The sequence below is a fragment of the Sander vitreus genome, chromosome 13 (genome assembly GCF_031162955.1).
Source record: "Sander vitreus isolate 19-12246 chromosome 13, sanVit1, whole genome shotgun sequence".
Taxonomy (NCBI): Eukaryota; Metazoa; Chordata; class Actinopteri; order Perciformes; family Percidae; genus Sander; species Sander vitreus.
Window position 1 is genome coordinate 14508559 of NC_135867.1, and position 72089 is coordinate 14580647.

A 72089-nucleotide genomic window follows, 5' to 3' on the forward strand; every position below is an offset into this window, starting at 1 on the left:
AGAAGTGGGCGTACTCTCATGACTTTGCCTTGACATATGTTCCAATTTGCTGTACAAATTTCCCCCTGAGAGCACCAAGGTCTAGCACGATAGATTTTCTCCAGTCTTAAGAAACAGTTTGCGGCATTCTTTGTCCCCTGTCAGCCAAATGTTCACATCCTGACGCTGCTGCTTTTGGCAGTATTTTGTTTTGTTTTTTTTGCATCATAGTTTACTGATCTAGACTGACAGGGTCATTCATTCTCCAGCCTACTGTAATGGTATGTATACAGTGTCTTTTTCTTGCTTAAGGGAAGGTCAACACGTTTCAAAGGTCCACATCTCTTTTTTCACCACAAATTATACAGCAAAATAAATACATGGATGAATGAATAAATGCATGCTTAAATAAGAACTAAACGACCCAGTCTTTTACTTCTATTTATGGATTACCACGATATGCAAAATCATTTGTAGTCACTGGACACATATAAATGGGGGGTTATTTGAAAGTGTGACAGTAGAGACAGGAAGGATTTGGAGAGAGAGAGAGAGAGAGAGAGAGAGAGATGAATTGCAACAATGATCTATGAGCACACTTGAACAAGGGACTTAGCAGTTATTGTGTCTTAGATACCCCAACAGGATGCCCCTGAGCTTTATTTTCTAGTGCACATTATCTGTATTAATGTGCAATATACAATTTTTTTAACAATGATCAGTTTTGCCCTATTAAAATTATTCATTAATGTTTTAACGCTTTAGTAAGTTAAATGTGCCTCTATCATCAAAGCAGCAACATAACAAAGCTATTGAACTTTCTCTTTCTGACATAGCATGGCAAACATTGACATTATTTGCAGCCCCCTGGGTTATAATGTTGACATGTGTGTATCTGAATGTTCACAGTTGATAGGATTATATGATCTGTGTTATGAGTATTCATGAGTAATACTTAAATATTCTATTTTCCTTCAAGGCAATATTATCTTTAAACATCATTGTTATATCTTGCAATGATCCTGGCAGGAGAAACTCAGTAATTGCGCTATATGTAACAATCTGGAATCTGTGTAATTCAGCTCATCTTCAAGTCCCCGCCCACCCTGTGAATGTCAGCTGTTCTGCCTATTGGCGACAGGGCTAAGGTAACAGCCCTCAAAATCCTCCAATATGTGCAGAGATGGGCGGCAGCACTTTTACACAGGCTCTCAAGTGTCTGAAGTTAAAACTCCTGCGCGCTATTCTCGCTGAGTATGTCGAGGCTCCGGACGGGTAGATGCACAGGAGTCACCGTGTAGGCATCCAGCAGACTCCCAACACTTTGGGGATTTTGACCTTTTCGAGTAAAAAAGACCGGATTGTTTTTCAACATCATTTTGGCAAAGCGACTGTTTTCGGTCGGTTTGGATCACATCCGTCGCAACGATGTTGTTCAATAGACTTCTCCTGTGTTTTTCAGTCACAGGTATTGTTTTCGCGCTGCCCGACAGCTCTGGATTATTTTACGCACTGAGATCTGAACTGTCAGAAGATGCAATCTTGGTGGCCAACAACGGAATACGCGTGCCTTTCGGGAGATCTGTCTTCATCGACCCCATCAATGATTTGGTGATTCAGACGCAGCCGGGGGATCGGTGCAGCATCACAGTCCTGGATAATGATCCGCTCTCACAGATACCGGGGCATCTCTCTCCCAAAAAGTTTCCGTGTGATTTCGGTCCCAATGATGTGACATACTTCCACTACGGGTCGAGAAGTCCGGCTAAAGACAGAGTGAGGCTGCAGCTCAGGTATGATGCGCAAACCGAAACCGTTATTATCCCATTTATGATGGAGGTTGAAGTAGTTTTTACGCAGCTAGAGTTACTCACCAAAAACATGCCTCTCACTGTTAATAATCTCAAAGCGATCAGTAACCCCATTGATAAGAAGATTGTAGAGTTCACTTATGACAGAGACTCTCATAAATGTGAGGTTACATCCCTGTCTGGCAGCAGCGCACTGCCGAGATATGGCAGACTCAATGATGGGGGGAAACTTTCCCAAATGATGGACTGTGATGAATTCACACAAACTGACATCCGCTATGAGCACACGTTTGGCCGCAAGTCTCCCAACAGGGACTATGTTCCCATGGTTGTGGAGCTGCATGATAAGGAAGGCAACCTAGTGAAACAGGAGTATTTCCATCTTATGATTCGCATCAAAGAGGGAGAAGAAAACACTCCCCCCAAACCCAGCTTTGTGTCCATGATGATGATGGAGATCAGCCAGTTTGTCATGACCGCCCTCACCCCTGATATGCTCGCTGCTGAAGATGCAGAGTCAGAACCAGATGAGCTTATTTTCAACATCACCTCTCCTTTATCTTATGAGGAGGGCTACATAGTCAGCACCGATGACAGAAACCTCCCCATCACGTCTTTCTACCAGAGAGACTTGCGTGATCTGAAAATAGCTTACAAGCCCCCCTCCCTTGATTCAGACACTGAGAGGATTTTCCAGCTTGAGTTTGAAGTGGTAGACACAGACGGGGCCGTCTCAGACCCCTTTGCTTTTATGATAGTTGTGAAGCCGATGAACTCTTTGGCCCCTGTCGTAACGCGTAACACGGGTCAGCTGCTGTACGAGGGGCAGTCTAGGCCTCTCTTCAGTGCCCACAACTTGGAGATCAGCGATGAAGACAACCTGGACACTGTCACCATCACAGTGGTTGATGGGCTGCGCCACGGGGACCTCATGGTGCTGGGCTCTCACAGGAAACTCTTCACACCTGCTGACCTTACAACAGGGTTTGTTGTGTACCAGCACGATGGGAGCGACACATACAGCGACAACATTGTCTTCAAGATGTCGGATGGAAAAAACGAAGTAGAATTCCTTTTTCCCATCACAATCGTTCCCACCGATGACGAGCCACCGATTATAAATGCCAACACCGGCCTGGTGCTATTCAAAAACCAGATGATGCCTATTTCTCCTCTCATGCTCAGCGCTGCTGATATTGACTCTGAGGACTCAACTATTAAATTCACCATTGTCCCTCCCTTTTCCACTATTGGCACAGTGCTCTTAAGACAGTCAGATGCTCCAGAGGACCCCTCCTCTTGGAAGTTCAATGCTGAGGATGAAGTGTATGAGAAGGAAGTGACTGCGTGGCTTCAGAAAGATATCACTGACGGGAAGTTGTGTTACAAGCATACAGGCCCTCACAACACAGATACCATCATGGATCAGTTTGTGTTTACAGTCCAGGATGACAATGAACCTCCTAATGAGTCAGGAGAGAGTGTATTTATAATTCGTGTTTTACCCATAGATGACGTTCCCCCTGAGCTTTTCCCTGGCACCACACTGCAGATGACTGTTCAGGAGTACAAGCTCACTCATTTTAGCAAAGAAGTTCTGCGCTATACTGATTTGGACTCTGAGGATCGAGACCTCAAATACACAATTATCCAGCCCCCGATAGATACAGATGAAAATAACCCAGTTGTGTTTGGTTCTTTGGTTCTGACAGACAGCCCCGACACTGAGGTCACTGAGTTCACACAAGCTCAAATTAACCACCATAAGATCTCCTACGGCCCCCCAGATGTTGAGCTTGGAATAACAGCCCACGTCGTGCAGTTTCGTTACACTGTTGAAGACACGGCTGGGAACAACGTAGAAGGAGCTTTCACTATCTACCTCCAGCCTGTCAACAACAAACCCCCTGAGATTACAAATACAGGCTTTACTGTGTTTGAACGTGGTATGCACATCATCAGTATTGCGGAGCTAGACACCACCGACCTCGATACGGATAGCAAACAGATTACCTTTACTCTAAGCCAGCCCCCTAAACATGGCCAGGTCCAGTTTTCATTCACTGATCTAGAGAAAAAAGGGGTTTTCAGACTTGAGGATATCTCAGAGGGGAAGATATCATATATACATGGTGGGGAGGAGACGATGAGTGATGAATTTCAGCTGGATGTCAGTGATGGGTTTCATGTTGTAACCGTGACGGTCAAAGTTAATGTAAAGCCTGTCGATGATGAAACTCCAACAGTCAGCCTGCCTCTGGGAACAATCGGCTCTCATATGGATGTGCTGGAAAACGGAGCCACAGAAATCACAACTAATGTCATTCAAGGCCATGATGATGACACAGATGACCTCCAGCTGACTTTTATTGTGGAAGATCCTCCAGTTATGGGTGAAGTATTGGTTAAAGGAGTGCCTGCCACTCGGTTTACACAGGCTGATATTATTAATGGCGTAGTTGTGTATGCACACACCGGTGGTGAGATAGGTCTCTCCTCTCAGCAGGATGGCTTCAATTTGACTCTCACAGACATGTCCGATGATTGGACAGTGGGTGGCAATAAGGTCAACGGAGTCCACGTTCGAGTCACTATCCTTCCTGTTGACAACCAGGCCCCTGAAGTCGGAGTTGGGATTCAATTCAGTGTCATTGAAGGGGAGAAATACGCCATTGGCCCTCAGCACTTGAACGCTGATGATAATGACACTCCAACGGATGATATCCTTTGTACCATCATTGTTCAGCCCACTGCCGGCTATATGGAAAATATATCACCCGCCCCAGGCTCAGAAAAATCCAGGTCAGGAACAGCTATCAGTGCTTTTACCATCAGAGACATCGGGGAGGGGAATGTCTACTATGTGCAGAGCATTCACAAAGGGGTAGAGCCAGTGGAAGACAGGTTCACATTTAGGTGCTCTGATGGGATCAATTTCTCAGAGAACCATTTCTTCCCAATTGTCATCATCCCAGCAAATGATGAAATGCCGGAGATTTATTTGAGAGAGATAGTCGTGATGGAGGGGATGAACATCGTCATTGACACTCCGATTCTGAACGGGGCCGATGTCGACATTCCACCTGAGGAGCTGATGTTCATCATTTCCAAACCTCCCAAACATGGTGCCATTTTAAACCAGCTATCAACAGGCTCAATTTTGGTGACTAATTTCACTTTAGAGCAGATTCGGGAGGCATCAAGTATTATTTATGAGCATGATGACTCAGAGACAACAGAGGACAGCTTTGATGTCACTCTGACTGATGGAAAGTACTCTGTGCAGAAAACAGCCATGGTTGTGATCATTGCTGTGGATGACGAAACCCCCAGAATGCTCATCAACGATGGCCTGGAGGTGGAAATTGGGGAGGCCAAAGAAATTAACAACCAAGTACTCAAAGCAACAGATTTAGATTCAGATGACAGTACGCTCACATATATCATACGGTTCGGTCCTGGTCAGGGTCTCCTGCAGAGGAAAATCCCATCTGGTTCTCTGGAGAACATCACGCTCGGCATGAATTTCACACAAGCTGAAATCGACGCAGGGCTTATACTTTACACACACAGCGGACAGGAGGGCATCCGAGACTTGATTAAATTTGATGTCACAGATGGAATGAACCCACTAATTGATCGTTACTTCTACATCACTGTGGGCAGTATTGACATGGTGTTCCCTGATGTGGTCAGTAAAGGTGTGTCTTTGAGAGAAGGTGGCAGAGTGACTTTGACCACAGATCTTCTCAGCACCACTGACCTCAACAGCCCTGATGAGAATTTAGTCTTCACCATCACAAGGGCCCCCGTCAGAGGCCACCTGGAGTGTACAGATACTCCCGGGATGCCCATTGTGTCTTTTACTCAGCTCCAGCTGGCGGGCAGTAAGATTTACTACATCCACACCTCAGACGATGAGGTGAAAATGGACAGTTTTGAGTTTGAAGTCACTGACGGCTATAATCCTATATTCAGAACATTCAGAGTCTCTATTGTGGATGTTGATAATAAGAAACCTGTTGTAACTGTAAATAGTTTAGTTGTCACAGAAGGGCAGATTAAGCTGATTACACCATTTGAGCTCACCGCTGAGGACCAGGACACGGCTGAAAAGCTGCTAAAATTCACTGTCACCCAGCTGCCTGTTCATGGTAAACTCCTCTACAACCAGTCTGCGCCCGTCACCAGCTTCACCAAACAAGACCTCAATGAAAACCTCATCAGCTACAAACACGACGGAATTGAATCATTAGAGGACTCCTTCTCTTTTACAGTCACCGATGGCACGCACACTGACTTTTACGTCTTCCCCGACACTGTGTTTGAGACTCGGCGCCCTCAAACCATGAAGATCACCATTGTGGCGATCGACAACGGCATCCCCCAGATCGTGGTGAATAAAGGTGCCCCTGCTTTGAAGATCTTGGCCACAGGTCACCTGGGGTTCCCTATCAGCTCCAAAGTGCTGAGAGCAGAGGACAGAGACAGCACCCCAGCCTCCCTGGTGTTCCACGTCACCACGCAGCCCAAACACGGCTACATCATTAACCTGGGAGAAGGAAACAAGTCCATCAACACATTTAGTCAAGGTAAACAAACACCCTTCACTATTATAATGTATGACTTTTGCATGAATATTGCATGTGGGTGGCATAATCAAATGACAACTATTTTGTTAAGTACTGTGCAGTGGTTGAGTCATGGGATTTTAAAATGTAACTGCCAGTTCCTGTAAGCAAAATAACCTTAAAGGTTATTCCACTTATTAAAATAACAAGAAATATTACACCTTTTTATTACTTAGCAAGATTACAGTAATGTCAATTTGACATGAAAAAATACCTTTCCCCATTCAAACATCTTTCCCAATTGGGTAACACTTTATAATGACTACACACTATGAAGCATTAGTTAAGTACTTAATTCATCATTTATAAAACATTGTTCCTACATTATTGTTTTATGATTAACATTTTTATTTTTAATTAATTAAAAACTAACATACAACTCACAGCATGAACACATCCCCTCCCCGTCTGAGCTACATATATACATAATATTACATTTGCAGTATTAATACGTGTTTATAAAACATACATTAACACACTAACCGACCATTAACGCATGTCTAAATCATTATGTATAAATACATGCATAAATGTACAATAAATAGTTTGGTAATTATTTACTCACATTTTCTTAATGATCTTGTGAATTATTGACAACTCCTAAATAACTTGTTTGTAATTGATGTAATACTTAATTTAGAAATGGTGAATCCCTCATTCATAAAGTATGAAAATACAATCATTAAACACATTATAGATGAGCTTATTAATCAAGAATAAAACGTACTAATGTGTAATAATGTAGGAACAATACTTTATAAATGATAATTTAAGTATTTACTGATACTTAACCAATACTTCATAGTGTGTAGTTATTATAAAGTGTTACAAAAAAATGGTATGTATCATAACCATGCTTATTTGGCAAATGGAACCGGTTTTAAAAATCATTTTTTGTAATCAAATAATTATAATCCCCTAAAGTGTGATATGATACTCATCATGTGATACTAAACTTCAGAGAAAAACATGTTAAAGTTAAAAATCCCTGCAAATCTATAAGTTTTGATTAATGTTTCACACTGCCTACTAAAGATTTTAATTTATGGAGTAATAATTAGATGTGCCTTCCTCATCAAATCATAATTAGCAGACCAAAGTTAGAGGCTGATGTCTCACGCAAATGTCTTGTAGACGGTTCGGGATGAATAATTTATTATTTCTGCATCTCCGGGGAAATGTTCACATCTGATGTTCTCAACAGTGGTTTGTTAAATGAAGCAGGACAGATGTAGAGGATCATGTGAAAAGGTCAGAGCAGATCTTTCAGTGACAGGATGACATTTGAGTTTGCGGCACATCATGGTTTGACCCGGTCAGTTCAAATTTGTAATAATTTATAGCAATTTGTGCATCTTAAAAATTCATTTAGAAACCTGAAACCTCTCAACAAAATACATTTCTATAAAGCACCAACATTCAGAGTGAGATATGCCTCCTGCACTATGAATTATTAAACATTTCTGCATGTGTCTGTTTATTGATAATGCAGACAGAATCAAGACAACAATGCCCCTGATTGAGGTTTAAAGCGATGCAAACAATGCAGTATTTCATGTCATTCTGAGGCAATTAACAAACAAGTAAGAAAATTCACTGCTTGTGCTACAGCTTGGTACAAGCACGGGGGGCTGAGAACAGTGTAAAAAAAAAAACTCTTCAGTCTGCAGGAGACGGACAATTATGGCAACCACTGAGCGGCTGCAGTCTTTGAGGAATAAAGGGCACCGATGAGACAAGAGTGTAGCGAGAAAGAGAGGCAAAGGAGCAGAAGAGGGGCAGAGAGAGCAAGTAAAGTGGAAGAGTGCAAAAGAGCCAGGAGGAAAGGGGGTGAGGGGGTGGTGTAGGTGGCATGAGAGAAATAAAGAATGAGGCAAGGGGCGTGAGAGAGTGAGTGAGAGAGAGCAAACGGGCTCGTCAGAGGAATCAGTCAGGTGAAAGAGACAATCCCTCGCTCTTTATTTACTCGTCCTATTTCCAGGGCACATCCCATGAGGCTTTCTCTTTAAATATTTGATGAACAATGTGCCCCTGGTTCACAGTGTTGACTTTACATTTGCAAGGTCCTCGGGTTCAAGGCTGCGTCACGACACTTCTTAACACAGAAAAGAACCTTTTCCTGCTGCTTCTCCTGTGCGATCAGATCGATACTCGCTAATGTGAAAAGATTAACATTAATTTGAAACAATGCTATTAAAGAAATGTTCTTCTAATGTACAAATGTAAGATGGTTTTGTTCTTTTTAATCCATGCCTCAATGTTAGAAGGGAAGGAGAGGCAGCAATGACAGGATCCACCTGAGAGATTTAAGATTCGTCCCAGCCAGGAGTCAGGGGTTCATACTTTTATGAACCTCCTTCCTCTGAAATCTATTATTGAAGGAGGTGGTTCACAGAGGCCAAGCCCTTTCACAGTCTTGATGGTTTTTCTGCACTGTAATAGATGTTTCTGTAGAATGGTGGGGGGAAAAGGCAGGCAGACACCCTGTAATTCAACAGCTGTGGAAGTGTACGAACCCTCTGCAATCCTGCTTTTAACATTCTTACCCTCATCTGTCATTAAAAGATCCACTGTCACCTGGTTTTCAGGGCTGTTGACACAGAAAGGTGGCAGGTTCAGGATTTAAGCATTTTCTGTTGGTTTAGCTTGAGCTGTCTCGGATTTGAGGTTACGGCCTTATCGTCCTGGATTACGGATGCATGACTTTCAGAATGCCTTCTCTGGTAGAAAGTTGTTCATGCTGAGTGCTGATAAGCAATACAATCAGTGTGATACTAGAGACCTGCTGTTACTGTTGCTGATATGGTGCTGAAGCAGGACAGCTTCCATCTTTGAACAATTATTTGACAGAGAGAGTGTTTGAACGAGCCATAAAGCATTAATACAACTTCAAAGTGTGTTTGAGGCTATTTCTGTGTAGCCAGCGTGGAACTTCACATGAAGGTTTTTATTGTCTTAAAATGCAAATTGTTTTATAAATATATATTTTTAATCATGACAAGGACAAATCTCTTCGATAAACAATTTATAATTTACCCATCACCTTGATTTAAGTTGGGGCAAGGTTAAACTTTTGATAATGCATCATCTCACATTGACATGACTTCATTTTGAAAGAGTATACTGACCTTACTTTGCATGTTGGTAATTACATCACAACATTTGTTGTTGTTTGTTTATCATTTTGTGTTTTAGTTTTGTTTTTGTTGGTTGGTTTTGTTGTTGGGATTTACCATATTTGCACAAAATTATTTTTCTTGTGCTTCCTGCAGCCCTGATTTTTATACCTGTTTTATCACCCGACACTCCAAAAAACTAAAGTTACTCTTCTGTTACAGCTGATATCGATGACCTGAACATCTGCTATGTGTTACGGAATGAAGAAAATGCTACAAGTGATCTCTTCCATTTCTCCGTGAAGGATTATGGTACGTTTTTACATTTTTATTTTTATATTAGCATTTCAATTTTTCTGCACAGAGACTGTTGAGAAAGGTCCTAAATGGGTTGCCAAATGACATTTCAACACAATGTTGATAGATACAAATTGCCTCAGGTGAAGATCAAACCTGTCACGTTGTGGGTATGGTATGGTCTCCGTTACCTTTGGACCCATCTCTTGGTGAATCTGTAACTCTACAGCAGTTGTCAAGGTTTAGAGAATCACACTTGCATCATATTGTAGATCATAGCGAGATTCATTTTGTAAATTGTTTCTGGAAGGAACAGCTCAGTAAAGAATATTTTTAATTATTCTGTTGTTTTCATTTAAAATCACTGGGCTAAGTGGAAGCCTTTTTTTCTGTCAGCTTCAGATGCATAAGGGTGACTGATACACTATGTGCACTGATTCAGGATTTGCCTATAAAGTGATCTGCCATTCAGAGCAGCAGTGCAGTTGTGGGTCAGAATATCAATCTCTGACAAAGCTGCGTAGGCCCTTTGTCTGTAACGGTATGCTACAAATGATGCTACATCTTATTAACGTACTGGTTCATCAAAGATAGGAAAGTCATTTTTGAGGTGCTGAGATTAACACACATCACTTTCACAGTTTCAAGATTAAATGGGACTGTGACTGGGTCTGTGTAATTTGTGAATATGACTGCAGGATATGTCTGTAGTAGTATTACTGTATATTCTAGCTATCTGATGCAAGGAAGATTTCGCGGGGCTTTTTGTCAGCAAAGAAACAATCTACTGCACATAATGTAGATCAAAATAAAGAAGTGCTGAGTTGGTCAGTCTAAACTGTGCTAAATGTCAGTATTTGAACTGTTTGACTCCAGAGGGTTAGAACAGTTCTCATACATAGAGCAAAGACCACTTTCAGTTTGAGGAAATTTCTATTTGTAAAGTCCTCTGTGTTGTATTTATTTGATATGCATTATGGCCGTCATTCACTTCCTAAATTATGCCCATGCAACTTCCTCTTTACATTCCGTTTTATATGGAGTTAGAGTCCATTTACTATGGCAGCAGCTAATTAAGCAATCAGCGACTGGGAGTCTCGAGTACGAAATGTCTGCGAGTGAAGGAGAGCTTAAAGCGCCCATATTATGCTCATTTTCAGGTTCATAATTGTATTTTAAGGTTGTACCAGAATAGGTTTACATGGTTTAATTTTCAAAAAAACCCATATTTTTGTTGTACTGCACAGTTCTCTCTCACTGCTGCAGATCCTCTTTTCACATGGTCTCTGTTTTAGCTACAGAGTGAGACCTCTTTTCTTTTTCTTCTTCTGTACTATCTTTGATTGCACTCGCACATGCAGTAGTTCAGATGTAGATCATGTCAGCTAGCTAGCTCCATAGACAGTAAAAGAAAGGCTGTTTCTCCAACTTCGGTCAGTTACAAGGCAGGATTAGCTGGGAGACTTGTAAATGAGGGTGCACATGTAAGTAGTTCTTTTGTATATTATGGTGAACTTGTGTGTGTTGTAGCAGTGCTTTGCTATTGAGAACGAGGTAGCATGCTAGCGTTAGCATTAGCGTTAGCATGCTAACGGTTGCAGTTAGCCAGCTCGTTTCGGCGTGCCAATTTTAAACCGCTCACCCAGAGACTGAAGGCAGGACACATTCAGAAACCGTATCTCACTCAAAACAGCATGGATGGATTTTTTTCAAAGTTGGTATGCATATGGAAGCACCAGAGACACAAAAGAACACCTCAAATCCCAGAAAAAGTGTTTTTTTCATAATATGGGCACTTTAAGAGGTGGCTGCATTTTTCTGAAATCAGCAATTATTGGGGTATATATACCTGTGGTCTCCTAAGAACAAATCATATACAAGAGAAAAAACAAACATTAAGGGAAATGCACTCCAAATTAATAAATGCTGCACAATCATACAAGAGTGGAAGCAGCACCAACAATTGTGACTGAATGTTGCAAATACCAAAACATACACAGGATGGTTGTCTTAGTCTTGTTAGAAGCACATTTCCTTATTGTTTCTGTATGTGTTTTGTCCTTGACCATAACCAGTATAACTAATGATTATATATTTATTGACACGATTGCAAAGCAATGCAAGTAAGTATAAGTTATTAAACAAAAAAAGCACATGGAATGGCATTATACAAAGTCTAGATGTTATATTAAAAGAATAAAGCATCCTAAATAAATGCTTTCATAAAGCCTTCACATTGTGGTTTAGGTTTAAGTGTCATGACCACAGAGCCACAAATCCCAGTTCCCACTCTTTAAAGCATATCACAGGGAATGGGCTTATTTGTAATTGGCTTCTGCTCTCTTTTCCTTTCCTATTTTTTAACTAATTGAGTTGTTAATACATTTTTACTCCATTGCAACCTTATTGTACGTGTGCAAATGTGCACCTACTTTCTTTGTGTGAAAATGACTAAATTAGACATGTACCACCCATTTTTTTCACCTATCTGCAATTCTCATTTAATCTCCCCTCTAAGGAGAGTTGGTGTTACTGCAAACTGATTCTGGATATGGGATTTGAAAACAAAAACACAATATTAATATACTGTTAAAAGACAGCACTACAGTGAATCACAGCAGCAGATACAACAAAGCAAAGCATCCTTCTCAGTGTCATCCCCCCAGAAATGTCCAACAAAATGTACACACTTCTATTTTACAGATGGTGAGCATTATATGTAACATTACATTAATTTAAGCAGGCACACCTATGTATATAAAAATGTGTTAAAACACTAATCCAGATGTGTGCTGGTACACACACGCAAATGATCCCACACATGCAGGCACAGCAGAGCACAGAGGGGTTGCCGTAGGCTAAGGGCGGAACGGCTTCCAGCACAAAGAGGTTTTTGATATTTAAGAGCCCAGGCAGCATTGTGGGTAATGAGAGCCCTGGGCGTTTGAGCTGGGCAGAGCCCCGAGGCAGCCACTGGTAATTACGGGGCCCTATTACAGGCTCATCTACAGGGAAAGAGTGGCAAGAAGCATCTTCTGTCATAGGTTAAGACCGGGGGATCACTATAGTTAACTGTAATGGGCAGCAACATGGCTTGTTTCCCAGGCTTCTCTTTGGCCATGGGATGTTCAGATGACATTAGTGCAGCAGAAAAAACAACATAAATTATAATGAGGCAAATTTGAAAATAATGAAAACAAAATGATTACAAAATACTCTGCAACTAATGATGATTTTCACTATTGATTGGTCTGCCAATTATTGTCTCGATTGATTCATCATTTTGTCTTATTTTTTTGCAAACCCACATATATTCTGTTTACTATCACATAAAAAGGAGTAAATCTTCAGATTTGAGAAGCTGGAACAGGAGACTTTGTATTTTTGCTTGAAAAACTACTTTCATTCATCAGTTCTCAATCAATAGTTGCCATTAATTTCAGTCAATTGACTTATCAATTAATTAACTACTTGTTTGGTTCCACTTAATTGGTCAGTTAATTGAAATGACAAAAACACACATATTCACAACTCTAGTAGTGCAGATACTGTAGTTTTGGTTTTATTTGTCTAGGTTTTGAGATATCTGAGATATCAAAAAAACTAAGATCTCTGCATGGCTAGATACCACTGAGGGAAAATTTTTAGTTTTTTGGAAGGTTTTGTTTTGTAATATGGGTGAATTTGCATTTTTTTTTATATGACAGCAATTACCCTGCTACTTTAAAAAATACATTATATCGTAGGCATGATTTGTTACAATGCAAAATATGTTTTATATATTCTCACACAGTAGGATCTTTTTCTGAGAAGGAAGTCCCTACTGAATAAGACCAGGATGTTTCGTCTCGACCTCTGTGCTCATCTCTTTTTCCTTCTGTACGGTTCTCCTCCCGCTGCAAATGAGGTTGATTCCTTGCACATGAGCAACCACAGCATACCACTGCTTTATCTAGAGTTACAATATATCTCCTTAGAACATCCACTGCAGCTTTTATTCACATGACACTGCACAAAAATACTATATTTGCGACTTCACCATGTTAGCGTTAGAAGACAGATTATCACCGCAGACTACATTGCAAGGGCACCAGTTCTTCATTGTTTTGTTTGTGCATGTGATTGGTTGTGGATCTGTGGTTGTGGATCTGTGGTGCAACATTTCTCCTCTCTTCAAAAGGCCTCTTTTCATAAAAGCAAGGCCAACACTTCAAATGAAATGACGTCCTCCTGTTGCCTCTATCTGTTGAAGGATAAGCCTTAGCAAATTATTTATAAGCATGCAGACTAATGGATGAAAAAGAAATAAATGAGTACATTTTAAACTGCTTCTATAATAACTTTTAAAATAGTAGAATGACATAGTCTGATTATGTCTTGGCTCAGAAGTTTGAAGTCACCAATGAACACTGAATGTAAATGGGACAATCCAGTTTTAGAATTGAAAAAGCTGTCTGTAATTCATTCCAAAGTTGAAACTTATTGTACTACATCTTTTCCCAATCCTCTTGTCATAATTCTCACCTGTTTTGAGAAGGTGATGTGAAAAAAACTAAAACAGCTAACAATTACAGGCTTAAACTGATTGTCACCATGGTCACAAATGGAGGGTAATCCCTTTGTTTTTTGTTGTTGTCAACCTGTCGAGCAAAGTTTACTGATCAGGGCAAAATTGTAAGGTAATACATCAGCATGCAACACACACACACACACACACACACACACACACACACACACACACACACACACACACACACACACACACACACACACACACACACACACACACACTAACAAGTCCCCTGGCTTTATGAGAGGATTCACTTCATCTGTCTGTGTATAGGAATTTACTGTCAATCACTTCTTCAAGGGCCAAACTCTCCTATCTTCATCCTCTTCATCTCTCCCTTCTTACTCTGTCAGTCTTAGATCTTGTTGGATGTGTTTTATTCATTTTCCATTCTTTTACTCCACTCAGCACCACATGTTCATTATATATTTTGTTTTTTAGTGTAATTTATGTTTTTCTCACCGCTTATCAATGTCTTCTTTTCCTCTCGAGGTACAGTCTTTATATTTTGCCCTCCTGTCTCGCTGAGTTTAATCTCAAAGTATGCTGTGGTTTATTGTGCCGAGTGTCGACTCTGTCTCAGGCATCAGGATTTGGTTTTACTGTCACACCCTCGCTGTCTTTTCCTGCTGTCTGTACCCGCCTGCCGTGTTCGTCTGTCAGCGTAGCTGCTGATGGATCTCTCTGTTCTAGGATTACAGCACATTCTGCAGTTGTGAATGTCGCTCGCTATGATCTGCATCTCATTAGAGCATTGAGATGTGAGTGTGAGACTAGTTGAAGAGATTTTTCATCATGTTAATCATCTTTGATTCTGTATCTCTCTATGCTTGACAGCCGCGCTCCACGTGTAAACACACAAGCATGACCAAACACCCTCTAATCTCAAAAATAAACAAAAAGCTGGATTTTTTTTTAACATTTATTTTGCCACTGAAATCTACATTACATTTTTGACTATATGAATAAATGGCTCCAAATTATCGGCATCTGATTTTTTTCTCTTCTCATCTTTAGTTTTTCTGTAACCTTTTTTCCACACAGTTACTTTACTCTTTTTTATCTTAGAAGTTAGTTTTTTTCAACTAATTTTCACCCTGTCCTGCCTCCTTGTGATGTGGCGTATAATTGTCTCTATACAAAATGAAATGGTTGGAAACCTCACATAAAATTTAATTCTCTGTTTTATGGCCTTTGTAAGTCTTCCTTACCGTCTTTGTTTTCTGCTACAGTATTATGGTATATGACCATAACAATGCAAAGTGTTACTTTATTTTTCTGTTCACATTGCAGTATAAAAAAAACACAGCACTGGGGAGCTGTTGTGAGCTCTGCTTTATTGTTTGTATTTTAAAACCCTCAAGTAAAAACCATATATCTAAAAGTAAACATTTGATGTAAAAATGAACATTTTAAAATTTAGAAAATGTAACTTTTGTTTTACGGAGTCTGAGGAGATAATTGAGGGAAATGAGAGCAGAGGGAAGGAGAAACCAGAGATTTCAGTAGCTAGTTTATCATCTCCGTGCTTAGACACAGTTAGCTCTCAGGGGTGCCAGTAACCATCCTGAGATACATTAAAGTCATCCCTCTGTTAAATATTATATTGGTGGTGGCATGGGGAGTATTGCTGGAGTTCTGTCTCTGTGATGCTTTTAGGTGTAATCAGTCATCGGACACTCAACACACACAAGGACATGTAGGCTTTTACATGCTGATACAGGCTTATGTGTACACACACATGCACAACTGCTGACGCACACATACACCTCAAGGATCCACCATTTCTTTGGCCCTAGAGCCTTCTCCCTTTAAGCTATGCCCAGGGTCGAATATGACTTTGTAGACATCAGTGAAAAACCTCACGGTTATTAAGTGTAACAAGAACTTCAAAGGAGTGAGGATTCTCTGCAGATGTCAGTTTCTTATGGTTTCATGTGTAAGGTCGCTTAAGGTGTTTCTGCAGCAAAGTCATGCCTGATGGCTATTTAATGTAAGGAGGAGACATTATTCAACTTTTATCTCTTTAAGGTTGGTGGTGACACTTCCTGTGTGCCCAGAGGCCCACACAGACAAACAACCACATATACAGTGTGTAATACTCCTACACCAGATTCGTCCTTTTCGGTTTGACATCCTGTGAATTGATTGATCAAATGCAGTGACTAGTGGAAATACCTACACAGACATTTAAGGTGGCAGACCAGACAGTAAAAATGTACTTGATCCCAAATTAACAACAAAGAAAGCTCACACGCCATGGCTTCAACTTGCACTCAAGTTGAGCAGCATTTTAAATACTTGTCTTTGCCCAGGGCCATGAATTCCTGGTCAGCCTACTGATATCTCACCACACCTCAGTCGATTTCCACTATCATGCTGATTGCCTTGGACAAAGCCTAATTTGGTGGAATATACACACACACACACACACACACACACACACACATCTGGTTTGTTGGTTGCCAGTTGCACTGGGACTTGGGGACTCGTATACAAAGGAGTACAGAAGGCAGATGGAGACGTAACAGTGAGGGAAGGGCCACACCGCCAGTAGCAGAATAATGTACTTAACAGCAGACGGCATCGCCTCACTGTGATACATTTCCTTTGATTTTGGGTGTGAAGTTTCACTCACATACAAACACACACATCAGTAAAGTCAGAAGAAAATCTACATTTATTTATCTGGTGGTGATGTTTCTAATCGAAATGTAATTTTAGCAGTGCTGGCTGTTACAGAACATGCTCCAGCAGTCTCTGTTGTCAAAAGCACAACAGTCCAGCTCAAAAAGAGGTGACCTCATACAGGATAGGCCCCCTACATCCCCCACATTTCACTAACACTCGCAGACACTTTAACACTATCTTCACACATCTCCAAAACCTGTGAATGATAGTATGTGTGTGTGTGTGCTACAAATAAATGTGAGTTATGTGTGTTGAACAATAGTGAGTCTGTGTTGGAAAAGAGTTTGAAAAAGCATTTACAGGGAATCTGATGTGAAGATTTAATGTGGCAATTTTGAAATTGTGGTCGCTGTCAGGTTGCAGAATGAGTGCTCTATCTATATATGCTGTGCCTAGTGGTGGCCATGGACAGACTCTATAATGTATTTATTTCCTGATGATTTCAGTCTGATTTCTTTATCATCCCAAGAAGGAAATTATTTGTGTAGCTGTGTGACATGTAACATACAGTATTCAGCAGGTTACAACATATTGTGTCAAACATGACGTTAATGGTGATTTTGTTTGTTGGTGTAACTTAGAAAAGTCTGAAATGGTGCTTGCTAGGCTGACAACAGTATGTATCAATGTACAGTATATATGAAAAGAAACAAAAAAAATGACTTAGTTACTTTGTTATAGTTTTTTTCTAATTGTAATCTAAGAAACAGTTATTGTGGCACCCAATATTGCCAATGTTCAGAGCTATTTCTTGCTGTCTTACTGTTCTTTTTCTCTAAACTGTCTTCCGTTTGCTCTTAAGCTGACTTAAATAGAACAAGCATGGCAGGCCTGTGCTCTCAAATCACTTTGATTTGACTCAAATCGGAATCAGATCAAGAATTTGATAACATATTCTGCTTTACAAAATCAAAAATAACTTTCAACTTCACTTTGATTTTAACATTAACATCTCTTGACTTTAGATGGTCTCAAGTTTTATGACATGACGAGCAGATACTCAGGCCGATACTGTAGTATGTGAAGGTCAGTAGCACTTGTTTTGATGTGCATTTGAAAGAATGATTGTACCTACGTGGAAGATTAAACAATACAGTAAATACTAATAAAACCAAAACAATGAGCTAAAAGTGGCTAAAAGATTAAGCTTGCTTGACCATATAGTTGAGACTCTATAGACTAAACTGCATTATCCAAGTCAGGAGCTGAGTCTATATTAGGTGCTTTCCGATCGGATAGTACTTGTACTTTTTAGAGGAAAAGTACACTTCTAAGCAGTTCTAAGAACTACTCTCCCCCAAAATCTTTTTTTCCGTTCGCATTCCCACTGGCCAAGTGGCCATAGGGACTGGTAGGAGGGGTAAGGGAGTGACGCAAGCACGGCAACGGTCTTTATAGCATCGTCACTAGACCTTAGCGCCACATACAACAACAACAAATTATGCTAATACTTGTGCACTTTTCCTATATTAAATGCACGTCCATTCTCGTAGTAATTCACGTAATGTTTTGCTCAACACATACAGGGCTTTATTATACTCGGAACAGACCCCGCCTCTGCCTGCTACACTGTGGACGTGTGTGTGTGTGTGTGTGTGTGTGTGTGTGTGTGTGTGTGTGTGTGTGTGTGTGTGTGTGTGTGTGTGTGTGCGTGTGTGTGTGACGGCCGGCGAACCGCAGGACACGCTTGTAGAGTTTAACTCTGAAAACCACAGGTTCCCGTTAATCTTATGATGGACATGTGTTGTGATATTTAAACAAACGAACCGTCAACGGCGAAATAAAAAAGCCTCTTATTTACGAGAGCGGTCTGAGAGACCTCCAGCTTACCGCGAGGTGTCTGAGCATGACTGGCCGAGCGACAAGCTAGAAGCCGGGGCAGGCGCTTGCTGGCTGTCGCCTCACTTGATGGAGCTTCTGAACTCCGAAAACTTTGAAGCAAATTGTCAATTCAGCATCAATTTTCGCAAGACTGCCTATATTCGAAATCTAAACAGTTAATTTCTCGCCTAAAACGTTGTCAGAAGTGAATTTAATGATGAATAAGATGGTGAAAATTGTTAAAAATGTCCCATTGTTGCTCTGTCTGCAAGTTTCCGAGTTGGCAGTGGGCGTGACTTATAAGTTCAACCAATCAAGTACACCTAGGAAAAGGGAAAAGGGAAAAGACCCTGCTCTGAAGTAGGAGCTAAAGAAGTACGCTACTGAGGCCAGAGGAAAAATCCCCAAATTTTTCTCTATCGGAACACGACAAAAAAAGTGTTCTAGGAACGTTTAGTTCTAAGAACTGCAAAAATCCCTCCGGTCGGAAAGCCCCTATTGTCTCAGACCATGTAGACCCAAACAAGATGGTTTACATGATGACATGCAGCACACTTGTTCACTTACAGTACTGACCATATAAGGTTACATGCCTTTTGATTTTAACCCTTTATGATTATAAAATAGCTGTCAGTGATTACGCTGTAAAGTAGATCCTACATCACAAGCCAGCATCAAAACTGTAGCATCGATTTTTTACCTACAGATGTCTCAATGTCCTGATCCTTGAAATGTTTTGTGCAGAAGATATGATCCCTAATTGGTTAAAAAAAAACTTGTGGTGAGTTTTTGTTAGGAAAGTCTTTGAAAGAGGATATAAAGTGAATTTAGTTCTATTGAGGATGATTTCAAAGCTGCTTTTTTGTATGGTCAGCACATGTGAGAGGGCTTTTATTAATCCAAAAGGCTCGAGGAATGAGTCTGAAGCTCTCTGACTCAGATCCTTATTGTCTGTGTACAGCTCCTCACCTTCAGTGGGAGGTCACACAGAAGGACTGGTAGACACACACAAACATACAAATACAGACACACTAAGATCTCAGTCAGTTTATGCTGCATTTACTATCAGGGAGCTGGGATTAAAGTAAAGGTTTCAGTGAAGTTGGGATTGAAAAATTGTTTGTGTTGCGGTGGTGTATGTATGCGATTTCTTATGTGCACCCGCTAAGTGAAGCCTGAACTTGGCCTACAGGCTTTTTGGAGGATACATGAGTCTGTTTATATTAGCGGTCTCCTCACCTCAGCATGTTGTAGCTATGTCTGCCAAGACAGAAATTGCTAAAATCTCTGCTGCGTTTTAGCACCATGTCGACATGCCATGTTGAAGCATTATTCCAACAGAGAGCTGATTACTGAGTACTTATTTGTGGAGATGGAGGGTATCATCTCCACTCCTTGTGATGCCATTTATGATATTTTATTGATCAGGATAGGGAAATGTTCCTTTGTTTTCTGTCATCAGAGTGTCAGAGTACAGTATAAGTAACACAGTAGCACTACCTTTTTTGCACAAGGTTTTTACAATTATGCTGCCCTGCTGCCGTTTATGACCTCTACAATGATGGAGGTGAAGTGCTCTGTTGTTTGTGCTTTTGAAAGCCTTATTGCAGCATTTTAGAAGGCATGAATAACTTGAAAGAACAAGCAGCTCTAAAACTGTCATCAATAGAGCTAATTGAGATTTCCTTTCTGACAGCCTACACGTTACGTTTGCCCAAACAGTCCTCCACCTCTGCATTTCCCTCTGCCAGTTAAACACACTGACATTTAGTTTAACACTCACAGGAATGTCCTGCATACTTAGCGATTGTTTATCACTACACAAAAGCAGAAAAAAAGACAAAGATCCCACCCCCACTTCTTTTATTCAAGTTTTACAATGCTATCTCATTATTTCCTTTAATTAACACGGCACTCAATCTTTTTTCCCTGCAGGTGGGTGAATTAACCACACAAAGCAGCAACTTCCTGTCTGCCTGTTGAAGTGGCAGCTATTGAGTAGTTCTATTAGTAATAACATTACCATTTATGGTTAACAACACTGATTAGCTAGCATGAATCAAATCCTCAGGATGATGTGCACAAGTGAGAAGTAAATACTGTTCAACAAAGGGACATTTGAATTTTATTGTGGAGCACACACAGCAAATATCGACTGTTAGATATAGAAAAGTGTAATATTGTGTGGTTTCTTTTTAATGAATCTGTAAATATTCTGCAGTAGATGTGTTGGGAACATTTGGATTGAAAATAATTAAAACACTTTTTCTTCATTACAGTTTTACAACAATTGCCCCCTTGGGTCACATATTGTCCCAGAGTTTCCTTTCCAGTTTTTACTGAATATTGAACTCAGCATTTGGCATTTAAATAGGCACAGACCCACCCCAGCACACAGCAGTTCCACAGAGACATTATGTGCACACTTTTTACAGTAAGAAGATTTAAGAAGCACCACATTGTGAATTCAGCTAGGTATAAGAGAAAACATGTTCGCAATCAAGAGTAACAAAATGTATTTACTATGTTTGTATTTATTTTGTCCAGGTGGGAACAAGCTCAAGGGACAGCAGTTCCGTCTGGACTGGGCCTGGATCTCTCTGGAGAAAGAGTACTATGTGGTGGACGAAGAGGACAAGTTCCTGGAGGTGGTGCTCAGACGGAGAGGATACTTGGGAGAGACATCTTTCATTGGTTCGTCCGTTTGTCTTTCTGTCTCTCTTCCGAGAGAACACACTTTGTGTTTTTAGCCAGGTAGCAGTTTGGCCCCAGGGATGACAATGTCAGTTTGTCAGTCGGTTAATCAGTTTACCACTTTAGTCCAGATTGAAATAACACAAATATCAACAACTGCTAGATGGATTGCCAAAACATTTGGTTGATGATAGACGATAAATCCTAAATACTTTGGTGATACCCTGACCTTTAGTGCAAACATGAGGTTGACATTTTTGGTTTTGAGTGAGATGTTTCAACAATTGTTAGATTGATTGCCATGACATTTGGTAAACGCATTTATGTCCCCCTCAAGATGAATTGTGAGTATTTTTCATCTAGCGCCATCATCACCTTAGATTTTTAAATTGTCCAATATTTTGTTTGTGGACCAGATGCCAATTACTACAGTAATGACATTCTCATCAGCATCATAAAACATATTAGCATAGCTTATTAGCATTTTCATTGCGAGTATGTTAGCATGCTGGTGATAGCATTTAGCTCAAAGCACTACTGTGCCTGAATACAGCCTCACAGAGCTGTTAATGTGGCTGTATCCTCTTAGTATTGTTTCTGTCCTCATACCGTCTCCTTTTCTGTAGCATTAATTTCAACTTTCATTACTTTACATTGCTGTTAATATTAGGTTTTTAGCTCCACGTTCCTCTTCCTAACAGGCACATTGTCATTTGTCATTTGCTTCACTGCAGAGATTTATGTACCTATCGTTCACCTGGAGTGGTGCTCTCCAATACACACATACAGTCTAAACATATTCGCTGACAGTTGAAGCCAAAAAGCAATAGCAACGTTTCCTTTCAACGCACAATTTAACCAGATTCATCATCTAAGCCAAAGTTATTTTGTTTGCCCTTGAGCCATTTTAGAGGTTTGCAATAATAATGTTTTATTTGCTTGAGGAGGCCAGAAGAAATAGCTGTAAGGTCAATGTGCAGAGATGTAACTCATTTTTTTACCAGCCTATACAAAACTGCTTCTGAAGCAACATGCCATTTTCCTAGATCTCCTTCAGTTTAGCATGATTTGTCAAAGGTGGGCGAGTGGTTTGTCACACTGAGGACATGAAATAGGCATCAAAAGGAGGCCATGTCAAAACGCAATAACAATGCATTGCATTGAGCAGGTGGATACAACTAAATCCACAAAGAAAACTCTGAGAGCAGAAATAGCGGTGAGATTATTGAGGTTACTTTGATACAATCAAACATCATTAGCATCAATTAACAAAATTACCACACCATCATCTCCCTATCTATGTAAAGCAAAGCTGTAGATAGGAATGAATGTTGAACTGATTATACTGTATGTGTTTTATGAGGTTCCTTAATGTCTTTGACAAGTGGGTTTGATCAGCAGGGCCTTAAACTGCAGTGTAAAAGACAGAGTGAAGAAGAGATTGAGATGACATTTAGATCAGACCAAATACAAAGCAACTCTCAGACAAAAGTTGTTTTGTGTACTGGTGACTTTGTGAAAAAAACGCGTCCGAGTCTTGTTCTTGGAAAAATGTGTCCATCTTCTCAAAAAAGAAAAAAAGCTGCCGTTACATTTTATTCCAAATTAGACCAGTTTTTTTCTTAAAATTCAGTCTAAGGTTTATCTTTGGAGTATGAATGGTTTAGCCTTACAGCCACATTAGGCTGTTAAATGTCAACATTTTACAGAATTTCCAGAAGAAATTAGTGAATCATCACTGTACAAAACAGAGTGGGCAGAGAACACACTGCTGGCTCTGTACTGCTCAAATCTGTAATCTAGCCAGCTACAAAAACATCAATGCCAGAGTTTTTAATAAGCTTTTTGACCAGCAGATGGAGGTGATTTTATATTGGGAACAACAGCCCAGCATGTTTATGTTCTTATGTCTGAGTGTTTGCGTGATTTGAAGGTTGAAAGGCTGCTGAGGATGTTGTCCCTGAACGCTACTCTTAGACCTGACTTTGTCATGCGGCAGCTCATTTGCTCTGGGAGAAGCAGCAGCTGCAAGTAGCTTTTACTCTCTTCAACCTCTCATCCTTCTGATCCCTTTTAATCGTGTGTGTGTGCAGTATATGTGATTCCTCTCAGGAAGGTGTTGAGTGTATGTCTTTGGCACACATGAAAGCTTGCGTTCTGACTCTCATCTCTCTGCACAGTTGGTATGTGAGCACCTGGTTATCTCCAACCACACACAACACATACACACGCATTTACTTTCAATACCTCCTTAGAACGAATAACGTCGTAGCTACAACATGTTAAGCTGAGGCATTTTTATGAATAAGTCCATGGCTTGAAGGGAGATTAAAGAGTAGGAATGTTTACTTGTGACCTTAAGAAAAGAGTGCATCTTACCCCACAGCACCAAACCAGACGCACCCTGACACCAGCATTTTAAATGTGTCTGTATCTTTATGTACGCGTATATATATATATATATATATATATATATATATATATATATATATATATATATATATATATATATATATGCCCTGTGTGGATCGGTTCAGGCACTAATGATGAAATCTAGTGTAGAGCAACACAAAACAGAAAGTGATCGAAGTCTAATAACTTTCATAGATTTCAATTTGCTGGGCTGGTGAACAGAAGAATGAAGCAAATGAACCAATAACAAAGTGGCGACGTGGACAAAATAGCAGGAACACCATACTGCAATCCAATACTGCCACAATAATGGTACCTTTGATATTTGGTGTCAATGAAAATCATAAGGCTGTAGTTGGTGTCACTGCATCTATCTCATTGAAAGTTTGTGTTGTTGAGGCTCTACTTGTATTCCTCTTTGCCAATTTTAGATGCGTTTGGCTCGAGTCTTAATGATTTGAGTTCTCTTCGCCACAGTGCCTCATTTTGCAGTATGTATGAAGGAGTGGCCTCTTCATAAGTTGCCTCATTTTGCCTTTATATCGTCGATTATCAGTTAGCTCTTAAAGCTGACATACTGCTGATGGTACTCAAATTGTACAGTAATATGACATGTGTTACAGGGAATGGACAAAACAAACATTGAGACAGGATGTTTACTTTAAAAGAGCAGAATCTAAGCTGCAAAGTAAACTTCAAAAATCATATGGCAAATAGATAAACACTTGGCTATTTTACGTGATTTGAAATTCATTGTCATGAGACAAACATTCATATAGTCACCACTGAAAAATGCAGTAGAGTGATGATGATACAGTGCAGTAAGATATTACCATAGACAAATATTTTCCAGCACACTGGGTTTGAAATTAAACAATAAGGTTAAACTCAGCTTTATTGTGACAGAAAATTGATTTAGAGAAAAATGGCCATTACAATTTCCCAGACCCAGCGCTCAATATGACAATTCAGTTGCTTGTTTTGTCCCACCAGCAGTTTAAAATCCAAAGCTTTTTAATTTACAATTATATAAAAACGGGGGAGAAAAAAAAAGCAAATCCTTACATTTGAGAAGCCAGAACCATCAAATGTTTGACATTTGTTCTTAAAATCATCAAAATAATGATTGCAATTCATTTTCTGTTGATTGACTAATTGATTCATCTACTCAATTGTTTCAGCTATAAAGAGGGCTACGAGCCTGTTCAGCCAATACGGATATGAACAACCTCAAATCTCAAGTCAACACTTTAACCTCAGAGTCGTTTCATTTCAAATCCAATGTGCTGAAGTTGAACCAAAACAATTAAGAACACCAGTTTACTAATACTTTCTCACTATGTGCAACTGTGTGTGAGATGTGTGCTAAAGGAGGATATGGGAGGGTAGTAACGGAGATCACTACAAAACCAGAACTGTAAATGAAAAGAATTGATGACAGAACGTCATCCTGTAAATATAAAAAGAAAATGCTAAAAACAGCAACAGTAGACACTGCATGTGTAGATACAGTACAGTAGATAGATTACATTCAATTAGACAGGGAGTGTGTCAGGGATTGAAAAGCATGGCGAAAAACACCCAGCGATTGTTGAAAGGGTTAGCGGATGAAAGCTGCTGTGGTGCCGGGCAACATTGAAGAGCTGTTGCACATGCTCCATCACAACAGGACGTACAGGTGGAGAGGATCAGTGAAGGAGGAAAGCTGAGACAAGATCAAGGTTTAAAGATGCCCCCGCAAAGCAGAGCTCAGGCAGAACGGGGCTAGACGAGCATGGGCTCAGATTGGATTTTTCTACTACTGTTTTTCTTACTTCTTTTGAAAAGAAAAAAAATGACTAAAATATTAACCTTCAGCTTCATTTTTCATGGGTGTTTGCCCTCTTCCTTACTTGCTATGTCTCCTAATTGAGTTCTGTCACTTTGTCTCCTGTGACAAACCCTAGGAAACAGCTCCAAAGGCGCTGACACACTAACCCGAATTATCGAGGCGAGGTCAGTGACTCGAGTCTGTTCGGTGTGTTCCGAGCCATCGTCAGTCTGTGGAGCTGTCGGCGTTCATTTTGGGCGATTTGACTTGTTGAATCGGCCAGTCGGACTCAATGACCAATCTGATTGGTGGAATACTAGCCCTTGACTAGTGAATCAGTGCACGAGAAACCCGGAGCTGACAACGCCAGTATCTTATTACTAGCAATCGTATTTTCTTCCGTTCAGCGAGTAATGACGACGATCCTTCTTGACTACTATCAATACTCAAACAGTGACTGACGACAGCGTGCTCCGTTTACTAGGTCTTGAGAGATGTTCCGTCATTTCCGGTTTTCATTTTTTGGGCAACAATACAGATTAGCGGCGCCTGCTGTTATGGAGACACATTATGTCTCGCGCACAACGTACGCTCAAGTCGGCGTTGCTTTGGTGTGTTCCGAGGCACTTTTTTGACCTCGGGGAGCCGACTGATCAGTCTGACTGCCTTTTCTGCCAATGGTCAGCCGTCGGGTTGGAGAGTCAGAGCCTTTAGAGGACAATGCCTATATTCTACTATATAGAATTATCGTTCTGTCACTTTGTCTCCTGTCTTACTTTCTTTCTTTCCCCCCCCCATTCCTAATCCCTCCTCACCTCATTATGGAGTGTGTTTGGTCCTTTTGCTTCTAACCTGCTTTTCATCAAAGACACCATGTCCCCATCCTAGTGCCTTATATGGCGTTTTTCCATTACATGGTACCTGCTCGATTACTCGCCTCGACACACTGTGCGTCCGTTTTCCATTGCAGATTTTAGTACCGCCTCAGCGTGGCTGGTTGTTATGCCGGCTCGACGCAAACACCAGCGCACAAGTATAAACAAAAGGCCACTGAGATTGTTTTACAGTTCTGTGGAGGCTCCATGCAGAGCTTTTCGCCGTATACTATGCAAGTGGCCTGATGTTTATACTTGTGCCCTGGTGCGTGCGTCGAGCTGGCTATGTGTGCGTGTAGGTAGGCTATGGCGAAAGCTCTGCCTGGAGCCTCTGCGGAACTGTAAGACAAGCGGCGCTGCAGGAAACTGCCGTGACCTAACACAGAACGTGGAAGGTGTGTTGTTGCCACAGCCAGAAGACATTTAGTTTCAAATGAAGCAGAAAAAAAAAAAAAAAACAGCTGGTTAAACTATTTAAAAATAGCGGGTTTGTTCAGGACACCATCTGTCGCTTTCGCGTCACCTTTTCGGCTCGCTTGGAACCTCGACTGAGGTGGTACTAAAAAAAGTACCAGTTAGCAGGTACCTTTTTCGTAATGGAAAACCAAAAAAGGCGAGTCGAGGCGAGCAGGTACCATGTAATGGAAAAGCGCCAATAGCCCTGGGTCTGTGCCATAGGCTGTCTTATTCTTCCACCCACTCTCCCTTTATCATTTGTTCTATATCTACCTTCTCCCCACCCCATTTCACTCCAGTGCAGCGCTCATTCACTCTGTTCTATTTTCCCACTTCCTTGTGTGCATTCTGTATGTTGTTACCCATTGCAGTGCATCCCTGCTGGTTCTTCTCCATACTTGTCTTTGTTTCTTGTGTATTCCTGTTCCCTTCAAGAAACCCTCCACTCTCAGAGTCCTCACCATGTGACATCTTTCCTTAGCTGTCTTCATCTTTTTGTCCTCTTCTTTGCTAATGAGTAATACTAGGACATATATAAAACAGTAGATGTGACATGACATAACTAATGGGATAACTGTCCACCATCTTACCTCAGTATACTGTTTACAATTGCCACTAATGTGCAGAAACTATTTTATCAGCTGTGCAACATGCTTTACCAAAAGGACCAAAGTGACTAGAGAGGCTGGCATCACTTTCCACACGTCATTATAGAGTAGAAACATATAGGTAAACTAAAACAACAAAAAGGTCAGTGAACTACGTAACTTTACTGTTATCTACCATTGGATCAGCTGAGTTCTACAGTAACTTAAGTCAAAGTAACTGCTAGCTGTCAGGTGCTGCGTCGGATGTAGAAGAATCTTGGACCCAAATGCAGTTAAGAGATTTATTGCAGACAAGAAAACACTTACTTGGAGTACTATCCACAAGGCAAGGCAATTCACAACAGGGAACACAACATAAAACAGCACACAACAAAAACCAATGATCCAACAAGACACAAGGACAGAACAGGAGCTAAATACACCAGGTAACGAGGACTAACACTGGACAGGTGACACAACAGGTGAAACAAATCAGGGTGGGGCAGAACAATCAAAAAAGGTGGGAAACAAACAAAGACAGGAAGTAAGCTAGACAAGGCAAGGGAGACAAGACAGACTACAAAATAAAACAGAAAACAGAAAAACAAGATATATATATATATATATATAAATAAATTACAGTATGTGGTTTCTCTCCTGTGTGTCTAATTTAATTACCTGCCTATAGGCCATAATCTGAATCTATTTAGGATTTTCTACATTTTAGCCATTCAGAATATAAAAGACAATGATTAGCCTTTCAATTCAGGCAAAATAAAAAAAATAAAAAATTATTATCTGCAATATAAATGCACAATTATGAGATTATCTCCATGATTGAATGCATTATTTGTTTTCTTGATGCTATAATAATCTAAATTCTACCAAAATCTTAGTTTTTTTGGTTCATTCTAGATAGGCAAAGTTGTCTTGTGCACATTACTTTGAATAAAAAACAGTATTGATGTATTGGTAGAGAAATGCAAGGATTTTAAACACAACATGAGCCTCTTTCACCATAGCTTTCAATGGCAGCAAATCTAAAACTTAACCCAGGTAAGATTGCCGCCATATGTATCTATTGTTTTATATATATATATATAAATATATATATATATATATTTATATATATATATATATATATATATATGTATTAGGATGGAATTGAATTATCATTCTTCTTCTTTGCGTCTCCTTGCGTAAGTCAAAGCTCACTGCTTGAAGACAGTTTTTCCCCTTTCTGCGCTGCCCTTTTCTGTTCTGTCCTTGCTGAGAGATATATAATAATAATAATAATAATATACATTTCCCAGGTTAATCAACTCCTGTAGGATGTATTCCAGCCTCATTAATGTTGCCAAGCAGAGTGGATGGAGAGATAATTTAATTTCACTCGAGAGAATAGAAAGTGTTGCCCCCCTGAACGTCTTTGCTCCAGCTCTCCACCTCAGTTGCCTTGATGTGAGTTTACATTTATCATACAATGAGCATGAAGGTATCTGCAATCATACATTTCATGGTGAACTGTAGAATTCACATACAGTCAAACTCAGCTTGTTGCACTGTTTGCTTTCAATAGTGAAACAAACTACAATACAGAACAAAAGAGAGTTTGCAGCTATAAACAGAAATTGTGTGTGTTTGTGAGCAACTCCTTGTGTGTGTGTGTGTGTGTGTGTGTGTGTGTGTGTGTGTGTGTGTGTGTGTTTTATGGAGACACAACACAAGGGACTGTAGCTCAAAGGAACAGTACCATAGAGATCAAAAGCCCTCGGGTGTTTATATTTCCAGCTGCTGAGAAGGAACCTCAGTGCAACTCCTGGCAACGTGTCTCTTCCCTCTGGGGAGTCCAGCAAGGGTGGCTCAATAAGGCTCCACCCTTTTAAGATCAACACTCCCTTTCTCTTGTAGGTTTATGTGTGTGTGTGTGTGTGTGTGTGTGTGTGTGTGTGTGTGTGTGTGTGTGTGTGTGTGTGTGTGTGTGTGTGTGTGTGTGTGTGTGCTATTTAATATGCATTAACTAAACATCAGGATAGAAAGATGAGAAATATAGGAAAGATTAAAATGATCTGTTATGAGGACACTTTTCTAATTGTCTGTAATTGCGTCTTTACTGTAGTAGTCTTCATTGTTAATGGCGAAGTCTGTTATTAAAAGTGTGATACGATAATTTTTCCCAGTCAATGGTTTCTTCTGCTCTCTAAACAGAGATACATGTGGCTGCTCAACACGAGTTTGCTGCCATGAGTGGTCAATACACACGTCATGTTATATCAAATTATGGGTTCTGTATTATTAATATGCATATGCCGTTGTCACCAGTAACAACAGGTGTCACTGAATCAACGAGGACAGAAATCGTAAGGATCATATCTAGCTACGTTGAGACTTAACAGTTTATAGGTTGAAAGTTACAATGAAGTTATTTTACATGATTCAATTATAGAAAATCATCAGCATACCTGTAGCCCCCTCAAAGTTTTTAAAAGACATTTCTGATGCTAGTAGTACAGCCTAAAAATGGCAGTGTTTCTTGGTTAGTATGTCTATTCAAGGAAAACTCTTGTCCACAGCCAGATATCTAAACAATTTCTTCACAAATTGCCATGAGGTTTGCTTTCAAAAGTCATGGTCTTGATCTCTCTCAGTGACCTTTTCTCGAGCACCACAAACAAGCGGAAATTTATATTTCTGCAAAAGAAATATCAAAATCCAATGACAGGTTGCTATGAAATTTACTAACACATTTATGTTTCCCAGAGGATGATTTGTTTGAAGCAGAACTTGGATGTGTGGCGACACTTCTTCTAACTTTATTTCAGTTGCAGGTCAGGTGAGAAGCAGGACTTGGGTTTAAGCTTAGTATTACACTGTATTGGTGGTATTTCCACTGTGCTCTCTAAAATATTATGACTTTTGTTTACGAATGCAGGTATTTCATGATGAAATTTGATGTAGGCCTACCTCAGAAAACTTGACCCAGGTTAAGCTGATTGGACTACTTAGCAAGTGAACCATGAGTTGTCCTGACTGATCATCCATTAGTCACCAGAAAGACTTTCAACAGCCCCCAGAGAAGTGGATTTATTTTGTGTTGTATTAGTGCTGCTGTGATGAGCAATAGCATCATCTTTTCCTGTTGAGAAAAAGCAGAGGAGCAAAGAACGTTGAGAGATGACAATGCCCTTGGCCAAAAATTAAGAGAAAGAGGGTGTTATGTTTAATGTGCTGCTGGCTAAAGATCATGTCAAAGGTGAGAGTGCAGCATTTCATTATGGTTGGCTGTGGGGACCATCAGTGGAAAAAATATTGTCTTTACACTTGAAATTGGTCCAAAACAGTGAGTCCAGAGAGAAGTATTTGCTGGACTATTGGTGTTCGGTGTAAACCTACACCCATATACTTAATTAACTCTGCAGTACATTTGGTCAGTTACTCTTGGCAAAAAACTCAAATGAACCAATGAAATGCAAAGCTTAACACTGCAAATGATGCATAACAATCTTGAGGCTTTCAATCCCATTTTTCCACACTCGTGATATGAATAAATAAAAACACTGGAGGTCCTTACAGGTACAGTAACACAAATGAGTGTGACGGCGTTAAAGTGTGTATTTCTGTGTATAGTTATTTTCAGATTACATTTTGCATACAATCCTTATAGCTCATATCCTACTGTGTGTATGATCTAATGTATCCAGTCTCGTCTGCATGTTTTTGTCACCATCTTTTTTTTCTTTTTTATGTACAGGCACATGCATCATCCTGGCATGGCTCTGCTCACCTTGTTCTCATGAGGCATTGTGAATGCAGACAAAGGAATGTAAATAGCATATTTCCAAATGTAATACATTATTGTATGACTTATGCCACCTAGGCTTCTTTGATGTGCGTTTGATGTGAAACCCAGTAAGCTCTGCTACTTTGAAGAAGGTGGATTGATGAGCATGAATGTTAGGTGGATTGTTGTAAAGTGGATTCACATGAAAGCCCTGTTATAAATGAAATAAGAGACATTTGAAGAGAAAAGGAGACACAGAGACATTCTCGCAAGCATACCTAACCCTTGGGAAACAATCATGGTTGCTAATCCATCTCAGTAAAGTTGAATATGCCTATTTAAACGCTTCAGTCACAAATTCATTTCACACATTCCTGAGGCTCTGTAAGTGATCAGTGAAGAAAAATAGACGCAACACTCTTTTTCTCACCACTCTCTGAACAACATTAAAGGGTGTGAATATCTAATCTTGTTTTCATCTGTTTCTCTCTCCTGTCTCTCACGCTGTCATGGTCGCTTTCTTTGTTCTGTCTTTACTTCTTCCTGTCTGTCTTATTTTTTACTCATTTGGCCTTTCCTTTTTCCTTTTTACATCTATCACTATCTGTATCTTTCAGGCATTGGCACACAGGATGGTAGTGCGAAGAAAGACGAGGATTTCAAGGGCAAGTCCCAGAGGCAAGTCCAGTTCAACCCGGGACAGACCAGAGCCACGTGGCGGGTTCGGATACTGACTGATGGGAAGTACGAGCAGGCGGAGACCTTCCAGATTTTGCTCTCAGAGCCGGTAATGGGGGTGATGGAGTTCCCTGCCACAGCAACAGTTGAGATCCTGGATCCAAGTGACGGTCAGTCCTTATACGTCCTTCGCTCAGCACACACATGAATATTTTTATTTTTATATAGACCATTGAATATTCTTTTGCAATGACAATATGATGGAGGTGTTTTTCTCCATAATAGACTATAAAAACTGAAATGTATTTATACATTTTGCCCATTTAGTCTGAATACTCTTAGAGGTTTTTCTATCTTGGCAGTAGGACCATTTCTAGAATACAGATGCAGAATTGTAGGTGTTGGTAGCATTCATCCATAACAGGGGTGCCCAGTTTCTGTATGGGGTTCATTTATGAAACTCAAAGATTATAAAGAATTGAAGTGCGCAAAGAGCCAATTATTGATTCATTCTTTATTTCCCTTCATAAATGTGTTTTTATTCAGTTTAGTGTCCCTATTCCATGTGATATTCATAATCAAAAAAAAAAATCGAATGCAGCCTCTATGGACAGACTGTATGGAGGATTATATAATAAGAATATAAGTTAATTAAATATATATCCAAAGCAGAGGTGTTTGCTTTGCCCATCTAAACAGACAAATGTAACAGACATAGTGAAGTTTCCAACATTTATAATGCACACTACACAAAATCCAAAACCGCCACTTAAGTCATCCAAAGTAATGAAAAATACATAACCCTTTACCATGTATCACATTTGTTCTGTGAAGCATCAGACAACTTGGCACACACATAATGAAGAATTGTCAATATAAACACTGTAGATATACAGTAGTCATGTCAAATATGTCCTCAAGGAAGAAAGGAAGAGAAATATAACATGACAGCTAGTGAGGATTTGTTGTAGGGATGATGATTGTGTTGTGTTTTTACACTCACCAGAATTACTGAGTAGAATGCTTATTCCCAAAACCCAAAGATACAAAAAAAGCGGTATGTTTATAGCTACTTGTTAATTTATTTGTCCATTACCAAGGCCAAATCAAAGGTTGGTAGCCAAATTTGATATTGCGGTTTAGCAGTTAACATTGGTCAAACCTAAACGGTTAAGTACAGGAAATCTTTTGCTTTCTCTGTTAAATTGTTTGTAATCTGCCATTTTTACTCTCTTCGTTCTTTGTGTCTTGGCCTGCTCTATTAAGGCCAGAATTACTCTTCTTGCAGCTTTTCCATTCAGTTTTTTGTATGCATTACTCCACTCCTCATTACAACTTTTAAGTAATTATAGATGTGCAACAAAGATGGAAACACTAAAGCTTCCATTGTGATGTGGTAATGCACAACAGCTGCTCTCATCACTCTCTCTCATTTTTCTTCTTCTTCTCTCTCTTTCACTATGTTGTTATCTTTCTCTCCCCCCCTCACATTCTCCCTTCTCAATCTATCCTCCCCTGTGGGTTAATTATGGTGCGTGTGGAGGGTAGGTGCTTATTTGTTTTCTGTCATCTCCAGGGCTTGTCTAATGTGACAGAGATGTGCCACTCTAATGGGCAAGTGAATCTTTAGCTATGCCTGTGGCATTAGCTGTACTCTAGCTTCTTTCTCTAAAGATGAAAACTGGCTTTGCCTGGTCTTCTGGTTAGTCGGAGATTCTTTCCCCAGAGGACATGTCAGCTAGGCTAATAGCTTTAGAGGAGGAGAGAGGATCGCTAACTTTAACCAAAAGTGTTCCAAAATTAAGGCGAGCATAACAAGCTAAATTTGTTTTAACAGCACAGACAGTCTCTGTTTGTCTGCATGAATGCCTGGAGCTCTTCCTTTTTTGTTTATTATTGTTGTTTAGTTGTAAAAATGCGAACCCTCCACCATTCTTTTGTATAAGCCTGCTGCCTTTTATTAATAATGAGGAGTGGGCTTGTTCTTTAGTGCAGTTGCCTGTGGTGCACCCACTTTCAGTGCTGCAGCAGACACAAAGTCTGTTTAATTACAGGGTGTGATAGCCTCTCTCCTTTAAAACTTTGTGACTTTCTTCATATATAATCCATGCACAGTACTGACTGAAGATGAAGGTAGCAGCTTGCTGTTTGCTGAAAGTAGTACCAGCATCTTGCAGTCAGTGATATTTTTCTTGTTTCCTCTATATAGCAGGGATGCTATATATTAGTAGAGCTGTTACTTTACTGCATTTTGCACCAAGGTCATTCCACTAAATGATGAACTGATTTCTGCTTTGTCATTTTTTGTTCTGTCTGACATCGCAAGGCCAGCTGCAGTCAAGCATATTCTTGTGAAATCATAGGAGCGTTAGGATGTAGAATATCTTGCCTAATGTAGGACACATCAAATGTTGTGAGTGTGTTGCTGCTTTGAACACTTGGTGTTGTGCTGTGTTAAGTTACATAGTGCTATCAGATGTGGGTCTTTAGAGACTGTTTTGTTTTACATTTACAGTTACATTTAGCTTATGGGCATGACCAGTTTTACAATCTGCAATAATATGTGCAACAGTCAACAATCAGACACTGGAAGCAAAGAAAACATCCCTACATCCATAGAGTAGTCATGCAATTATCAATAATGGAGCAGTTATAGACATAAAAAAATAAAAACCAAACTGTTTTTTTTTTTTTAGCAAGACAGTAGCAAGATCAGGTGCAAGTGTTCACTATTTTATAACACCCTCTGTAAAAGTGTATGTTTGTTTTTTTCTCCCAATGAATGTTTTAAAATGACTTTGTGTTTTCCTCCAGAAGGTGAACTTGACCCACTTGGCTGAAAATTAGCTTTTTGTAATTCTTGGGTGGATTTAGAGGCACTAGAAGAGTGAAGTGTGAGGTGAAATGTGAAAGAACTGTGAGGAGAGGAGGTGTGCAGTAAATGTGTGGCGGGAGAGAGAGAATAAATTCTGGGTATAATGGTGTGTGTGTGTGTATGTGAAAGGTAAGTAGTAGACCCTAATCCTCTGCTATGAGTCCCTGTAAACCCCTGGGGAGTGACAGATTGTGGGCAGCGACAGAAAGGAGAAATGGACGAGAGGGGAGAAGATTGAGAGGAGAGAGAACGATTTAGGGAGAGTTACCGTAAGAGAAGAGAAATGTTTGACCCCCTGCGGTGCGTATGATTGTCTTATGTTGATGACTTCAACCCAAAGAGTCATCTCAGGTGTTGATCTCTTTTTATGCTGGGTGTTGAAATAAACATCCAAATCTGTTTTTTCACTGATTTTTCACACTCCAGCGCTTGCAATTTTAATGCAAGTTTTTGTCGCACAAGCAAGCACCAAGTGTCTTGAAGCTCCCATCGTTCATTAACTCATTCATTCACACGCTCAAAGAGAGAGAGGGAACAAAGTCACAAGAAGATCTGGGACGAGCTGAAGCTCAGTCCACTCTGCTAGCATTTTTATTGGTCCCTGTGCGTCTGTGGAAAATAGCTCCAACATTTATTGTTTCTGTATAAGTTCTTTGCTTTGATAGATGACGCTTTCACTGGCAAGTCTCTCTCTCCATCACAAAGTCGTCTCAGAGAAGGAGAGGCGAGTGGAGAATGAGAGAATGAAAAAAATCAAAGTGATGGTTTTGCTGGTTCTGCTGACCCCTCTGTGAAATTCCAAGTTGATGCCACTCTGTGGGAGGAACTGAGAGGCTTGCATGTGGAATTGTCTGCGACACACCAGGCAGTAAGAAAAACTTCCAAAGGGGTCTCTTTGAAGAGCACCTCTGGTTGCATCGGACCGAAAAACTGTGAAGGAGTATTATTTTTGAATATGAATAAGCACACCGCAGGACCACCATTTCAATAGATTTAAATAAAGAAATTCAGTTGCGGCTCACTAATGCAGAGCCAGAACAAAAGCCCTTGATGGCCTAATGTACTGTGGATTTTTGTAGATTGTTATACATATCATTACCCTTTTCTTTTTTCCTCTGACTCCCTCCACTCGTTCTCTTTTCTCCTCCAAACAGAGTCGACTGTGTTCTTCCCTGAACAGATCCACTCAGTGGAGGAAGATGTTGGAGAGCTTTTCATCCCGGTACACCGCAGTGGAGACATCAGCCAGGAGCTCATGGTGGTCTGCTACACACAGCAGGGTATAGACTCGCTTTTTCGCACCTCATCTCACAAGTTTACCCTCAGGGTACCCTGCCTGTCTGCCAGCTTGCTAGTCAGACTAATCATATTAGATGGTGAATGTTATTATTTAAGGCTCAATAAATATTTTTACCACATATCCTGTATTTACATAGATAATTAAAGTGTGAGGTATAGATAAAACATTAAACTTAGTTTACGATACCCATATTATCATACTTAAAATAAATCAGCATCCGACAACACTCATAACTCACATTTAAATGTTGTTTAGGGATACTGCACACATAAAAAATAGTCTCATTAAATTTGAGAATAAAAGTATAGTTTCAATCTTGCATTTCCATCAAAGATTGTGCCTTCAAATCTTCACCACACTGTTTGGATGTGATGTTAATGTACCCATGTTTATGTTGGAGTGTCAGGTGGACCTGTTGCACTTTTCCTGTTTGACAGTGCCAATGAAATCTGTTTAAAACACAGCCAACGCACTGGAAAAGATGCAGTTCACACCACATTTGCATTCTCACGAATGAAAAGTAGCAGCATAAGCTCAGTAGTATCACCGTTAGCTGTTAGCCGGTGCCTTTTCCGAGTTTTTCAGTCGTTTATTCAAATCAATAACATGCTTCCATACAATCTCCACAACAGACAAATGAAGAGATAGTGCATACAGTGATTAGAGTAATGAAGGCACTTTTGTTAAATGTCAAACAGCTATAATGGCTACACCACAGGTTTGATTTTGAGACAACCCGTGGAGTTGGTCTGTTTCCATTGTGTTCTGGCATTAAAATGCTTGCTGCAATTAAAGGTCAATCTTTCACAAGCTGTAATGTCTACCGTCTGATTTTATATAAACTAAAGGGAAAATGTATCTAATTACTGATGACATGTTTTTGTTTGTTAACCTGATGTGCTCAACCCCATCTGAAAATCACTGCTTTTCACATGAAATTCAGTGAATTGTGAATATGTAAATTATTATTACTACTACAAATGCAGTGGATCCATTACAGGAAAAAATGAACCCGAAACTAAGCACTCAGTATTCCTAAGATAAGAGATGCTGTCTGAAAAACTGCTATACAGTATGTACCAAGGGCTTGCGTTTTCTGATGCCTTTTACAAATACTATGTTTTAATTATGTACTTTTTAAACGTGGAGTATCTTCAATTTCTTCCTAAACTCCTGTTGTCTCTACTTTTGCTGTTCCCTCTGAAGGTTCTGCCTCAGGGACCATTCCCACCACCGTCCTGTCTTACTCGGACTACATCTCCCGTCCGGAGGAGCACCGCAGCGTCCTTCGCTTCGACAAGGGCGAGAGGGAGAAGTGGTGTCTCGTGGTGATTATCGACGACTCTCTGTACGAGGGCGAAGAGAGCTTCAACGTCACTCTTTCACTGCCTGTCGGAGGGCGTCTGGGAATCCACTACCCCACCACCAAAGTCAACATCTTGGAAGATATGGATGATGGTAAGGCCTGCTGATGCTGCCCCCCATCTTCCTATTTTCAGTGATCTTTCTGTGCAAGTTATAATAACTTTGTAGAAAAAACTCCTGTTAAGCAATTTTCTCTTTGAACGTGATGTACCCAAATCACACAGATGAGAGGTTGTGGTGAACTTTGCAAAAAGGTGTTATGTCCCCAAAGAGACTGAGATGATTACATTTCTTCAGCATGGTACGTGTATGTGCAAGGCTTTAGGTTAAACAACACATGCGTACTATATGGACACATACAGGCGCATTAAACACAGTGTGTGGGTGTCCACAGTGCTTGTCGTTCTGGTTAATTGTCATCAGAGCCTTTATATCACAGGAGTTCACTTAATTAAGCTTGTTTACAGACTTACTGGCTGTTGAGGCATGTTGGAAACACCCTGACATAGATTGTTCACCCGCAGCAGACACATAGAATCAACCTCATTCAGACAATTTTTAATTAAAGTCGAGACTCACACAGGAGTCCAGTGGGACTACGTTATGTAGACATGTGCCTGGTCTGCTTCGTCCTGTTACAACATTGTATGGACAAAGTAGATTACATCTTCTGACAGGCAGAGAAATGAGTAGAGGATTTATCTGGGGAAGGAGAAGCCTGCTGGGAAATTATTATTTTAGTCTACAGGCATTCCCCACCATCTCACTATTTTGCATTGATACACTTTATAGACATTATTAGAAAGATTGAATGTCTCTGCTCAAGATTTCTTGTTAAATGCTATGCTATGGATTGTTATATTAAAATCCTACTTTCTTTTTCTAGAGACAAGGGACTGGTGCTGTAATATATTTGGGTCAAATTCCAGCATCACCAAGGCCGTATAGATAGTGTCAAGGAAGTTTTTCCTGTCCTTATGTATGTCCTCTTACACACGCTAATAAGCTAACCCACTCATCTGGCATCAAACTAGAGAAATGCAAACTGTCAAAATTGCCCAGGTTTCCTGTAAAATCCTAAACCAATATTTTAAGATTAAATTTAAAGATCTAATTGACCTACATCTAGTCCAATTAGTTAATTACTTGTTTTTATTGGCTACAATGCTCTACATGTATAAACATGGCTGTGCCCTGAATTAAGTTTTTTCATCATTGCTATTTGAGTGTTCTCTTACCTTGTTAAGTAGATAATGAACTTATTATTGGTCATATGTGGTGACCTTGAGTGACGTGAAAGGGGCCCATAAATAAAATGAATTATTAAATATAATTAAAGCTATAGTGTGTAGTTTCTGCCGCTCCCATGAGGAATTCTAAGCAATGACAACAAAACTGTCAGCGCATCCACATGATACAAGCCTTCCATGACCGCAAAACGCGGCTTTTATTTTGTCATACATTGTATCGGAAAGAATAGTGTCAAAGAGGACTTGTCATACCATTGACAGACTGCAGACTGTGATAAATAAGACAATGACGACTCATTTAGGGATACAAGCAATTGTGCCAAATTGAATGTGTGTGTGTTTGTGTGTGCATGGAGGTATCTGGGGGCTAGTTAACAAGAAACATGACACACTGTCTGATTGTTAGCATATTGTCAGAAGACTTCAGAGTTCAAATTAATGGAAATATGTTTGTGAAAGCCCAACTCCACTGAGAGATGATGTGTCATTTTTAGCCTCCCAGAGGATAATACACCATCACCGACTGCTCTAATACCTGCACCCAGACAGTCAGACTGCACCCTCCTTCACTTTAATACAACCTCAACTGGCCAAGGAAAGAAACATGAATGTTGTGTGTGTGTGTGTGTGTGTGTGTGTGTGTGTGCATAGACCAGGTTAATGTTAGACCTCAAATTCTGCATCAAAGGTAAGTGGTGAGAAAAGCACTTGTAAAACTCAGTGTGACTGTTAGTGCTCTCTCTAGCCCCATTTTTCCTTCCCCCCAGGTCAAAGTCAAGTTCAGTCCCAGTTCTCCTTCCATCTGTTTTTCTAGCACCACCAATCTCTCTCTCTCTCTCTCTCTCTCTCTCTCTCTCTCTCTCTCTCTCTCTCTCTCTCACACACACACACATTCACACTTTCTCTCACTTTAGCTGAAAAAAAATAAGACCCAGGGGTGTCTGCTACATTTAGTGTTTTATCAGATTAAACTCTACAGTACCTGTCTCCCTGAGTGTTGCGCTCCGCATGGCTGCACACTCACAGTGTTGTCATTTCTTTGCACGCTGCCAAGGAGAGAGGACAGTCAAACTCTCTCAGTCGGGTGCATATGGCCACAGCTGAGTTTGTAGTATGGTAGATTAGCTCAAATATTTCTTGGAAACCCAGTCCTTTATTTCAATATTAGGGCAGCCTTACCGTTGGTTACACTCCCAAATGAGTATACATGCTCGCTCATTGCATGTTTGTACATTATGACCTCGCTGTAAACCAAATTATTTTAATTATGCATGCCATCTTCCACATACCCTCAATTAGCATACAGGCAGCAAATTGTGGTAAGGTCATTTTCTTCCTTAATTTTATTTACCTCCTGTTACATGCAGTATAAATATTTAATTAAAAAAGAAAAGAAAGAAAAATAGTCAAGAAAGAAAATGAAAAATTTGAGAAAAGTTAGAAAAAATGAACGTGATGTACGTAGCAGAACATATATCATTATGTATGTTATGTATGTATGCATTTTAACCCAAAGCACCAATGGGAAATTTATAACATAAAGAAAAACACCTTGTGCTTGAGGGTAATATTTACACACAATGTTGTAAGCTCTTCCAAAAGCAGGGACCCTTCTCTAACAGGACAGCTGAGAATGCTTTATAAACTGTATTTAAAGGCACAGTGACACACAAATAGCTACAGTAACCCACACATAGTAATTATCACAATTTGGCTTTGCACCTTCTCCAGCCCTCACACACACTTCAGAGTGCTAAACCCCAGGCATGGCCCCAGAGGGCAAAGAGGACGCAGTTCTCGCTCGTCATCAGTCATTACTCAACTCCCTCTTGAGTTGTCAAAAATTTGTCGTCCGCAGGCACATTTGGGACATGTGTGAATTCTGACATGTATATTAGCACTCAAGCAGAGGTTTCCTCTCTGGGCATAAAGGAATGTGTGCTAGACTGCTTATATAGTGTTTACAGATATGCTACATGTTTCCGCTACTGTTGTTAAGGCATGCATTAACGCATAATAACGATCCAAAAAACACACTTATCAGCCCCCGCACTGTTAACCAAAGTATTTGGTTATGTTTTTATCCAAGTGTTTTTCCAACCTACACAATCTGTAATTTTTATTTGACTCTGCCACTGTGCAAATACACAAATTCTATTTGCATTACAAACCAGCGCTACATCTGTTGGTGAAGCAGAATGTGTAGGAGTAAAGATATGAGAGAAAGACAGATGCATTGAGAAACCTCAAAGTCTTTAGATGGAGAGATAGGACACAGGCTGCACTTGATGTGTGATACTCGCTAGGTATTGTTGCCCTGGGCTGTCACTTATTCTATTAAATTGAGAGTCAAAATGTAACTGCAGTACATTTTCTCATACTCTTAGTTACGCACACTATGCTTAGATTTTGTTATCTGGCCCAGTTAAAGTATATAAATAAAATATGAAAGTTCATATATCAGTAAAGTAATATTCAGTAAAAGAAATATCTGGACTGCTGAAGTATTTGATCATGACACAAAAATAATTATAATACGCGTGCTATTTTTGGATTATATGCCAGAATATAAGAAAGGAGCCGAGTGAAATAGAGTAGCATCTTAAAACAAAGACAGAAGAACTTCTATTCTGTCAGTTTTTGGACTTGACAGGGGGTTTGAGAGAAATAAAGCCGTCAAATACACTTGGGACTACCTCCACTTTTGCTGCCGCAGGAAACAATGCCAGTTCAAACAAGCCTTTGAGCAGTCTAGGGGGCCGCTTTCTCTCTGTCTCACCAGCACGCTATACCACATTCAGAGAAAGAGACAGAGAGAGACATACACACACACACACACACACACACACACACACACACACACACACACACACACACACACACACACACACACACACACACACACACAGACCTTGATTTTTAGTGCTAAGTGCATCTTTTTTTGTTGATACTCAGTGGTTTCCGTCAGAAGAATGGCAACAATAAGGTGGGATGAGAGGCCAGGAAAGGTTGAAAGGTCACACTTCCCTGCACTTTAATTTTAGACTAATGGGCTGTCGCAGTTTGACCTCTGTGTCTGGCTGCTGGCTTTACAAATGAATCGTGTCAGACTGCAGGTGGCTGCTGACAGGCCTAATGTTACCACAGGTGCACACATAAGGAGAGGAGTCAAATAGCATTAATTAAACAAAAAGTAAAATAACTAAGTTGCAAATATGAACCCTGCTACAAAGGTGGGTCATATGAGGTTGTATGTCATAAAACTGAATTTGTTAGCTACAAAGGTGTGAATCGGCATTTTAACAACTGATAGAGCACTAAAAAGGCCAAATCACCTGTGGCAAATGTGCAATGATCAATAAAAGCTCTAAAATATTTAATATGTTCAACAGTCTGGAAATTCATGTTGGAATATATTTCCCTTTTGTGTTCTTTCTTCTACAGCTCCTGTGTTTTACTTTGGAGAGGTAGAGTATCATGTGGATGAGAGTGATGGATACGTGGAGGTCAAAGTGTGGAGGACAGGAACCGACCTGTCCAAGTCCGGCACTGTCACTGTCCGCTCTCGCAAGGCCGAGCCCGTCTCTGCAGAAGGTAAGCTCCCAGTAACAGAGTCAAGTGTTGCTTGTGATTTATTGGAAATTATTGAATTTACCAATAAGATCATCTGTCTGCATTCTGCACGTCTACTCAAAGTCTTATCATTGTCATTCCTCCAGCCGGTATTGACTATGTGGGCATCAGTCGTAACCTGGACTTTGCCCCGGGCATCAGCATGCAGACGTTCCGGGTCACCATTCTGGATGACCTGGGACAGCCAGAGCTGGAGGGGACTGAGAGCTTTGAGCTTGTCCTACGTATGCCAATGAACGGCATCCTGGGTGAACCTGGGAAGGCTTCAGTCTTCATCAATGACTCTGTGTCTGACTGTGAGTGACTTCATTTATCTATTGAGAGTTTTTCTTTGTATAATCTGAATGTGTAATTGTATCTGTCTGTGTCAGATGTGCTATATGAATAAAATTTATTGTTATTAGTGTAGATAACTGTCAAAAGCATTGAAACATTACATTTTAAGATTATTTTTTGGGCTTTTATGGCCTTTAATTGATAGGACAGCTGGAATATAGGAAAGGGGAGAGAGAGGGGGGATAACATGCTTAAAATGGCCGCGGGTCGGATTTGAACCCGGGCCACTGTCAGGGACTCAGCCTACATGGGGCGCACACTCTACTGGGTGTGCTAGAGGTCGCCCCAAAAACATGCGTTTTTCATCTTGTCAGAACAACTTCTTTACACTGCAATTTTGCGGCTTTACTAGACAGCAATATATTTGTCACTTTTCTTTTACTATGTATTCATAGTTTCACAACTTGTATTACCTACATTCAGCTTGTTGTGACAGCTGTGCTTTTTGTTTGCTTTTTAAAATCACTCCAGTCAGTCAAATTCAGCCCAGACAACATACTAGACATCATTACTTGCTTTTTCCTATGTGATTATTGAACTATCCTTTTGACTGACAGTGCCAAAGGTCCAGTTCCGCGAGCCGGTGTACACTGGAGAGGAGAGTGACGGTCAGATCACAGCAACTGTGTACCGCAGTGGCGACATCAGACACAAATCCACTGTTCGCTGTTACACCCGTCAGGGATCTGCACAGGTCGCCTCCGACTTTGATGAGCGACCAAACACAGAAACATCTATCATCTCTTTCTTACCAGGTGATTTCATAAATCACACAAGTACATCACACATTTTCTGTCATTTAAAAAAAATGTATCTTGTGTCTTGAGAGTTGACACCTTTTTAATTAAATAAACTGCTTTAAACAAGAAGCATTTTTTTGTCACACATTTTCTGCAAAATCAACAGTGCCTTGCAGATATCGCAAGGGCTTGCAAGTTTAACTATGCTCCACACATTACCTACTGCGCTGTCATTTTCAGTATTTCTTTACAAAATATGTGCAAACAGCTTCTGAAAACTCTAGAGGAATTGACGAAAAGGTTGTGTGGGTTAAAGTTATATAAAAAAAAGATGTATGCTGTAAAAAGGAAAAAAAAAGAATTATTGCAGAATTTATTCTATCCTTTCTTCCACCTCAAATTTTTTGACATGTACCGTCATCACCATCTCGCTGTGCACTCTAGGCGAGGCGGCGAAGCCATGCATTCTGTCACTGGTTGATGACACGCTGTACGAGGAAGGAGAAGAGGTGCGGTTGGTCTTAGGTAACCCGAAGAGTGACTCACAGTTTGGCGCTTCACTGGGAGCTCTGAATGAGACCCTGGTGAAAATCAAGGACACAGCTGACAGTAAGTGAGATGAAGAGGGGGATACGGAGGGGGAGGAAAGTCAGGAATGAAATATATAGTAAAATAAAAATCAGTTAATACTGTTTTGTATTTATCTGAGTAGTTGAGTAGTTTAGGCTGATAAATATGAATGGTAAATGCAGTATACCTCAATACATATGCTTTTTATTATAATTACCATCAGCAGTAATAGTTAAGGGAGTGATAATTAAAGGTTTCAGTCCATAATCCAACAATGTGTTAGCATTTTATTATATTCTTCTCCTTTTCTGTGCACCTCAGAACCCATCATTCATTTTTTGGAGACTAAGTACAGTGTCAGTGAACCGAAGGAAGCCGGTGCTGTGGCAACTGTGAGGATCCCTGTGGTACGAGTGGGTGACACATCCAAAGTGTCAGTGGTCCGCGTTCACACCAAAGATGGGTCAGCTGTCTCAGGAGAGGACTACTACCCTGTGTCTCAAGGTAAACCTTACACACATCCTCTTATGTCTCTCATGTTTAAAGCAACATTGTGGCATTTTAATTTAAAAAAACTCTCACTTCTCAAATCAGGCTGCAATTAAACAGCATTACCATGCAACAGTAATGTGACTTTAACAAGAAAAATACTGCAAAAGGAGTGAAGAGTTTACTAACTAACAGGAAAAGAGTGGTAACCAGTGGATGCATCCAAAAATCTAAAACATCACTAGTATGGTTTGCAAAAGTAAATTTGATTTGCACAAAATAGGCTAACACATTCAAAACCGCTGTTGTAGTCATTTAACATGTTAAATGAATGTCCTAAAACAATCTTTACAGCACCACTGGTGGTCAAAAACTACACATCATACATTACTTTTGTTCTTACTGGCCTGCAGATATCCTCCTGATAGATTTGCAGAAGCTACAGTAATAAGAGACGTTTTGAAACAAGGCTCCCTATATGAGAATTAATGAAAGTAGACATAGGGATTTATTTGGGCGAGAGTCATTGATTTCTAATTTCATCCCAAGTGGAGAAAGGTAATTTCTTCAATAGTCCAGTAGAGGGTCATGTCATTTTGAATTAAATTTCAGTATACTTTATGCTTTTTCAGCAGGAAATGAAATCTTCCTTTCCATGCACTCAGCTTTTAGTGCAGTTATCTGTTAGCTTAATCAAGGCTTGAAATATTTATACAAATACATTCAGTTTATACAAATTATACATGCCTACCCACCGGTCAAATTTCACAGCAGTTTGGAATCATACAGTGTTGAATTTCTCATTTTGCACAATATTTTCTTAGTGCAGCACATTTCTAATGCAAAGCTCTCTCACTTGCCTTGCTAGAAGATGGACCACCTTTGGCACTATTCAAATAAAAACTGGCAATGCTTTTCAGTTAAGTGGTATTTTCCACTGAAGTAATAAAACGTGAATTGGGCTTTTCATTTTTTTGTGGAAAACTAAACTCAACAATAAACAACAATTACTCAAGTTGCCAGAACCATCAATGCTTTACACTTGTTCTAATGATGATCTGTATAAAACTACTTTTCTTGGTTTTCGTGTGTGCCTGTATGTGTTTGTGTGTGCCCAGACATTAAGTTCAAACAGGGGGATAAGGAACACGTGGTGGAGGTGGAGGTGCTATTTGATGGTGTCCGAGAGATGAGGGAAGCCTTTACTCTCCACCTGAAGCCTGATGAAAACATGGTGGCTGAAACTCAGGTTAGGAATGTGTTCCTGCCTATACATCACACCACCTATCACACAAAATCCAAACTAACAGGCATGCAATTTAAGGTTGATGCAAAAGTAAAGAGATTTATTTTTTCATTTTTTCTGATTTGACCCATATTTATCCAGGTCTGTCCCACTGAGACCAGGGATCTCTTTTACAAGGGTGACCTGGCCCAGACAACAAGAACACTTCACTGCCAAAAAGAGCGATGAAAACATTTCACAATAAATAATAGATTATCTGCAGAAGAAAACAGCCAGAGTGGGAGAAATGAGAGAGAAGGGTATAAAGAGAAACCAAGAAGCAGCCATGACTCAGATTGAGCTAACAGCTCTGTGATGACTTTAATCATTTCATTGATAGTAATTCAATGTGTCTTGATTCACAAACAGCACTGCGTAAGTAGTTTGTATTAATTTTACCTCGTTTTTTTTTAAACAGGTAACTAAAGTGATAGTTTACATCGAGGAGACCAACAGCATGGCTGATGTCACCTTCCCCTCTTTGCCTCATGTGGTGTCACTGCTCCATTACGATGATGTCACCAGGACAACAGACAGCCTCCATCCACCAGCCGGCTACCCCGTCATCTGTGTCACGGTGAGCTCTACAAAAACAGTAAACTCTAACAACGCCCGGGAAACTGTGACTCAACTGACTACAGTTCAATTTCTAGGCTTTTTCTGTAATGATGTAGCAGGACCTAATCAGGACCCACATCCTGTGGGAGTAGAAGGCCTATTGTTATCCCTCAGGACCCATACTTTTCTTCAGCCAAAGTTAAGCTGTCCTTTCGTAGTTGGCCAGTCTGTCCTTAAAAGACATATTATACAGTTTAGTAGGCCACAGTCCTTATAGGAGAATCACTTCCACTTCCGTCATTTGGTGTGTTTGTGAGTGTGTGTGTGTGTGTGTGTGTGTGTGTGTGTGTGTGTGTGTGTGTGTGTGTGCGGTATGTGTCCCTGTGATGTGGTCAGGGAGACATAACTGAAATGTTGAGTGCTGCATCAGGAGGCGCGATGTCAACAGGTTTTACTGGGATATCCACGTGGGATAACACTTCAAAGCTTACCCCTTCATCCAATATGTATCATCATAATTGTATGAAAGCCGTTTTCAAAGCTTAAATACGAAAATGTAACACACACAAACATCTGGATGTCCTTGGCAACAGTTGCTTACTCCCTTTCTGCACCTCTTTCTCCTTTTGTCCTCTGGCATCTGCTGAATCTTTCCCATCTCTCTGCTATGCCTGCCAACCTGCCCACTCCTGCTTTATTCCTTATCCATCCTCCAGGCTTGCAACACAAAATACCCAGACTATGACAAGACAGGCTCTATCTGTGTCAGCGAGCACATTAACAACACCTTGACCCACTACCGCTGGCTCATCAGTGCCCCAGCTGGCCCTGATGGCGTCACCAGTCCCATGAGGGAGGTGGACTTTGACACCTTCTTTACGTCCTCCAAGATGATCACATTGGACTCGGTCTACTTCCAGGCTGGCTCCAGGGTCCAGTGTGCTGCTAGAGCTGTTCATTCTAATGGGGATGAGGGATTAGAGCTCAGCAGCCCTATCATCACTATCAGCCAGGAGGAAGGTGAGCAGAACAATGAACATCCATCTCTATGTTTTATTTTGCCACTTTTCTGGAGGAGGAATTAACAGTTTAACAGAACCGCTCTATGACTCTTTTAGTTCTGTAGTTTTTAATACCCCTCCCCCACATAGCTATATAGTTTAGAGAACATTATAGATCTACAACGAAAATGACAGGGTGGGACTCAGAAAAAATGTCTCAGTTACAAATCCGTCAGCTGTCTGCACCACAGACAGCGCCATGGATTTATCAGTACACAGCACAGTTAGGCTACTGGTATTTCAGAGCCATCGTTCAACCTCAGTCAGATAAAATATCAGTGAGTCAGGCAGACTAGATTAACAGATTAACATATTCAACAAGTATGTTTTACTCTGTGTGTTTTTTATTGTGATATGGATAACCCTGGGTCTGAAATAAAGAATTATTATTTCTTATAACCCCTCCTCCCTGCACTCTCTCTGCTAGGGGATAGAGAGGGGGGATGGCAGGTTAACAAGGGACATGCATTTTGGTCATCACCCCTCCTCCCCTTCAAATCACCTACTGGTTATAGTATTAAATATAGTTTTATTGGATTGTCACTGATGCATCAATGTGTAATAAGAGTTTTACTGTTGTAGTTGTAACAATATGTCATATTTTATAAGATCATCATATGTTTTGTATGTCAAAATATTCTGAAATGTAACTACTATCTAACTAAAACTGTCAGATATATTTAGTGGAGTACAGTATTTCGCTCTTAAATGTGCTGGATGTACTCAAGGGTCCAAGCTCACACTCTTTCTTTCTCAATTATAAAAATAAAACCCCGCTCTTTTGCTGTTGCTATGTTATTACTTATGCTGCGCACATTCCACCTACACATTATGAATGTAACAAGTTCAAGGACACTCAGGGTGGTCGCAAGGTATTCTTTGAAATGTGGAAATTGCTACCTGACTCAGAAATAGTTCCAGCATTATATAACAGTATATATATATATATATATATATATATATATATATATATATATATATGTAAACATAACTTTATCACATTAGTAATCAGCTATAGACACAATCAAAGCCATTGTCTTTCCTCCAAAGTGTTACAGTCTGTTCGTGTGGTTCAGAATCTGTCCTCTCTGCTCCTCTGTCATATAAAGGTATGTGTCAACCACGTAAGATGGGGACCGTTGGCGCTGAGCCTTTCTCTGCCAAGCTACGCTACACTGGAGCAGACGACCCGAAACACCCCAACCTCATCAAAGTGACTGTCACCATGCCTCACATAGATGGTAGGTAGGAGCTGGAGGCAGGACTTGTACCGCAGATGAAGTGAAGTGTAATGTAGTGTGTGTAATATTCACGTCCGTGGATCCTCAGGAGCATTACAGCCAGAATATAGATCTTGCTGGGTTGTATCGAACCCCCGCTGCAGAAACCCTCCACACCACCTGCTACTTAACATTCCCTTCTTGATTTTTAATCAGTTTCCTTCTGCCTCGTCTCCTCCAGGTTTCCTTCCTTTTTTTTCTGTTGCTCCACTGGTTTTTTTTTCAGCACTTTTTTGCTCTCAACTATTTCTTTCCACCAAGTTTTTGAAATAATGATTTATTTCAGTACAGATTGAAAAATAGTTGAACAAAGTAAGAATCACATCTTCTTTTTTTCACCTTGCAGGTATGCTTCCAGTAATCTCCACTCGCCCCCTCATGAACTTTGAACTGACTCTCAGTCCAGATGGAAGTCGGGTCGGAAACCACCGCTGCTCCAACTTGCTTGACTACAACGAGGTCACCACAGGTCACAGCTTCATCACCGCCTTGACGCGCAGCCCCGAAAGCATGGGAGACACAGCGCCTTATCAGTTCAGCAATTCTCTGCGGGGAAACAGCACATTGCGCTTCTACAGGAACCTCAACCTGGAAGCCTGTCTCTGGGAGTTCACCAGCTACTACCACATGTCTGAACTGCTCACAGACTGTGGAGGCACCATAGGGACTGATGGACAGGTGTGTGTGTGTTTTTGTGCGTTTCTGTGTACATTTGTCTACAATGTATACATTCCAATCTAGGCTTTGTATGTACATCTGTTTGACTGTTAGCCTTTGTGTGTGTGCGTGTGTGTGTGTGTGTGTGTGTGTGTGTGTGTGTGTGTGTGTGTGTGTGTGTGTGTGTGTGTGTGTGTGTGTGTGTGTGTGTGTGTGTGTCCACCTGTGTGTGTTTCTGTCTGTATGTTCAGTCTATTTACAGCCTTCTGATTGAGAGGGTCGCACAGACTGAACGGCACCATATTTGTTTGCCTGCATTTTACGTCTCATTCACTGCAGGTTTGTTTGTGTGTGTTTTCCAGCTCTGTGCCCCAGTGTGCCTTGTGTCTTGTGTTTTTGTGTGCATGCAAACATGCACACAAAAACATACACACTCAAACAAAGTATTGCCAACCTGTCAGTCATTCCCCTAATGCTCACCACTGCTACTGTATTAATGTGGAGCAATGGAGGAGTCTTTGAAATCTTGACTACACCTACATTCTGTCAAGGTTAAGGTAAATCTTAGTAACCTGTCAGGCAGCTTTGTACTGTTTTTCTTTTACTGGCTTGGTGGCATGACAGTTGAACTCAACAGAGAATGTAGCAGTTTTGGCATTACGTGCCAGCTATCAAGTACATGTTAACAAACTTCCACTAGCTGTTCGCTGTTGTTGCGTCATTGCAGCAGATGTTGCAATTGTTGTTTGTGTTGTATACTGTACAGATCTGCAGTATACTCATGGTTCTCATTGTTATTGTGGATTGAGAGAGACCCTTGCTCCCTTGCGCATGTCCTGCTGCTCTTTTCTTCCTCTAGCCTTTGATCTGTGAGCTTCTTGCTTTCCGTTGCTGCGGACTGCTGAGTATGTGTGGCGTTTTTTTTTTGTGTGTGTGTGTGTGTGTGTGTGTGTGTGTGTGAGAGAGAGAGAGAGAAGGAGATGGAGAAGCTGTAAGAAATGAGTTTACTCGTCCCCAGTCAGAGTAAGTACTGCTTGTACACATAGTTACACATGACGCCCGTCATCCTCCAAGACCTCAAGTCCACTTCGTTAAGAGAGATCACTGTCACACTGTCACTAGGGTTATGTTTTTTTTTTCTCCAACTATTGCCAAAAGAAAAAAAGGAAGCAGTGAGAACCTTGCAGCCCCTAGCAGGGTGCATGAATCAAAGCACACAGAAATAATGAAATAATTCAGCTACTTCTCAAGAACAAAAGACAAAATTAATGTTTAAAAAACTGCAGGTTTTTGACTGCAATAATCATCTTGATCAATGTTTTATTCTTGGTTTTTCGTGACAGCTTTGTATTTTGGTCTCCATAACTGCGGACTTCTTTTCTTATCTTATCTTTCGTATACATTTATTTTAGGAGGTTATAATAACATTATGGCTTGTAAAACCCTTGCGCTGAAGAAGTTTGTCTCTCAGCGGGCATTTCATTTCTCATTTGGATTCTCATTTGGATTGTGATTCGGCGATTGCACAACTTCTCTACTGAGAGACAGTGGTGGATTGGGAAGGTTTCAGCTGTGGGCACAGTGAATTTCAGGTATTTGGTGGAGATTCTCCCTGTTTACAAAGATATAACACCAGACTCTTAATGTAGCGGAGCTTTCTGTTCCACATAAGATGGGATGTTACAGTGTATGTACTCAAGTGACGAAAAATGGTTGATCGGAGACATACCAAAAAACATCTTCTGCCAAATTGCTTTTTTGCTCTTGTCACTTAATCTCCTGCCCAGCATTCATTTTGGTAATTGACAATACAAATTTACTCGTTTCCACTTCAAGTCAATCAAAGATGATGTGGCACATTTCAATCAGTTTCTAAGATACTCTGGCTTTGTCAAACTTGTGTGGTTCAAATCTTTCAAGTCACAAACAATTGTGCGCTCACCTTTGCTCACGCAGCGAAACGTCGGAGGAGAGTGAAACGGGCTGGTGCGCTGGTGCGTCTCCGCCAGCGAGGATTACGCACACCGTTACCGGGCATATTTCTCTCTAACGTGCGTTCACTGCTCAACAAACTGGAAGAATTACAACTGCTGTTGGGGGGAAACAGGGACTTTTCTTCGTCTACTGTTTTGTGCTTCACGGAGACGTGGCTCTGTGGATTAATACCGGACTCTGCGCTGCAGCTGGCAGGCTTCCAACTCTACAGAGACACGGACCTCTCCGGCAAACTAAAGGTGGAGGAATCTGTTTCTTCATCAACAGCGGTTGGTGCAACGACGTGACAGTGATCCAGCAGCATTGTTCTCCTGACCTGGAATTTTTCATCATAAATGTAAGCCTTTTTATTCACACCGTGAGTTCCATTCATTCATTCTGGTCGGTGTTTACATCCAGCCGCAGGCCAACGTGCAGGTCGCACAGCGCATGCTCGCCGACCAGATACTGTGTGTGGAGCGGACCAACCCGGACTCCCTAGTTATTGTCCTTGGAGACTTTAACAAAGGAAACCTCACTCATGTACTACCTAATTATAGACAGCATATTAAATGCCCGACCAGAGAGGAGAACATTCTGGATCACTGTTACACCACAGTCAGGGATGCTTATCACGCCGTCCCCCGTGCTGCACTGGGACTATCTGACCACGTCATGGTCCACCTGATCCCCGCCTACAGGCAGAAACTTAAGCTCTGCAAACCTGTAGTGAGGACATCAAGGGAGTGGACCAGTGTAGCTGTGGGGGATCTCACTGAGTTTGGACTCTACTGACTGGGATGTGTTCAGGACTGCTACCAACAGTCTGGATGAGTACACAGAGGCTGTGACGTCATACATCAACTTCTGTGAGGACTGCTGTGTTCCATCATGCACCAGGGTGAGTTTCAACAATGACAAACCCTGGTTCACAGCCAAACTCAGAAGGTTAAGGTTGGATAAGGCAGAGGCGTTCAGCAGTAGGGACAAAGACAGACTTAAAGAAGCAAAGTACAACTTTAGCAAGGCGGTGAAAGAGGCTAAACAACGGTACTCTGAGAAACTCCAAAACCAGTTCTCAGCGAACGACTCTGCTTCCATCTGGAGAGGGCTCAAACAGATCACCAGCTTCAAGCCCAAAGTCTCCTACTCCACCAACGACCGACGCCTAGCCAACGACCTTAACGAGTTCTACTGTCGCTTTGATGGACAATGGGTCAGTCCCGTAACCATCCCCCTCAACACCTCCCAACAGCTCCAGCTAAAGTGCATCACCTCCACCTCCCCCACCTTAAAGGTCCCCCCACCCACCTCAGTGACGACTCTCTCCATCAATGAGGAAGACGTCAACAGACTGTTCAGGAGACAGAACCCCAGGAAAGCTGCTGGACCGGATGCTGTCTCCCCATCCAGCTTGAAGCACTGCGCTGACCAGTTGTCTCCAGTGTTCACAGACATTTTTAACACCTCACTGGAGGCATGCCAAGTGCCAGCCTGCTTCAAGTCCTCAACAATCATCCCTGTTCCCAAGAAGCCAAGGACCACTGGACTTAATGACTTCAGACCTGTCGCCCTCACCGCTGTGGTTATGAAGTCCTTTGAGTGCCTCCTCCATCACCATCTGGTACGCTGCTAGCACAGCCAAGGACAAGGGCAGACTGCAGCGTGTCATTCGGTCAGCTGAGAAGGTGATTGACTGCAATCTGCCGCCACTCCAGGACCTTTACGCCACCAGGACTCTGAAACGTGCTGAAAAGATTGTGGCTGACCCCTCCCAGCCCAGCAACAAACTCTTTGAGACACTCCCCTCTGGCAGGAGGCTGAGGTCCATCAGGTCCATCATTATCGACCAAAACCTCATGTCACAAGGACAGTACCCGGAAACCTCCCTGACTCTCTCCACACCCCACCTCTGGCTCTACATGCCACTGTACTTAATCTGCTCTTTTTATCTTAATTCTTACTCTCTTATTTTTAATACATTCTGTGTGTGTGTATATATATATACATATATTTATACTTATATTGTTTGTTCTGTTTAACCTGTTTGTTTAACTTGTTTTAGAGAATGTGTGACATGCACCTACAACACCAAAACAAATTCCTTGTATGTGTAAAAAACGTACTTGGCAATAAAGCTTTTCTGATTCTGATTCTGATTAATGTTATGTTGGTGAGCAGAGACACCTAGTGGCTGCCCTCATTGACATACATCTAAGAATACATGTTAACAGGGGTTTAAAGTATATAGAATAGTATCCACATGTGTTTTTTTTCAGCTTACAAAAAAGTAATTGTGATCAGGCTTTTAAATACTTGGAAAACTTTAAAAAGAAAACCAAAATAGAAAATAACTAGTCAAGCCCACATTGCTGCCCACTGTGGTTTCTTGTGTACAACACAGGAAGACTTTTCTGCAACATTGAGTAGGAGTGAAAGAGTTCAAGCGCCTTGTGGAGGAGGACAACGTGTTCATCTTTTACATCTTCTCAGCACTTATTATAGTTTATCGACCTACAATCACCCCGTAATCTAAAAGGAATAATACAGTTCTTGTCATACATACTGATGATTTCTTACTTATAACTTCAACCATAATATCAAGTAAATAAACAGAGTGCCTTATCAATATTACATTTTGAATGGATTTTACATTATGTGCCGAAAATAGTGACAAAAAGCCCTAGTTCTTCCCTCATCACTGATTGAAATACCCTTACAGGTGCTGAATCTGGTCCAGTCCTACGTGACCCTGCGTGTGCCTCTTTACGTGTCGTATGTGTTCCACTCTCCTGTTGGAACTGGCGGCTGGCAGCACTTTGACCTACAGTCAGAGCTGCGCCTCACTTTCGTGTACGACACGGCCATTCTCTGGAAGGATGGCATCGGCAGCCCCCCGCAGGCCGAGTTACAAGGTTAGCTCCCAAGACCGTGAATATGTTACGTTTTGAGGTTCTGGACTCAATATCATCCACATAACAACATTTTTTTATTGTAGAATCCGGTGTGTTTGTATGTCATTTTGCCAGGTGCGTTGTATCCAACAAGCATGCGCATCAATGAACAGGGACGTTTGGTGGTAAATTTCCGCACCAAGGCTCGTTTCAGGGGTCTGTTTGTGGAGTCTCATTCTGGAGGTAGAATAAAAACAGCTGGTGAGACTGACAGATTATTATAACCATGTCACTGTAACTATTCCTCAATAGTGTCACTGAATATACAGATACATTGCTTGAGTGATTAGTTGAAGGCATCACATTTGATTTTTGATTATAAATTAGTCCTCTAATATGAACTTCTCTCCCCCTCATTACCAAGCAACCCCCATGTCCTCCATGGTGATGAGTGTGGACCATCCTGGCCTGACCTTTAACCTCACATTAGTGAGGAGTGAGCCCACATACAACCAGCCAGTCCAGCAGTGGACCTTCAGCTCTGACTTTGCTGTAAGTATGAAATGTATTTGTGCCCTGTGGCCCTGTGTGCTCAAACAGCTGGACAGATACAGATACAGATACAGAATGAGGCCTGAGTATCTGTCCTCTTTGCTCCGTACAGGTGAGAGACTACTCTGGGGCCTACACAGTGAAGCTGATCCCCTGCACAACAGCCCAGAATATGGAATACACTCTTCCACCTGTCTGCAGTCCCAGAGAACCCGTCACCTTCGATCTAGATATCAGATTCCAGCAAGTAAGGCAGTTTCTGTTTGATCCATAAGATCCAAAAGTGACATACAGTATTTCTTTGTTTCGTGAAGATTTTCTTTCTTTCTCTTTCGCTGTCACTGGCTGTCTTTCTTCTTTTGTTATGCTGTACTTTGCTATGCATCCCTCTTTAGGTGAGTGACCCGGTTGCAGTGGAATTCAGTCTGAACACTCAGATGTTCTTGCTATCCAAGAGGAGCTTGTGGCTCTCTGATGGCTCCATGGGCTTTGGTCAGGAGACTGACGTAGCCTTTTCTGAGGGTAAGTGCCCTCTCACTACGCGTAAAGACTTTTCAGTGCAGTGAAGATTTAAAAGTACTCGTGGTTGTAGATGTTTTTTATCCCATTCTCTACATATGAATTTATTTTATATCACTTCTTCTGTGAGTGTGCCACATCTACCTTTTAAGCAGACATTGGTTTGAGTTCATGTCAGCACAATATGAAAATCTACTTGCCAAATATAAGCCTTGCTTGACCTAGTGTGGCTAACCCATCACAGTAAACATCATTTATTTATTTTTTGTTAAATGTGATAATGTTGTGTGGTATTTAAAGGAACTGACATCTAATATTTAAGTCTAAAAGCATTGAATTCACAAATCAATTCTAAAAGAAAACCAAAATGCAAACACTGACATCATGAATAGGATAAAGTGAATTTGGTGCTTTTCTTTTCTACCTGGAACATAGTACGGTTGAAAGCAATGGTACTGTATGCTGTGGACATGGTTGGCAGTAACGTACATGGATTTGTAGTTCAGTGGCTAAAACATACAAAACCATTAGGGCCCTTTAAATTTATTTTAATTTACTTCCATTAAATAGTCTGTCCTCCTTGGATTTGAAAGTATAATTTGTAATAATAACTTGGTGTAGACTTTAGGATTCATGTCTTCCTTTATTTCAGGTGATACCATCTACGGCCGTGTGATGGTAGACCCTGTGCAGAACCTTGGGGACTCTTTCTTCTGTAGCATAGAGAAGGTGTTCCTCTGCACTGGTGCTGATGGATATGTTCCAAAATACAACCCGACCAAGTTTGAATTTGGCTGCCTGGCTGACTCCCCGTCATTGCTCTATAGATTCAAGATTCTTGTGAGTATATTCTGGTTTTTAATGTTGCAATTTCATTACAAACAGACATACAAAATAATATTTTACAATCAACACTTTATTCCCTCGATCTAACACTAATCACCAGGACAAGGCTCAGCCAGAGACTCAGGCACGTGTGTTTGGTGATGTCAGTTTTAATGCTGTGCTGGCAGTGGATGATCCATCAGCCATGTCCCTCGTCAGACAGCCCGGGTCTGATGGCTTTAGGTTGGACTCTACAGCCATGTTCCAGGTATTCTACATCTTACTGTTTCTCAGTGCCAATGACATATTTTTATTGTGAACCACCAACTACAGTAGTAAGTAACTTTGTCATTCAATGTATACATCTTTAAAAAGCTTTGCTGTGCATGTGCTATTGTGGGATACAGTTGTGAAGTTTGCAGCTATATGAATAGAACTTGAAATATGTAGGCTGTGCCACTCTCCTGTTGTATGTACACTGTTGTATGTATGTTGTGTTTCGACTGATGGTGATAGTGTTTTATTGTTGTGTTGTATTGTGTCGGCCACAATGGATGTGAGACATTATGGTGATTAAAGGTGCTGTAGGTAGGATTGTGAAGATCCAGGACTTAGCCAAAGAATTTGAACATCAACAACTTCTCAGTCCCTCCCCCCCTTTCTGCTAGAGGCCAAACAGTCTCCTAAGCCCCTCCCCCACAAGGTAAAATGAATAGACCTCAACAGTCCCGCCCACAGCTGACTCCGGAAGTAAAAATCCCATTGATTTTTTCCATAAGGATTTAGAATATCAGTCATGATGTCTAAACCATCTGAGGTAGACTGACCCCGAGCTACATGGTTGTGAAACGAAGGTTTCTGCTCATGTAGAAGCTACAAGTCAGTATGAAATCAACCTTGTTTTAAGAAAAACATATTTTATCCGCAATTTAATAGAGAAAAACTACACTACCCACAACAATTGAATGGGGAAAAACACTTCCGGAGACAGAGCCGAAAAAAAGTGGGCGGTCACTGTTGAGCTCTATGTGTGTGCATGAGCAAAGATTGACACGCATTTAGACACCCCCCTGGACCTGATTGGTGTAAATGAACAGGGAGCTGTGGATTTTTGCTAATCGCACTACAGGCTGGAGGTGGTACCAGAGGAGCTGTCATTAACTGCTTTATGTAGTTCTACCGGAACATAGGGTCAGTTTCAGCAAATATGACAGAAAGTTAGTTTTATAAGTCTTACCTACTGCACCTTTAAGTCCTCGATGATTGTTATTAATGCAGTGCAGTTATTGTATTTTTAATCATGAAATACAGCCAATCAATTCAAGGCTGGTAAATCCATAGTCTAATGAGTCAATTTAACACCAGCAGGTCCCATCTTATCACAAATAAATGTACATAATGAATTTTGCAAGATGTGTTCATTTTGGCCATTTGACCAATTATGTCTGCTCATTTTATAAATTGAACATAATTCTATATGCATCATTTTGTGTTTTCCTCAGGTTGCTGCAGGCCGTGAGTGGTATATTCACACCATTTACACAGTCCGCTCCAAAGAGAATGCCAACAGAGGTATTGGAAAGCGCAGCCTAGAATACCACTCTTTGGTTTCCACAAGCAACGATCTTGCCTTGACCACATCGAGCGGCAAAAGTCATCGCTCCAGGAGGTCGACTGGCGATGAAGTCCCAGAGATTGCTGAGGATATCGGAGCAGACAACAACCGTGGTACCAATATCATGCACATCGCTTTAGACCGCACCAAGCGGCGGGCAGGGGGGTCAAATGAGCTTTTTACCGATGGGCTGGAAACTAGTGGGTTGAATGCAAAGGAGGAAGAGGATGGTCTGGTGACTGTGGTGGGGGCACTGGTGGGGCTGCTGCTGACTGTCCTCATTATTGTCACCATCATACTAGTGCTGAGATCCAGACAGAAGGATGGGAAGAAGGGATGGATAGAGGGTGTGCAGGAGGTGGTGAAAGGGTCTGTCAGTACGGAGCCCATGTTGGTGGTGAGGATGCAAGACTGCCACAACAGCTCAGAGGTCTGAGCAATGGATGCTTGTATGTACAGATGGACAATGGGATGTAGAGTATGTGAGGGCTTTTATAAAATTTGGGATTTCCTTCTTTTTTTTTTTAAACTGGTATTAAATTACTTTCATAACACCAAAAATCTGAGATTGATCATATGCATTATTGTGTGTGTGTGTGTGTGTGTGTGTGTGTGTGTGTGTGTGTGTGTGTGTGTGTGCGTGTGTGTGTGTGTGTGTGTGTGTGTGTGCGTGCCTGTTAGTGGGGGGGGGGTTTCTATAGTATTAAATCCATTACATACCTTGATCACTGTAACAGAAAACAGCAGAGAAGACAGTCCTATACGCTGTCTTCACTTAACATTCCAAATTGTGCTGCTAGTAGCATGGTATTTTCTTTCTCCCTTAATGGCTTTATGGTGTTAAAGTGCCTGAAGCAGCTATATCCCTTCAGGGCAGTCCCAGTCACTAAGAGCACTTTTTCTCATAAAGCTAGTGTCACACAGGCCAAGTCAGAGATTTAGTGCTGCAGGTTTACCTTGGGTAAAGGGGACTGGATAATGTCAATGTTCCTACTAAAAGGAATAGTTCCCCTCAAAAAGATCAGTTGGATGTTATCGACCTGCCCCTTTGTCAATCAAAACTTAACTTAAGTTTGTGAGCCATGGTACTGCTGTGTGTCTACCAAAATATGAATGGTAACGAGACCATCTTTTCTACAGCATGCAAAGGATACAACAGATTTCTGCACACAATGTGCAGCCTTATTCCAATTTAGTTTCTTGACCATTGCGTTAAGGATGCAAAAGTCTAGTGTTTACACTATAATCTCACTTACTGTCCTCAAAGTTGTAAAGTGCATCAATTGCCAGAGGATAATATAATTGAGGAATATATTGGGTATTGAAAGGTAAATATTGAACCCATAGCCTAAATGTTTGGCTACAAAACATTTAAGACTATGCTGCATGAGTAGATTCATTTTCATTCTAGGGTGGACTGTGCCTTCAGGCATACAATTTTGTCCTGAAATATTGGCTGGGACAGTCATTCTGGATTACACAATTTATAATGAAAAACACAAGTTGCCACCACCTGTTTCTTATCTGTGAATTATACCTGCAGAAGTTTCTTATCAGACAGGGGATTAATACCACTGCAGTCAAAATGTATGTTTATTAACCAGCTAATCATTTTATTCATTCACTGTTCTTTATTTTGTTTACTGTATGATGGGGAATGTTAAATATATCGAACATTTCAGTTGCTGCTGAGTTGGGTTGTTCATTTACTTTGCCACATGTTTACAGTTAATCACTGCTTCTGTTACCACAATGTTTACTGCTATCCATCCTCTCAGTGTTGTTGCTCCACTATGTGTTTCTGTGATGTTGTCATATTTATTCAAAATATGTTGGGCATACTGTTAATAATAACACTGCTTAATACGTGTGTGTATAAAGACACTCATCTCAGGAGTTATTTCTTTTACAGACAATGGACCGTGTGTTGTAACCCAATTTACTACTGTTGACTGAAGAGAATCTCTACAGTGCCACTTTCCACTTCTGTGATACACTGCTACTAAGTGTAGTGCTGTGAACATGCAAATACTGTATCCATATCCAATGATTTGACCTTCTTCTCACAGTATGTTCCTGTAAGCTTTATTTGTCACTAGTGCTGTGTGGGATTTAAGTCTTCTGAGTCATGTTTTCGAACAAAGGAGGCAAACAAAATAGCTGTTTACAAATCGGTATGTCACCATGTAAAAATATTACGTTTGAGGCATTTATAATCTGCTGTCTTGTTTATATATGTTTATATCACTGGTGAAATTTCTTGTTTACATGTGTTGTTAAACCTGTGTCTTACTCTGCTATGGATATACAACATGCTGAGATCAGTGTTCCTAAATATTTGTCTTATTATGGTGTTGTCGGTCATCATTGTGTAATTATTTCTAATATTTATCAGGGCTAGCTTATGTGATGAATCTAAGCCGGAAATCAGCTGAGGTGTGAATCAGCGAGGGATGTGATGGTTTATACAAGGAAAAGTCTGATGAAACCCGGCTGTGATTTTTTTTTTCTTTCCCTGATAAATTTAGAGATAGCACCATATCTGACATCAAATGCACTTTTTGAGTCACATCCCTCACAATCCAATCCAAGCTATGCAATGTAATGTATATTCCACAGCCAGTTATCACCATGTATTTTACAATTTCCGCACAAACAATCAAACTTAATGTTCAGTTTGTGTCTTTTTATGAATGGGTTTTTATGTATATGTATTTAAAAATAAATATTGTTGCTTACTGGTTGTTGTTGATTACCCAGTTTTTATCCAGAGCTGTAGAGTTGAGATTTGAGACAGACTTAAGTTAGAGTCCAATACGAGGACTTATGACTTGATGGGACTTTACCGCTTTGACACTGGGCATACCTGAGACCTAAAGACTTGACCTGACTGGAAAAGCCAAAACATTCAATCTCATATCATTTTTCAGCCATGTACATTTTTGAACAAATGAAAAAAAAAATGCACAGACAGGCAAGAGCCAAGCTCACATAAACACTTTGAATATTTTATTTTTATTATAAAGCATTTGGTCTCAGCTATGTAGAAAATCATATTTACATTTTAATGGTCAGCATTCAGAGACCTGAGAAACTTGCAATTGATGTGCAACCTGCCCTCATTGACCTCAGAGACCTGACTTTGACTTGTCCCTAACAAGTTAAAACAGTTCTGTTTATATGCATAGGCCTACCTCACATAAGCACACACATTTCCAAATTACATTTCATAGGCAAATCATAATAATCAACTGGTGTGATTATTAGGAAAGTGAAAAAGTGAACGAAAGAGACACTAATTTAACTGACGTAATGAATACATTACATATCATCATACAACATGTCAGCAGCATCTGTAAATGTCACAAAATAAAATTTTGATTTCATTAAGTATTATTTTACTTCCCTCGCAAGATATTTTACTTTTTCACATGAGCTTGAGAGAGAGAAGAAATCTGATTGGTTAAGAAGGAAATGACGCACCACAAATGTGCCCGCTTGCTTCCCTCCCTCCTCTTTCTTCACTTCCTGCAGACAGTGGCAGTGTTGTGCTGCTGTCTGTTCGGCTGGTAAACATGGCTACTGCTGGAGCAGCTGGTGACGACCTGAGGAAAGAGCTCACATGTGCAATTTGTTTGGACTTCTTCAAAGACCCTGTTATACTGAAATGTGGGCACAATTTCTGTCGGTTTTGCATCTGCATGCACTGGGATGAAAATGGCGGAGACTACGGATATCAGTGCCCTCAATGCCGAACGGTAAGTTAATACTATGTATTTTCCACCGTATTCCCCCCCTCCCACGAAATGTGTTTCGTATACTTGTGACCGTATTACTTCTACGTGTAAGCGAATTCAGAGTAGGTTGACGGTTAGTCTTTAAAAAATTACATTAGCTACGCAGTACATTTTTTTTGGCTAACGTTACCGTTGCTATGATGGCTGGCTAACGTTAAATTATCAGCAGGTAAGTTAGCTAACAATAACGGCCTAACTTTGTGTTTTAGCTATTAATGATGCGTTTTAATGCAGAATAAGTGAATAACGTTACACATTGAACGAAATAATACTGACTTTGGCCTAGGTTACAAGCAGATATCTGCGTCTTTCTCAGTTGCTTTCTTTGTTCTCTCAGGTGTTCAACAAGAGGAGTTTCACTAAAAACTACCTGGTGCAGAACCTCGTTGCTAAACTGAACGATTTGGAGTGTCTGGGGTCTTGCCCTACACCCTCTCAACCCGTTAAAGTAGATGGAAAGTGTGACCAACATGGAGAGGAGCTGAAATTGTACTGCCAGACTGATAAAAGGCCCATCTGTGTGGTCTGCAGGGAATCTAGAGCACACAGGTTGGTCGTGTTTGCACCTCCTTATTTAATAGGAAAAATATTGACACATTGTATTAAGGTAGCAATTTGTTTGCTCTGAAACAAGATATTCCTCTTTTGCAAATGCATCACTGTCACTTTCTTAAAAATAAGCACAAGTTTGGTTGTAACTAATTACTAGACACTGAAATTGCACAGGTCAGAATGCCAGTTAGATTGAAATGAATCTGTACAAATGCATATTGAACTTAATGCCCATGCAGAAGCACCTAAACCCATGACATGCCATGTTTTAGCTGCATTTGCATGCATTATGAACTGCAGATATTCCCAGCGTTTGACAGTAACCCTTCTGAAACCTCAAACAGTTTATTTATCAGATTAAAGTATTGATCTGGTGAAAACTGTGACTTAACTGTTGCCAGGTTGCTGAACATTTCAACAAGGTTTCCATTTAAATACATACAAGAAACCCGATTGTTGTGACAAATGGCATACAGGAAAATGTATATCAGCCAGTATCAGGTTTCTCCCTTTCCTCTGCCATACTTCTGCCAAAGCGATACTTTCCCTGTGTTGTCTTTATCATGCTAATGCCTACACTTAAACCTTAATGAGAACTCAATCTTTTGTCTAGTCTTTTTGTCCCTTCATAAGCCATCATTGTTCTGATAAAGGCATACCAGAGTTTACTAGCAATGCATTATTTCGTTTTATCTTTTTGCTCCATAAAACCATTGCAAACATAATATCTCTTATCCCATTAGAAATCAGCAACAGCAGGACATGTAGCTGTTGTTGATAAACATTTTGAGAGGGTTGAATATGTCTCTTTTCCACTTTTATAATAACATTACAAACTTTAAGGCACATCAGTGTGAGTGTTATAAGGATTCAGGCAATTATATACTTAAGCATCACGACTGTGGGTACAGAAAGTACAGTACACCAGAAAAGTCACTGCTGTCTTCAAAGAAAAAAATGTCTGTTCTGCATGGGTATATAAGAGGATATAAGGGAGGGCTGATGACTGAACATGAATGTTGCAGGGTAGATGGACATTTTCACTACAGTGAATTTACTAATTCACGGTATATTGTTGACCCTCCCTTCTAGCCGCCATAGTTTTAACATGAACATAACCTCAATATGTGCAGAGTTATCCCATTCAGATTAAAATTTCTTTGAATAACTACTTAACGATTGCTTAGCTTGTTTAAAAAAAATTGTCGGTGTCATGTATCTTTGCTTATGCAAAATATAACTTGCCTTGCAACATCATCTTCTGCCCTTGATGTCATGTCCTTCACTTTATGCAATGTACCAACTCGTATCTGTGTCTGCCGGCCTCTAAACTTTATCAGTATATTACCCCATTGGGCCTTTTTAGTGTTTTGTACTGTTAAACTGTTGTATTAAGCTTTAATGAATGACAAGTTGATTTTATTACCCAAATGGTCATGTGAAGTTAAACTCCAACTGAAATTAATTACTGTTTTTAGAGTGGTGAAGAATTGTTTTCCGTTTTGGTCTCGCGGAGAGTGTAACAGAGTTTAATGAGTAGTCCGAGCTAGTGTAAGCAAAGTGTCAATTTGGCAATATTTTACACTGGAAGATCCCACCAGTAACCTTTTTAAATGTCTTATTTTCCAAAATTGTGGCTGCACAGTTTTGTGGAATTATGTATTTATAGATTTGTTTTTATTTTTAGCTATGACTGTCGTTCTATGGCATTCATTCTCTGTATGTATTGTTTGTTTTACAAAGTGTTTAATCCATACCAGGCCATACAACATGAAAGCAATCATATCACATCCATACATGGTTAGTAGTATGTATGTACAGTATGTGTATAGTATCAGGAAGGAAAACATGGTATTGGAACATCTCTATTAGCGTTTTATGTGGAGTGAGCACTGCACAGGACTCCTTTTTTATTATTTGTTATTGCCTGTTACATGCTACATTGTTTCTAAGAGTAACAGGGGAACCAGCTTTTAAAGTAGAAAAGTTGTACATGTGGATTATTTAAATAAACTTTAGACTGGATGGAATTTGATGTGGTGGTAGCTTAAATTGAGTAGGTGCACAGTGTAATATTGCCAATTACTGCCTTTCATTTTGAAGAGGGGAAAATACTCTGAGACCTAAAGGTTTTAACTTAGAGTGGATTTTTGATCAAAAACATCCACCACTCTTGTTTTTTCACAAATTGAGATATGTATATATATATATATATATGTATGTATGTATGTATGTATGTATGTATGTGTATATGTGTGTGTGTATGTATATCTATCTATCGTTATCAACCGTCTTTTGCTTTTCATCATTGTGTTTAAGAAACATGTCCTTAACTGCATTCCATTACAATCCCAGCCAGCCATTGTGGCGGTCTGTGATTGGGTGAAGAAAGTGGTAAAGATAACCATAGATCAAAACGGTGGTGATATCTTCCAGAGCAGAGGACATTTGATTTCACTGCACAAAAACAAATGTTTTTGTTTTTTTAAGGGTGAATTAATCACTAAGCAACACGGCACATGGAGTGTGTTTATGTGCCCCTTTTCAACATGAAAGCAAGTAAAAGACATCTAAGGTTAGAGTTCCTATAGCATGCACCCACAGTTTGTTAAAATGCATTCTGGGAATAGTACTCCGATAGCCTTTTTAAAGGTACCCTGTGGAGTTTCTGACCTATTAAAAAAGCTGTGAAGGAAATGCTCTCAAACACTTTTTTTGGTTTGACCTCAAGGATAGAAGAAATGTGGTTTGGTAAGAAGCACTCAATGAAAACATATCTTCTGTTTGTTTACAAGAAGACCGTGTACCAAAACAGGGCACCTGTGGTGTGACAAATTGCCCTGTAAACCACTTACTGCCTGAGAGGTGCACTACAAAGCACAGTTTGACAGAGCTAGGCTTTCTTTGCATTAGCTGGCTCAACAGATGCCCGCCTGAAGCCCCAGTCAGATAACTGCTACTACGAAGGGCCTTATCAACTGTCTTTGTTAACCCAGACTTTTTTTCTCAGGCTCTAAACGCGTTCCCATAAAAATGACTAATTGTGAAAATTCCTACCGCGTGGAAATCACTTTAGTTTTGGGCCAAATCAAAGTTAATTAATTTTTATTGATTGTCTATGATAAATACCAATAGACTACTCAATTTTCAAATTTGTATTCTATTGGCTGCAATACCAGCAGTGGAAAAAACAGACTTCAGCAAATTGTTGCTACGCATAAAAACATAATCCAAAGTGGTAACATTATGGTATGGTTTGAAGGAATTATACCGCATTTCATATGCAAGTAAAAGTATGCTACCTGCAATTTTATAGAACGCTTTTAAAGCCAGTGTGGGCAAATGGCTAAAGACGCTAAAATACAATACAACTCGTAGATTAAATATTAACTATAGAGTGACATGATTTCCAAAGGAGTTGATTAGTGAAAGGCACTTTCAGTGGATTTCAATCCAAAACTAAACAAACTGCATCAGGTTAGGCCTGCAGCATAAATTGCCATGGCGATCCAGCCAGATACAGAGAGAGCCACCTTCATAACATTGATAATGCTGGCTTTAGGCTCAACATACTTTGCTACTAACCCACTAATCTTACTTTTTTTTTTTTTTTCGTTTCAGACACCATGAGGTAGCACCGGTGCCCGAAGTTGTGAAGGACATGAAGGTAAGTCTAAATGTATGAATTTGCTAGGATGCATTCTCTTTCTGTGTGTAAGTCTCGTGTATATTTGGCCAAGAGTTCAGAGATTAAAAGGCCTTTGCCATATGTCTTATCCACTAAATCTAGAATATTTATTAGTGATATGATTCATTATGTGCTGTTTTCCTGTGTGCATGTGTTTTGATGCATACGTTTGTTACAGATGGAGTTGAAACTGAGGCTAATGGAGCTCAACTGGCAGAAGTCTCAATGTGTAAAAGTTATAACTGCTGATGAGCGCACCAGAAGTGAAGTGAGGGTATGGAATGGACTTTTTAAAGCATATTTTGTTGCTGGTGACTTTTTTACATCTGCATGTTTGGTTCAAGTAGTCTTTAAATTTTGTTTTTGTTTTTTAAGAATACACACTGCACAGAAATGTTACAGTTAACACTAAACACACTCACCATTGGCACTTCTCATCATCCTCAAATCTTTCATCCTAATCCCCTAAACCTCTGTCCTCCAGTCGAAGAAACAGAGACTCAAGGAGAAGATTGAGGCGGATGTTGGTGCCTTGGTCCAATTCTTGCTAGATGAGAGGGACTCCCTGCTTGAGAGCCTGGATGCGGAGGAAGTGGCCTCCATGGCCGTCATAGACGAGAACTTGAAGATTGTGGAGACGGAGGTGGCAGCTGTGGACAAAGCTATTGCTGATATCCACAGCCACATCAGTGGGAAAACCAGCTTTGAGGTGAGTCACATCAGCTGTCTGATTCACAGAGATTTATTTAACACTCAAATCACCATACTTCTGCAAGAGGCTTACCGTAGAGATTGATTTCTGTCAGAGATAAACCGTTACTGTCGGTGTAATGAACCAAAGCTTTAAAAACATGTTATGAAACGTGTTGTTTGAATTACACATTAAAACCACAACTGACTGTACAAAGCAAAATTCTCTGCAACTATGAGAGCGATATGAAGTGTTCAATAGTAATCCAATGTGTTTTTGTTCTTCCAACAGAGCCTTGCTGAGACATTCCATGAGTAAGTAGCTTAGGTATTTGATATGATATATAAAAACGCCTTTGGAATTTACTTTTGATAAATCAACCTTCGCATAATCACATTTTATTCCATTTTTCTTCCACAGATACATCCATTGCAAGCCTTTCACATCTCTGGACACGGTTAATTGTCCGACTGAATTTACACACTTCTCAGGGCCCTTCCAGCTTATCATGTGGAAGAAGATGATGCACGTGCTGCATACCAGTGAGTTTTACTCTGACAACAGAGAAGAAGCATGCACTGAACAAAGTGTTGCATTGTAAGGTCTAAGACTGGCAAAATACACGTTATTTAAATGTTTTTATCGTAATTACATTTATTTTGGGAGTCATGGTGGCGCAGTGGTTAACACTGTCGCATCACAGCAGGACATTCTGGGTTCAAACCTGCCAGTTAGCTAAGGTTTCCTGTTTGAGTTCTTCCCTTGCCTGTGTGGGTTTACTCTGAATGCTAGGGTTTTCTCTCACAGTCCAAAGACATGCAGTTTAATTGGCGACTCTAGATTGGCGTGAGTTGTTATCTATATATGCCAGCCGTGTGATCGACTGGCGACCTGTCCAGGGTGTCCCCCGCCTCTGGCCCAATGTCAGCTGGGATAGGCTCCACGCCCCCTTGCTAAGGACAAGTGTGCATAGATAATGGATAGATGGATTCATTTATTGTGCTCTCAAAACTACTATTGGTTACAATGCTATAAGCAAAAGTAAGTGTTCTCACTGTTCTTTAGTGAGCAGAGACAAATGGAAAGTTCAATAAAGTTGCATCCAATGGATTTATGTTTTTAAGATATTATTTCTGCCCATATTCTTTGCATGCTCTACCCCTTTTTGACCCAATACAGCTTTTTGCTCTGTACTATATCATTGCAGAATAGAAGCAACTTGATGTTGTCTGGTCAGCCTACTTTCACTCCAGCAATGAATGAATTTTTTTTTTTTTCTCTCTCTCTCTCCTTTTTTCCCAAATGTACTGCCAGCTTCAGCCTAATCTAAGAGCAAGGTGAACTAACTCTGCCCCTTCTTTCTGTGTAGTGCCTCAGAACCTCACCTTAGACCCAGACACGGCTCACCCAAACCTGCTTATCTCAGACTTCGACACCAAAGTGGAGGAGGGCCGTGTTCGTAACCAGGAACCAGACATGCCAGCCCGATTCACTAGGTTCTGTGGTGTCCTTGCCACAGCCCAGTATGCCAGTGGACAGCACTACTGGGAAGTGGATGTGAAGGACAAAGGTGTGTGGTACCTGGGAGTCACCACTGAGTGCAGCAATAGAAAGGGCTTCGTTAGCCTCACTCCCTCCGCAGGATACTGGAGCCTGTCTCTGCAGGACCGGCTGTATGCCAACGGAGAGGACGGGCGCATCCCTGTCGCCGACTACTGGAACTCTCCTCGGGTCGGTGTGTACCTGGACTATGACAATGGGCGCCTTAGTTTCTATGACGCTGTCACAATGAAGAGGTTGTACATGTTTGACACATGCTTTGAAGAGCCTGTCTATCCTTTCTTCAGCCCAGGAAAGAATGATCCGGGCAGCAGGCTGCAGATATGCCACTATTACTGAGAGAGCTGCGATAAGTGTTTAAATCTAGTTATCTAAAGGGTAAACTCTGTATGCCAGTGTTTTCAGATTTGCAAGGTTTTCTCTCACAGATCAGTCTTGAGTGACAGGGTGATGTTGACCCTTGGAGCCATGTACGGTATGCATTTGAGCTGTTACTTGTTACGTTAGAAAATAAGAATTACACTGAAAAGAATTACCAGGTGTCTACCAGGTGAATTTGGTGTCTTTCAACCTAGACACACACTGTAGGCTTATACCCTTACTACTGTGGCTGGGGGGTTTGGAGAGGTGCTTTGTCTAAATCACTGTGTCTGGTGGGATGCAGATGCTCTCATTGATTAGAGCAGCTCTTCTCTTTATAACAACCACTATGCCATACTAGTGTACATTTACTCATATGGGCAAATTATTTGCCAGGCAGGGTCAGTGCTGTTGCCTTGTTGGGTAGAACTTAAAGGAAATATGACATCATTATCACATTGATAGTAGTTGACCGTTAAGATCCCCTCATTCATTTTAGACTGAAGAACAGTCTGTTCAGTGCTGTTAGTTTTCAGAATTATTTGACTGAAATTGGCTGCCTTGTACTGGGATTTCAGCTCCCAGACAATGATTAGACTTTCAGAAAGGAATGGCTCGGGTTGTACGTTTTGTTGACGTTAACGTCAGTACAGATATTTGATCATTAGCCTTTTAAAATCACCTTTTTATCTATACTTTGTTTTAAATTCCGTACATTAACATTTTTTAAATTGCAAATTCCTCTGTATATTGCTCTGAGTCACATTTTGTGCCTATTTTTTGTGAGCAGTGATACTGAAGGTATAAATACATTCCATTTTGCTTTGTTCAAGGTATTTAAAAAAAAAAAAAAAAGAGAAATCTGAACTTTTTTTTCTTCTCAGTATGCTTAAAAAATGAGCAGGTAAAAGACAAAGCAACCGATTTTCATATATATATTATAAAAGAATTAAGCTTTACAGCTTAATGTCCTCATGTATATTGTCGCTTAACGGGTGAGTCTGTAGACGTGTTTTACTTTAAAAGACATTCCATCAACAACAGCCAAGAGCCTGGTGGACTTGACTGATATGTAAACCTATGGAATGCTGATTGAAAGTTTTATTACATGTTGTTCATGTTTTTTGTTTGCATTTACATATTCCCGCAGCATTTCCTTAATTATATTCCTTTAAATAGTCCTTTTTATATTTTTAATTGCTAGTTGTTGAGTTTGTCCTGGTGCTGCAAATTGGTTCTGTCATTTTTAGGTCCATTATCCCACTCGGTCCAGTGTAATTTCTGTTTTTCATCTGGACATTCATAATCTTATGATTTTAAACGTTGCTTTATTTGAGATGATTATATTTATGGGTTTTCATTTTTGCTTCTGCAGTTTTCGACAGTGCTGTTACGGACCTACAAGTTGGATATTTGCCATCTTACAGGGTCGTACGTTTTTATTTTTTTCAAATGATCTTATTGACGACGAGCATAGTAGAAACTTTTAACTGCACGATCGGTGATATTTGAGACTTACCATTCCTCCAGCCAATTTCAAGCTGCTCCTTTTAAGTTTATTTTCACACGTCTAAGGTGTTAGGACTACAAAACTCTGTACTTTTTAACTTTGAGTATTTGCTGATACACGTTTTGTCTAAGATGCTATACCTCATTTAATACATATGCATTGCATTGCTGAGTTTCATTCATGTATTCAGCTTAGCAGTGTTTGGGCTGTGTCTCGAGTATGACAAATCTCTGTAGTCCCGGTTTGTTGCCCTTTCACCTGCTATAAATGTGCTTAGTGTTTCTCAGACTTTACAAGAATAAAAGGGGACAAATCATTGTTTTATTTTCCTTAAAGCCTCTATTATCCACTTGTGTACTGTAATGGAAGTTTCTGGTCCAGCAGGGGTAGAGGTTTCAAAGTTTAGTGAATGTAACAAATAAGACAGTCGGAGAACTGAACCAAGTTAGGGTTTCGTATTTATTAGGATATATTTGCAAATATAGGAAGATTAACAGTCGCAAAAGCAGCTCAGTGAGAACCGATTCTTCAAATGAGTCAAGGAAACACTGAGCTTAAATGCACATTGGGAAAAGGGGAGTGACAATTCAAACATGATCTACCTACAACAATGGTTTACATTTTCTCACAGACAGTGTCCAGATAAGGTTAACATGCACATAAAGATACAGATCCTGCCAGATACTTTTCTAAATCTACAGAAAGCGTCATAAAACCCCTTCCTCTAATCTCCTGTCCCCCACTTTCACATCTGGGGTCACATTCCCCGGACATCGTAACTGACTAGGGAGGAACGGATCTGGGAAGGAAGATGGTTTGTAGTGTCCTTGTAGTTTATCAGTTTAAACAAAGGGCCTATGCTTCGTCTCCCAGACTTTCTGTCTCAGCAGTTAAGCAGGATCAAATCAACATAAGGGGGAGACCAACTGTTCTTTCAATAGTGCTGAGAGAAGGCTATGTGTTAATAAAAACATAAGAATTAAAAGGAACAGTGCTCAAGTGTAATTTTTGCCATTACAGTACCCACTTTGCTCAGTGTCATCATTACCTTCGTTACATGGGGCAGCCTGTCTATATGGGTGATATAAAAACAAAACGACAAATATATTAGTTAGGGGTTGAAATGTATTACTGGCCTGGTATTTGGTTAAAAATCTAATAGTTTGCCCACAATGGCTCTGCAAAACCGAGTCAAAACCTACTGAATTAGATGGTCTGATGTTTACACCTGAATAACTTTGATATGTGGAAGTTCCTGTTAAGGGCTCCTTTTGTTTACGTCCCAAACTACACTTGTCAGAATTGCCAAAGGAACAAACTTTTTGCAGTGACCAGACTGCTGCCTAGAATAAGGGGCTTCTCAAGTGGGTTGTTGCTCCCACTTTATTATTCTGGTCCAATATTCTTATTTAACCTTCTGAGACAGTTTGGTGTTGCTGATTCAGTTCTCATACTGCCAAAACGTTTAAGGAGGAGGTGAGAAAACGGTTATCTCCTCCTGCGCCGGTAATGACTCGGTTGAGACTTTTTTTTTTCTTTCGGATATGTGGTTGACTATACAATGTGATACAAATGCATTAACATGAATGATTGTCCACTCAAACAACTGTTTATGGGTACTTGGCTCTATGAACTTTTGGGGACAACTTTTGTATCCATGGCAAAGCATTATGAGCATAATTTGTAATGGCTGCTTGTGTGACCTTATGCAACAGATTTTAATTGTCAGTCTTTTATGACTCATTTGGGTTACAGAAAGAGATCTTCCAATGAATACGCCAATATCTGATTTTTGCCGTAATCAATATATTTAAAATTATTTGTGTTGAATGTGCAAAATAGTGTTTTTTTAAATAAGACATTTTTATAAAGAAAATGAAAGCCTAACAATTGTGTTACTACCAAAGATATAAGATGAAATGTCTACTCATCTTTTGAGTTTTT

At 40.4% G+C, this 72089-nt stretch overlaps 2 protein-coding genes across 2 annotated transcripts; both read left to right on the top strand.

Moving 5' to 3' along the window:
• The first annotated feature begins 1407 nt into the window (after positions 1-1407).
• frem2a (FRAS1 related extracellular matrix 2a) lies at positions 1408-58642 on the top strand. The gene is made up of 24 exons (XM_078266552.1): positions 1408-6382; positions 9760-9849; positions 21464-21610; positions 32149-32379; positions 36239-36364; positions 37591-37842; positions 42444-42593; positions 42719-42928; positions 43526-43723; positions 44153-44317; positions 44600-44782; positions 45886-46016; positions 46471-46629; positions 47327-47630; positions 48781-48912; positions 49298-49629; positions 54305-54497; positions 54612-54737; positions 54901-55028; positions 55141-55275; positions 55424-55550; positions 56200-56387; positions 56494-56640; positions 57875-58642. Exons 1-24 carry the CDS (start codon positions 1408-1410, stop codon positions 58421-58423), a joined length of 9378 nt encoding a protein of 3125 aa, XP_078122678.1. The 3' UTR covers positions 58424-58642.
• A 2857-nt stretch (positions 58643-61499) lies between these two features.
• On the top strand, positions 61500-69365 carry trim47 (tripartite motif containing 47). The gene is made up of 8 exons (XM_078266027.1): positions 61500-61745; positions 62122-62333; positions 65958-66003; positions 66203-66298; positions 66509-66733; positions 67007-67029; positions 67136-67257; positions 68085-69365. The coding sequence occupies exons 1-8, from the start codon at positions 61563-61565 to the stop codon at positions 68612-68614; spliced, it is 1437 nt and encodes a 478-aa protein (XP_078122153.1). The 5' UTR covers positions 61500-61562; the 3' UTR covers positions 68615-69365.
• The last annotated feature ends 2724 nt before the right edge of the window (positions 69366-72089 follow it).

Coding starts and splice junctions, on each gene's coding strand:
- trim47 (XM_078266027.1), top strand. CDS start 61,563: ATGGCTACTGCTGGAGCAGCTGGTGACGACCTGAGGAAAGAGCTCACA. Junction 66,004..66,202: donor AAGTTGTGAAGGACATGAAG/GTAAGTCTAAAT, acceptor CGTTTGTTACAG/ATGGAGTTGAAACTGAGGCT. Junction 66,734..67,006: donor GTGGGAAAACCAGCTTTGAG/GTGAGTCACATC, acceptor TTCTTCCAACAG/AGCCTTGCTGAGACATTCCA.
- frem2a (XM_078266552.1), top strand. CDS start 1,408: ATGTTGTTCAATAGACTTCTCCTGTGTTTTTCAGTCACAGGTATTGTT. Junction 48,913..49,297: donor CACCATGCCTCACATAGATG/GTAGGTAGGAGC, acceptor TTCACCTTGCAG/GTATGCTTCCAGTAATCTCC. Junction 49,630..54,304: donor CCATAGGGACTGATGGACAG/GTGTGTGTGTGT, acceptor ATACCCTTACAG/GTGCTGAATCTGGTCCAGTC.